Raw genomic sequence first — 72,089 nt, 5'->3', positions numbered from 1 at the left:
GGTGAAGTAGCCAATAGAGTTGCATGCAACCATAAATGGGTTAAACCTTGCTTTTTGCTTCTAAAACCTGCTTGCAAGGCTGTATAAGGTGAGACCCCTTTGTTCTCGGGGCTCAGCCTTTGTATGTGAATCGCTGAGCTGCTGCTGACACACTAATAAATATTGCTTCCTGAAAAGCCTTTGTGACCCATGTCTCTGTTCAAGATTCACATAACACTTTAAAGTCAAGAATGAGACAAGGATGTCCACTGTCTCTACTCTTATTAAATATAGTGCATGAATTCCTAACCAGAGCAATCAGACCTCATCAAAAATCTCTTAGATATGATAAACACTTGGTAAAATCAAGATATAATATTTAGTAACTTTTCTATATACCAGTAATGAACAGACTGAAAAAAAAAATCAGGAAGACAATTTAATTCACAATGGCCTCAAAAAATACCTAGGAATAAACTTAACTAAGGGCGTGAAAGATCTCTACAATGAAAATCATAAACCATTGAAGAAAGAAATTGAACATACTAGAAGATGTAAGGACCTCCCATGTTCAAGAGTTGGCAGAATATGTATTGTGAAAATGACTAAACATGTTACTGGCACAAAAAAATAGACACATAAACCAATGGAATTGAATAAAACACCCAGAAATAATCCCACAAAACTATAGGCATCTGCACGAATAGCCAAGGCAATACTCAGTCAAAAGAACAATGCAGGATGTATCACAATACCTGACTTCAAACTATATTACAAAGCAATAACAATAAAAACAGCATGGTACTGGCACAAAAACAGACATGAAGACCAGTGGAACAGAATAGAGGATCCAGATATGAAGCCACACAACTATAAGCAACTTATCTTTGACAAAGGAGCTAAAAATATACGATGGAGAAATAGCAGCCTCTTCAACAAAAACTGCTGGGAAAACTGGTTAGCAGTCTGCAAAAAACTGAAACTAGATCCATGTATATCACCCTATACCAACATTAACTCAAAATGGATCAAGGATCTTAATATCAGACCCCAAACTCTTAAGTTGATACAAGAAAGAGTAGGAAATACTCTGGAGTTAGTAGGTATAGGTAAGAACTTTCTCAATGAAACCCCAGCAGCACAGCAACTAAGAGATAGCATAGATAAATGGGACCTCATAAAACTAAAAAGCTTCTGTTCATCAAAAGAAATGGTCTCTAAACTGAAGAGAACACCCACAGAGTGGGAGAAAATATTTGCCAATTATACATCAGACAAAGGACTGATAACCAGAATATACAGGGAACTTAAAAAACTAAATTCTCCCAAAACTAATGAACCAATAAAGAAATGGGCATGTGAACTAAACAGAACTTTCTCAAAAGAAGAAATTCAAATGGCCAGAAAACACATGAAAAAATGCTCACCATCTCTAGCAATAAAGGAAATGCAAATTGAAACCACACTAAGATTCCACCTCACCCCTGTTAGAATAGCTATCATCAGCAACACCACCAACAACAGGTGTTGGCGAGGATGCGGGGAAAAAGGAACCCTCTTACACTGTTGGTGGGAATGTAGACTAGTACAACCACTCTGGAAAAAAATTTGGAGGCTACTTAAAAAGCTGGACATCGATCTACCATTTGATCCAGCAATACCACTCTTGGGGATATACCCAAAAGACTGTTACTCCAGAGGCACCTGCACATCCATGTTTATTGCGGCACTATTCACAATAGCCAAGTTATGGAAACAGCCAAGATGCCCCAGCACTGACGAATGGATTAAGAAAATGTGGTATCTATACACAATGGAATTTTATGCAGCCATGAAGAAGAACGAAATGTTATCATTCGCTGGTAAATGGATGGAATTGGAGAACATCATTCTGAGTGAGGTTAGCCTGGCCCAAAAGACCAAAAATCATATGTTCTCCCTCATACGTGGACATTAGATCAAGGGCAAACACAACAAGGGGATTGGACTATGAGCACATGATAAAAGCAAGAGCACACAAGGGAGGGGTGAGGATAGGTAAGACACCTAAAAAACTAGCTAGCATTTGTTGCCCTTAATGCAGAGAAACTAAAGCAGATACCTTAAAGCAACTGAGGCCAATAGGAAAAGGGGACCAGGAACTAGAGAAAAGGTTAGATCAAAAAGAATTAACCTAGAAGGTAACACCCGCGCACAGGAAATCAATGTGAGTCAATGCCCTGTATAGCTATCCTTATCTCAACCAGCAAAACCCCTTGTTCCTTCCTATTATTGCTTATACTCTCTCTACAACAAAATTAGAGATAAGGGCAAAATAGTCTCTGCTGGGTATTGAGGGGGGGGAGTGGGAGGGGGTGGAGTGGGTGGTAAGGGAGGGGGTGGGGGCAGGGGGGAGAAATGAACCAATACTTGTATGCACATATGAATAATAAAAGAAAAATGAAAAAAAAAAAAACTATAGGCATCTGAATCTTTATAAGGAACCAAAAACATGTTGAAGAAAAGAAAAAAGACAGCCTCATCAACAAATGGTTTGGGAAAATTTAATATACACATGTAGAAGACTGAAACTAGATCCCCATCTTTCACTGTGTACAAAAATCAGTTCAAAACAGATAATGATCATAGTGTGAAACCTGAATCTTTGAACCTATTATAGGAAAACAGTTAAAGATATAAGCACAGGCAATAGCTTTATGAATAAAACTCCACTGCTCAGGAAATAGAAGTAAGAATTAATTAATGTGATTGCAGCAAATTAAAAATCTTCTGCACATCAAAAGAAACAGAGACAATCACAGAATGGTAGAAAATCTTTGTAATTTATTCATTGGAAAAAATATTGATATCCAGAATATATAAAGAGCTCAAAAACTTTAACACCAAAATAACATATAACAAATAGGCAAACACATTGGACAGTTCTCAAAAGAAGTAGAAATGACCAATAAATATATGAAGAAATGGTCAATGTTTTTAGCCATACAGGAAACACAAATCAAAATGGCACTGAGATTTCATGACACTCCAGTCAGAATTACTATTATCAAGAAAACAAACAACAACAAATGCTGGCAGGGATGCTTGGAAAAAGGAACCCTCATCCACTGTTCATGGGAATGTAAAGTAGTGCAACTGCTCTGGAAGTCAGCATGGAGATTCTTCAAAAAACTAAAAATAGAACCCATGAATTCTGCATTTCTTGTGCTTTCTAGAGACAGCTTAAACCTTGGTTTTTAAATAGTCCTCAAGGCATTTGGTGCTGATATGGGGGCATTGTCCATCTCTCAATTCTTTTCTCCCTCATAAACTGTGGTGGGCTTTACTTTGCATAGCAAACTCTGATGTTACTCTTGAGAGCTGTGACCTTGAAGGACAGACTTCAGGAGGTCCCAAAAGGTGACAAGTGGTCAAGGAGACACCTCTCCTTCCCAGGAAATGCCTGTCTACACCTGAGAGACATCTCTGCCCTCAGGTAATACTCAAAAAGGCTATAAAACCCAATCCCCAACCTGACCCACAGGACCACCGGTGTCTGGGTCTCCCTCTATGATACACCATGTAGTCTTTCTCTTTTATTCTCTACAAATAAAATCTTTCTGACCTCTGCTGCTGGAGTCCACCTGTGCTTTCATTCTCAGAATGGACTCAAGAACCCTAAGCACCAGAAATTCCTGCACGTGTCATCTGTGTATCATTTTTGGCAATGCATGAAGGGGCAAGTCTTCACCTGAGGCTGGTATAGGTTGTGCCAAACTGGGAAAGGCTGCCTAGGAATGTGACTGTGGCTGTCTGGCACTCCAATGGAGTCTATTTTTCAGGAGCGACCCCACACACACCATGGCTTAGCTACGGTGGACCTCTCAGGCTGATCTCTCTCTCTCTCTCTCTCTCTCTTGTTAAGGAGGGTTTCTCCCTTGGGAACCTGAGGAAAAACTCTGAGCCCATTTCAGCTGTAAGGCAGGCAACCTGAGAAATAAGGAACTAGCCAGGGGCTTGTACTGGACTCCCAATGCTATGTGTGTGGAGCTAAACTTCAGTGCACTGAGGCTTTTTTTCCCTCTCAACTCTTGGCTCCCTCCCTCCTTAAACTCTCTCCCTTTCAGATCTGACTCACTTAGGAGGAGGTCTGAAAACAGCTGGTGGAAAGAAAAGTTTCTCTTCAAGCTGTAAGGGTACTCTGGCCAGGGCACTCCCCGGTGTCACTCAAAGGCTGGAGACACAACTTCCTGACTCACCCTGAGGCTCCAAAGGCAGCTAAGTCTTGGACCCCTCCAGCCATGTCCATGGCAAACAGACAATCAGATCTCTTACTCTTCCTTCATGGTTTCCATGGCCGAGAGTGGAGGTCACCCCTTGCTTCCAGTTCTCCAGTACTGCCCTCAGGCAGGATCAACCTGGGCAGCAGTGGCAACCAATAATATCTCATGTGTTGAGCCTGGAAGCTCTCTTTTCCCCCAATTCTCAGCCTCTCTTTCCCCTTTCCCAAGTAGTTCAGGATGAGTGCCCCTCCCCCCTTTGCTCTAAACAGCAGTGGACTTCCTTCTTCAGGGAATTTGGGAAAAATTCCTACAGGAACCAAAAAGTGCTAGTCTCTAACTTGGGCTTAACTGCCTTTGTCAAGCATTTGGTTAAACAGTTAAACAGGTCCTACAGTCTGCTCTCAGAAAACAAGCAAACAAAAAACAGTTAAAAGGCAGAGACCTCAGTGGGCTTGTCCATTTTTGCCCCTTAGCACAGGAAAAGCCTTCAGATGCTCCCTGTCTTTTCATAGAAAATATATGCCTCACAGGATATATAAGGGGACAAAAGTCTACCTCATCAGGAGTCCCTGTCCATGTCTCTGCAGGGCCTTTCCCAATGGCCATGCAAGCCCTCTTGGTTACTTTGATAGAGTTATTTTTAAATTACAAGACTTCAGCTGGCAGAGGAGAACCAGGTACCTGGGTTGCAGGGCAAACAGGCAAGTCAAAATAAATAAACAGGAAATTGGTCAGGGGCTTTTTGGGGTGGTGGTGGTGGCTGCAACTAGAAAACCTAATGTCTTCTATGATCTTAGCCACAGGTGGCAGTGGCAGGACAGTAAGGGAGAGAGGGATGCTCTCTCCCACGTAGTTTCTCCTCATCTGGGGACACCTCTGTTAAGGTGACCAATTTTCCCTTGTTTGCATTTTTAAATGGGAATCAAGCCTCAAGGATCCAGGAAGTTCCGATCCCCCCCTTGCCTGCTTATTAAAACATTGGAAAGACCTTGATCCAGAATGTCTTCAGCGAAAGCAACTCAAGTTTTATTGCACCCAGGCCTGGCCACAGTATCCTCTGGGAGATGAGGAAAGATGACCAGAAGAGGGGGCATTAATTATAATACCATTCTCCAATTAGATATGTTCAGTAAAAAGGAGGGAAAGTGGACCAAAGTTTCATATGTTCAACTGTTCTTTTTCCTAAGAGACCACACAGAATGGCTGAGCAAATGCAGGCTAGATACACAGACCATGGTAACCCTTTGCAAAAAGTCCCCAAACTCTCTTGGGAAACCAAAGAACCCATATGATGCTTACTTACCCTAAATTACCCCTTAACAGTTTACACCCCACACAACCTAGGGGAATTTTCAACTCAAAAGAACTTTAGCTATCTGACAGCTGTCTATTTAAATACCAGGCCCAGCTTCTAGTAGGGGCAGAGATAACTTTAAGGACCTGTTAGAGCCTAAATCTTGCATCTCTTCTACCAGAGGCAAAGAGAAATCCTGAACACTCATGTGAGGAGGTACTTAGGGAAAATTTTGCTGCCCAACCTGATTTAACTGATCGGCCCTTAAAAAACCCAGATCTAGAATTATACAGTGATGGTAGTTCCTTTGTCAAGAATGGTGTCAGACATGCAGGGTTTGCAGTTATGACAGAATTTGGCACTCTCAGATCAGGTCTTCTTTTTCCTAGTACAAGTGCTCAACTGGCAAAATTAGTAGCCTTAACAGAAGCCTTAAAACTGTCAAAAGAACAGAGTCAACATCTATACAGATTCTAAGTATGCCTTCCTCATCCTGCAAGCTCATGCAGCTGTCTGGAAGGAAAGAGGAATGCTAACTACAACAGAAACAGCTTCCCATAGAGATAAAAGGGAGAGTACTCTAATAGTTTTAGGGATAACAGCATTAGTTACAGCCCTAACTAGAATCAGCTATGGGGTGATTGCCAATCATGTAACTGCAAAAAACCTAACCAAAGTAGTAGAGGACACCTCAGACCAGGTAGGCCTTGCCATTAAGGGCATACAGAGGTCTTTGTCGTCCCTTGCCTGTATGGTCATGGACCACCGCCTGGCCCTAGATTTTCTTTTGGCTAAACAAGGAGGAGTATGTGCCATCACCAATACTTCCTGCTGCACATATGTAAACACTTCAGGCAATGTAGAGGAACGTGCAGACTACATTCTCTAACAGGTTAAGTGGCTCTGAGCATAGTCTCTTGAAACTCAGGTTTCTACACAGTATGGGACCAAATAAAATCCTGGCTCCCCTCCAGGACTTGGTTCCTACCCTTTCTGAGGCCTATTGTTGCCATTATTCTCTTGCTTATGTTTGGGCCTTGCATTTTAAACTTACTTGTCAAGTTTGTTTCATCTCTCCTAGAATCCATCAAACTACAAATGCCTCTGGTGGAGATGAAAATCACCTACTATCACGGTCCCCTTCACAACCCCTCTTGCGGTCAGCCCTAATGCTGTGGGCCCCTTCATCACCCTCTGTCAGCAGGAAGCGGTTATTGAGTAGACTTTGTTGTCCCTATCCTTAATAGCAGTTAGGGTGGCCATTGAGAGGGGGGAATTGAAGGATGGACTGCAGGAGGTCCCAAAAGGTGACAAGTGGTCAAGGAGACACTTCTCCTTCTCAGGAAATGTCTGTCTACACTTGAGAGACATCTCTGCCTTCAGGCAATACTCAAAAAGGCTATAAAACCCAATCCCTAACCCGACCCACAGGACCACCGGTTTCTGGGTCCCCCTGCATGCCCCACCATGCAGTCTCTCTCTTCTCTTCTCTACAAATAAAATCTTTCTGACCTCTGCTGTTGGAGTCTGCCTGTGCTTTCATTCTCAGAGTGGGCTCAAGAACCCTGAGCACCTGAAATTCCTGCACATGTCATTTATGCATCAGCCTGGGGAACAGAAAGTGGCAGGTATATTGATTACAAATAAATGTGTTAGGTAATCATAACTAAAAGGTAAGAAACAAACCTTCAAACTAAAATCTCTTTGAAAACTGTCTTATCTTGTACTGTGAAATATAACTCTGTTTTACAAAAATAACAGAATTCTTCCATGTGCACATCTATGCTTAGAATTTTTTGTTGTTTGGCAGTACTTGGGTTTGAACTCAGGGCTTTGTGCTTGCTAGGCAGGCCCTCTACCACTTGGGCCATTCCTCCAGCTCTTTTTGCTCTGGTTATTTTGAATACAGTGCATTGCTTTTTGCCCAGGGCAGTCTAGACCACAAGACTCCTATTTTAAGCCTCCCACTGTCATTGGGATGACAGGCACACTCCACCATGCCCATATTTCCCTATTGAGATGGAGTCCCACAAACTTTTTCTCTGAGAGGCCTAGAACTGTGATCCTTCTGATCTCAGCCTTTTGCATAGTTTGGATTAACAGGCATGGACCACTGCACCAAGCTAGGTTGAGATGGGGTCTTATGAACTCACTGCCCAGGCTGGCCTCAAACACCAATATTCCTTATTAGCCTCCCAAGTAGCTAGGATTACAGGCATGAGTCACCGGTGCCCAGCTGTTCTTAGAAAAATGTTACAAAGATAAATGCTAGACATTTGCTGCACATTGGATGAGGATTTTTTTCCCCATACACACGAGCATGGGAAAAACTAATACAAAATCGTATTTTCTTACATAATGGAAGTCTGAAATGGCTGTAAACAGCTAGGGAATACAGCGGTTGCCTTTTGTGTCCTTCTGGCTGGTTGCTTTCGAAATGATGTTACTTGTTAAACCATGTTTCATTTGCATAAAGTAACATCTACAGCTAGTTTTTCTTCTTCCTCTCAGAAAAGCCAAACTTTGAGGTTTATGTTTTTCATTGATAAATTTCAATAAGTGCTTTATAGAAAAAATCAGAGAGATCTCAAATAAATAACCCAATAGTGTGCCTAAAGGTCTTTGAAAACAAGAACAAGCCAAACTCAAAATTAGTAGAGGGAAAAAATAATGATCAGAGCAGGAGTTAGTAAAATGGTGACTAAAGAATAATCCCAAGAATCAATTAAATAAACAGTGAATTTTTGAAGACACAAACAAATTAGACAAACACTTAGGAAACTAAACAAAAGAAAGAGAGAGAAAACCTAAATCAATAAAAGTAGACAAGAAAAATGGGATATTACAAGAGATATTACTAAAATCCAGAGGATCATTTAGGAATATTTTGAAAAAATTTACTATAATAATTGGTAAATCTAGAAGAAATGGATAAATTTCTAGGTACATATGTACCTAGACCTTCCAATATTAGAGCAAGAGGATATAAAAAACTTAAGTAGATCTACAATGAGCAATGAGATTGGAGCAGTAATTTAGAGCCTTCCAACAAAGAAAATCCCAAGACTAAAAGGATTCATTATTGAATTCTATCAAACCTATAAAGAATACTTAGCACCACTGTTCCTCAAACTATTACATAAAATAGAAAAAGAAGGAACACTTCCAACCACATTCTACAAAGCCAGTGTTACCCTGATACCATAAGAAAAAAAATAGAACTGCAGATGAACAAAAATGCAAAAATCTTCAATAAAATCCCTACAAACCAAATTCAACGACACCTTGTAAACCATGATCAAGTTGTTTTCATGCTAGGAATGCAAAGATTGCTCAAAATCTGAAAATCAATAAACATAAACATAAAACAACACATAAATAAAATCAAAGACAAAAACAGCCCTGTTAGAATAGCCATCATCAAAAACACCACCACCAACATGTGTTGGCAAGGATGCAGGGGGAAAAAGGAACCCTAATCCACTGCTGGTGGGAATGCAGGCTGGTACAACCACTCTGGAAAAAAATTTGGAGACTTCTTAAAAATCTAAACATAGACCTTCCATATGATCCAGCAATCCCACTTCTGGGGATGTACCCAAAGGAATGCAACACAGGTTACTCCAGAGGCACCTGCACACCCATGTTTATTGCAGAGCTATTCACAATAGCCAAGTTATGGAAACAACCAAGATGCCCCACTATGGATAAATGGATCAAGAAAATGTGGTACTTGTACATAATGGAATTTTACTCAGCCATGAAGAAGAATGAAATCTTATCATTTGCAGGTAAATGGATGGAACTAGAGAACATCATTCTGAGCAAGGTCAGCCAAACTCAGAAGACCAAAAATCATATGTTCTCCCTCATATGCAGACTTTAGATCTAGGACAAATGCAGCAAGATGGTTGGACTGGGACCACATGACAAGGGGAGAGCACATATGGGTGATATGGGGATAGGTAGAAAACCCAAACCATGAAAGCATTTGATGTCCCCACTCCAGAGGAGCTAATACAGAAACCTTAAAGCAACAGAGGTTATCATGAGAAGGGGATCAGTAACCAGGGTAAAGACCAGTTAGAGATGAATCAACATGGGTCATAACACGTGTACATGAAAGCAATGCTAGGAATCTCTCTGTATAGCTATCCTCAACTCAACTAGCAAAAACACTTTGTCTTCCTTATTAGGCTTGTCTCTTTTCTTCAACAAAACTAGTGACAAAGGCAGAACAGGGCCTGCCTGGAACTGAAAGGGGAAGGGGGGTGGGCAGGAGGGAGAAATGACCCAAACAATGTATGCACATGTGAATAAATGAATTTAAAAAAGACAAAAATCACATGATCGCTTCAATAGATATTGCAAAAAGTCTTATCGCTCCCCTTACATAAAAATTAATTTAAAATGGATTAAAGATCTTCATGTAAGACCCCAAATTTTGGAACTCCTACAGGAAAACATTTCAGGATATAGGCAGAGGCAGTGAATTTCTGAATAGCACTCCAATAGCTCAGAAAATAGCATCAAGAATTGACTAAAGGGATTGCATCCAATTAAAAGCTGTTGCACAGTAAAATAATTACAAGGGTGAAGAGTCAGCCTATAGAATAGGAGGAAATCTTTGCCAGCTATTAGTCTGATGGGATTAATAGTCAGGATATATAAAGAACTAAAAACTTTAAAAACCAAAAAAAGTAAATTATCCAACCAATAAATGAGCAAATGAGCTGAAGAGACACTTTTTAAGTGACGACATACAAAAGGCCAATAAATATATGAAAAATGATCAATATCATTAGGCATAAAGGAAATGCAAATCAAAACTACTCACTCAGATGACTGTAGCTGTGTGGCTTACCTCGCTTGGTCCATTCTATTCCATTGGTCTATCTGTTTGTCTATGTACCAATGCCATGAGAGCTTTGTGCAAATGGCTATCATTAAGAAAACAAAAGCAATTGTTGGTGAGGATGCAGGAAAAAGTAACCCTTATACACTTTGGTGGAAATGTAAATTAGTCCAGCCACTGTAGAAATTAACATGTAGGTTCCACAACAAATTAAAAACAAAACTACCATATGATCCAGCTATACCACTTCCAGGTATATACCCCCAAAGTAAAAATCAACATGTAATATGGATGCCTGAACACCCATGTACACTGTGCACTGTTTCCAGTAGCCAAGTTACAGAGTGAGCCTAGATGACCAAAATGGATGGATAAAGACAATGTGGCATATATACCCAGTGAAGTTTTTAGCCAGTCATAAAAGGAGAAAGAAATTATGTCATTTGCAGAAAATGTGATGAAACTGGAGATTATCACATTAAGTGAGATAAACCAAACCAGGGAAAACAAATATTTCATGTTCTCTCATGTCTAATTTGGGGTGGGAGAGGACATGAAAGTAAAAAAAGAGGACTATTAGGGATGTGGAAGGGGAAATGAGGGAAAGAATATAAGAAAGGATAACAGATAAAGGGATATAAGAAATGGCCCAATGTATGCACATATGAATAAATAAAAAATAATTAAAAATGAATAGTTAAGCCAGGTGGGGTTGCACATATCTTTAGTCCCAGCACTAGGGAGCCTGAGGTAGGAGGATGGAAAAAAAAAGGAAAAGAAAAGATAATGGGGTGAATATGGTCAAAGTACCTAATATGTGTGTACTGAAATGTCATAATGAAACACTGTGTACATTTAATATATGCTAATAAAAATTAAATATTGTGTATATTCACATATACAATTAAACACTTTTCAGTCTTAAAAAGGAAGGAAATTCTGTTGTCATAATATGCATAAACCTGCATATTAATGTATAAAAAAGTAGTTATAATTAACAACATCGTATTCTTTAAAATCACTAAGAGCTGATTTCAAGTGTTGTAACCACACTAAAGTGAATATGTGAGGTAAGGTATATATTAATTAGCTTGTTTTAGCCATTTTACAATGTACACATATTTCGACATTGTGGACTATTGAAGCTTAGTGTAGAGTGATTGCCTAGAATGTACAAGGCCTTGGGTTTGATCTCTGGCACTGCAAACAAACAAAAACATCATTATATTATACACATTAGATACAATTTTTATTTGTCAATTTAACTTAACTAACTAACCGTGGTGGCACATGCCTGTCATCCCAGCTATGGGATAGACTGAGATTGGGAAGAGCAGTGTTTGAGGCCAACCTGGGAAAAAAAGTTCATGAGACCCTCATTTTAATGGAGAAACTAGACATGGTGGCACATACTTGCCATTCCAACTGTGGTGACAGAGGATCACAGTCCAAGCTGGTCCCTATCTACAAAATAACCAGACCAAAAAGGGTTGAAAGCATGGCTCAAGTGGTAGCATGCCTGACTAGCAAGTGTGAAGTCCTGAGTTCAAATCCCATTACCAGCCCCAAAACTAACTGGCAAAAATGGTACATGTGTGAGGTGATGGACAATGTTAGTTAAAGTGATGGCAGTAATCACAATGTTTAATGTGTTATCAATACCTCATAGCTACGGTTTGGATGTGCCCCAGAAATTCAAATGTTGGAAATTTAATCCTCAAAATCACATGCTAATGATACTTAGAGATGGGCCTTTGGGAAGTAATTTGGGTTCTATGAGGCCAGGAACGTGGGACCTGATGATAGCTAGTGGCTTGCAAGTCTCACCATGTGATCTCCACCATGCTCTGGTGCAGCAGGAAGGTCCTTTATGGAAGCTGGCACCATGTTCCGGGTTGCCCAGCTTCCAGAACTGCAAGCCCAATTGACCCTATTCCTTTGCCAGTCTGTGGTATTCATTATGCCAACAGAAAGTGGTCTAAAACAGAAAGTATGCTACACATCTAAATATTTACAATTTTATTTGTCAATTATACTTCAGTAAAGCTGGGGGGGGACCAGCTTTGGATTCAAGTGTGTCCGAATAAATGTTCAAAACCAGGTTTTCAGAGACAACTTCATGTGCATATTTTTTTCTTTGTATATAGTTGAAGCTGCTAAGGAGATAGAGTGTGCCTCAAAGCTCAAGACAGATTCCAGAATATTTCATCTGGATGAACCACCTGCCATCAGAAAGAGATATGGGCTGCAGCCAGGCACCCCAAGGGCACAGTTAACAGAAAAATAAAGTACTAAATCTAATTCAAAAGGTCTCCCATACTTTACCCAGAGTTTTACAGAGCTCTGAAGCCCAAATTGCCTGTGGAAATCACTTTCTGTGACCCAAATATGACCATCACAGGTGTGTGTCACAGATAAAATTCAGGCAGTCTATAACAGAATGAGCAAAGACTGGGTGGCATAATCTCTCTCTTAGCTTTTAAGACACACACAGCCATAAAATGAATATGATATCCAGAAACAAACTTGCCAGCAGATGGAATTACCTGCAAGGAGAAAGATCTATAAGTTGTTTGACAAGCAGATATTTTATATTGTCTTGGTTTTTAGAATCACTGCCTAGGCAGGCCCCAGATTTCATCCCAGTTTTCATCATGTCAGAAGCAGGTGCGGGGAGACTGAGGGGAACTCAGAGAGTGTCTAGTGCAGCCAGGGAAGCCCATAGTGGAAAATATAAGGGAAGGTGAGAATCAGGTAATCAGGAGGACTTAAACTCTCAAAAGGTGGCTCAAGTACCCAATCTCAGTGAGCACTGAAGACTCATCTGAGATGGTCAGCCTGGAAGAGATGCAGATCTGACCTCCCCTGCAGTAGCAAAGCCTTCCCAAAGAAATGCCAGTGGCAGAGAAACCATGGGGGTTGTTTACCTCTTTCCTTCTTCCCTTTAAATATAAAAATAGCATACCATTTTTTAAGTGTCAAAAAATGGAAATGAAACCATCCATCCATAATTTCAAAGGCCTAACCTAGTGGCCACTATAGATCTTTGCATGAACTTTCTAGGCTTGCTTATTTACCCTGGAGCTAAGGTATGCAATATGTTTTTGCAGTTTGTCATTTCTTTTAGCTCTGTTTGACTCTTTTCTATTTTTCAGTTAGTTCTAAACTCAGGTTAGAGATGAGGGATGCTATGTATTTATGTCCCTTAAACCTTACACATGTACATGAAAAGTCAATAAAAAAATTCATGAATAAAAGAACAAAAAGAGTTGTACAAGGCAGAAAAGACTAAGAACCAGATGAAAAAACCATCCCTTCACTAATTCTAGCTTGTAGAAATATTTTTCCTGAGGGTACTTTTATACTTGGTCATTTTTCTGTTTAGAAACCTCATCACACTCTTCTATTAAATGTTGCAAGAACTTCTAATAATTTTAACAATTAGTAGCTAATACTTACAGTTCTCAAAACACTTGTAAATACATTAGCTCATTTGAGTCTTAACAGGAAGAACATGTGTTCTTTCCATTTACACAAAGAGAAGAGTTAATTGAAGCGATTGAATAACTTGTCTGTGAGCGTGGCCAAATTGGGATGCAGACAGGCAGTATCTGACCTGAATTCATGACATTACATTGTGCCAGGACAGGTGTAGATAATGCAAGTGAGTACCAATATCTGGTTCTCTTCTCCTCCATGTAAATGTATTGTGCTTTCCTGCTCCCTTGAAGTTGTATATGGTTGTGTAACCAGGTATGGCCAATAAAATGAGAAGAAAATGGATATTGGTCACTTTTGGACCAAAGCACTAATTCTTGGTGGTCAACCCATCAACTCACCTTCTTTCCTTGCTAATGCACTTTTTGATATGGAGGTACCGTAAAACCAAAGATGTCTGTAAAGGAGGCTATTTTCTCAGGGGAGAAAGTGGTCCTGCAACAACATTTGCTTGAGCAAGAACTTAACATCTATTTTGGTCAGTTAAAAAGATTTTGTTTGTTACCACAGCATAATTTAACCTATCCTGACTAATTCTAGCAGATTCCATTCATGACTGGGCTTCTCTCCCTTAGAGCACACATTGGTATTCAAAGGCATATTTTAACCATGCTCCCCTGATCTTCATTCTCCAATTAAACAAATCCCTTCACTCTTTGTTCCTTGAGCCTTTAGATACCACAATTTTAATCACAGATACCTCCAAGAGTAGAATTGGAGAGGAGAAGTTTCCTGTGTGACTGAGGGCAGAGGCACCTTTAATTGTGTGGTGAATTTACCCATCTAGTGAATGTTCTGGGCTGAGTCACATATGAAATTTACAAGATTGGTCACAAGAGCTTAATGAGATGAGGTCAAGATTATCATTCTAAGGCCAGAAAAAAGGAACAAGTCAAAACAGCAGAGACCAAGGCCAAGTAAGACAGGAGACAGGCTCAATTTGGCAACACAAACAGATCCCATGAACTCTCTGATTATTTTTCATGGGCAGCTCAATCTTCTCAGGTTAACTCTTCCCTGGAAGTGTCATGTAGGTCTTCAAATGCCAATGTCTCATGAGTCAATCCTCATACAGTGTAGGTCAGGGATCATATCTTTATTCAAAACTTTCCAACTTCTTTTTCTCCATATTATGTCATGTGTAAGGATACATTTTCCTGCCACCCTGAGATTAATGCTACTTCTGGCTAGAAGTAACAAGCCTGCAATTTCCAGCTATCCTAGGCTCTGCCTGTTGGGTTAAGGGAATCAATATCCTTCACACTTGTAAATGAGGAGCTCAGGTCCAGTGGTCTCTTCATCACTCCCTCTTTGTCAGACCATAGGTGATCAGACCATATGGGAGCTATACATAGTTTTAATAGAGCAACAAGCTGAGTGTGGGTCCTCCATCATTTTATTCTGGATCCTTTGGATGTTCTTCACAAATCTTGTTATTCTTTATATACCTATGTGTAGAGCCTATGTGGCTTTGGGGGATTCAATGAGAACAGGATAAATATGGCCCCTATCTTCTCAGAGCTGGCTGTTCATCAGGAAAGTCTAACAGCAATTAGCTGGCAATTAAAGAGAGCATGATTAGTTTTATGAGAGGGATTGCACAGGAATGCTATGGAATTACCTGAGCTTACTTAGGAGCTTGGGAGATGTGTTCAGGGAAGACTTTTGTTAGCTTTAGTTCCCTTCTGAACCTTCCCTTAATATATATCTGTGTTTAACTGTGGGCAGCTATGGGATGGCACATAGTGTATATTTTACATGATTATAAAGTCTGCAAACATTTCCCAAGAATGTGTTGGACATTTGTCCTTGCATTACCTCTTGTAACCCTCATAGTGGTCCTTAGAGGCAGGGTTTCAGATTGTCTTATTTTTTTCACAGACTCTGAGAGGTCCCATAACTAGTAGGTAATGGTTTCTGTGCCACATTGAACTGTATGTTTCTTCTCCCCCACCCCACATACTTTTTCTTTGTTCTGCTCCTGGAAACACACCCATCCAAATCCTGAGGGCTTAGGCCCTGTTGCCTTGAAGTCATCTACACAGAAGCAGCAAAAAAGATAGTTGCAAAGACATTTACCCAAGATGTTTAGCACTCCAGAGAAGTATTTGCTGCACATTTTGGCAGTGGTGGGACTGCCTTTCCTGATCCCCTTGTCAGAGGTGGCACATGTCAGTCTATCTAGGACTTCCTTTCTGCAAGGTGACAGTGTCCCATGGAACAGAACAGTGACTCTTCAGTCCTCACACTATTTCAGCCTGAGGGCCAGGCAACAACTGAGGCAAATGAAAATTCCCAGTACACATCCTTGCCCTGACCTACTATGGAAAATGTTAAACTCTTTCTTATCTATAAGTACAGAAACCGATGTGACTCTCTCGATGAGTCTGACTGAGTTGCTCCTTCTTCTGTGTTTAAAAACTGAGGTATCTGTTCAAGTCCTTTCCTTAAGCTAGTGTGAGGCAGTGGTTCCCAACACAGAGTTGAGGGTCCAGGAGCTCAGTCGAGCACCTATGTGTGGGCCACAGCCAGTTTTATTGTTTATAAAACCATCCACATTAACCAGTGGATAAGATCCAAGACCACTGGTGGATACCTGTAACTATACATAGTGCCAAACGCTATACATTTTTCCTATGCATATATATTATAAAGCTTAATTTGTAACTTAGGCATACTAATAGGTTGGCTATTGCCAACAATAACTAATAATATATATGATATTATTATATAATAAATATATAATATACAATATATATAATATTATATAATTATTATATAAATGCTCTAATAATAGAGCAATTATAACAATTTCTGTAATGAAAGTTATTTGAATGTGTTCTCTCTTGCTCTTCAAATATCTTATTGTGTTTTCACATTTTCGCTTAAAGGAAACATTTTTTGGATTCTATTTGGCACATCGTAATTACCAGCATCACCACTCTTGGGCTTTCAGGCCATTATTAAGTAAAATAAGGGTTACTGGACCACAAATTTCATCACGGCAACAGTTATCTGACAACCAATGACTAACGGAGTAGCTGAGGAGGCAGTGCAGACAGTGTGGATACACTGCACAAAGATGATTCCCATCCTAAACGGGACAGACCTTGTTGGCCCCAGATGTCATCATACTACCCAGAGTGGCACACAATTAAAAATATATGAATTATTTCTGAAACTTTTTCCTTAATAGTTTCAGAACATTGTTGACCCCAGGTAACTAAAACTGTGCAAAGTGAAACTTCAGGTAAGGGAGGGCTACCATATGTGGAAAGGACTGTGTTTCCACAAGGCATATCTTCACTTACTATTCTTTCCCATCTCATCTTTGCTCCCATTGTTTCCCATTGTTTCCTTTGACACCTTTCTGCTTGCTAACAACCTGGCTAACATCACTACATTTTCCAAACCTCTTCTGCACTTCCCTCATGAGGCCTTTCCTGCCTGAATTCCTCTGGAATGTAAAATTGTCCCTCCAACTCACACACACACTTATTACAATACCTGTCATACTCTGCACCCCATATCTGGTGTTCCACAGGTGTGGGATGGACAATCAGCAAATACTTGTCCAGTCAGCTCATTCATTTGGTGCTATGATAAAAGCCAGGAAGCTTTGATTTTATTCTCAACCTTGTTATCGCTAAATATCTGAGCTTGGCTGAGTCATTCACAGTTCTGAGTCCCATTTTTTTGTCCTCTAAAATGTAGAAGTTAGAATTGATAAGATCTAAGGTAACTGCTCTAAATTTATATACAGAAGGCTAAGTGGAAAGAACATGTGATGGACTTTAGATGAGTCAGTTTGGCTGGTTTATAGTCCCACTTATTCTTTCAAATACTAATCTAGGAGCTGTTGGGAGGGTACTTTTTTTATTGCTTTATTATTCATATGTGCATACAACACTTGGGTCATTTCTTCCCCCTGCCCCCACCCCCTCCCTTACCACCCACTCTGCCCACTCCCTCTCCCACCCACCACCTCAATACCCAGCAGAAACTATTTTGCCCTTATCTCTAATTTTGTTGAAGAGAGAGTATAAGCAATAATAGGAAGGAACAAGTGTTTTTCCTGGTTCAGATAAGGATAGCTATACAGGGAGTTGACTCACATTAATTTCCTGTGCGTGTGTGTTACCTTCTAGGTTAATTCTTTTTGATCTAAACTTTTCTCTAGTTCCTGGTCCCCTATTCCTATTGGCCTCAGTTGCTTTTAAAGTATCTGCTTTGGTTTCTCTGCATTAAGGGCAACAAATGCCAGTTAATTTTTTTAGGTGTCTTACCTATCCTCACCCCTCCCTTGTGTGCTCTTGCTTTTATCATGTGCTCAAAGTCCAATCCCCTGATTGTGTTTGCCCTTGATCTAATGTCCACATATGAGGGAGAACATATGATTTTTGGTCTTTTGGGCCAGGCTAACTTCACTCAAAATGATGTTCTCCAATTCCATCCATTTACCAGCTAATGAAAACATTTCGTTCTTCTTCATGGCTGCATAAAATTCTATTGTGTATAGATACCACATTTTCTTAATCCATTCGTCAGTGGTGAGGCATCTTGGCTGTTTCCATAACAGGGCTATTGTGAATTGTGTTGCAATAAACATGGATGTGCAGGTGCCTCTGGAGTAACCTGTGTCACAGTCTTTTGGGTATATCCCCAAGGGTGGAATTGCTGGATCAAATGGTAGATCAATGTTTAACTTTTTAAGTAGCCTCCAAATTTTTTTCCAAAGTGGTTGTACTAGTTTACATTCCCACCAACAGTGTAAGAGGGTTCCTTTTTCCCCGCATCCTCACCAACAGCTGTTGCTCGTGGTGTTGCTAATGATGGCTATTCTAACAGGGGTGAGGTGGAATTTTAGTGTGGTTTTCATTTGCATTTCCTTTATTGCTAGAGATGGTGAGCATTTTTTCATTTGTTTTCTGGCCATTTGAATTTCTTCTTTTGAGAAAGTTCTGTTTAGTGCACTTGCCCATTTCTTTATTGGTTCATTAGTTTTGCAAGAATTTAGTTTTTTAAGTTCCCTATATATTCTGGTTATCAGTCCTTTGTCTGATGTGTAGCTGGCAAATATTTTCTCCCACTCTGTGGGTGTTCTTTTCATTTAGAGACCATTTCTTTTGATGAACAGAAGCTTTTTAGTTTTATGAAGTCCCATTTATCTATGCTATCTCTTAGTTGCTGTGCTGCTGGGGTTTCGTTGAGAAAGTTCTTACCTATACCTACTAACTCCAGAGTAGTTCCTACTCTTTCCTGTATCAACTTTAGAGTTTGGGGTCTGATATTAAGATCCTTGATCCATTTTGAGTTAATCTTGGTATAGGGTGATATACATGGATCTAGTTTCAGTTTTTTGCAAACTGCTAACCAGTTTTCCCAGCAGTTTTTGTTGAAGAGGCTGCTATTTCTCCATCGTATATTTTTAGCTCCTTTGTCAAAGACAAGTTGCTTATAGTTGTGTGGCTTCATATCTGGGTCCTCTATTTTGTTCCACTGGTCTTCATGTCTGTTTTTGTGCCAGTACCATGCTGTTTTTATTGTTATTGCTTTGTAATATAGTTTGAAGTCGGGTATCATGATACCTCCAGCATTGTTCAGGATCAACAGCCCTCATTTTTTTGGTCAGAAAACAAGGGACTTGATGGGTCACAGCATGTTGCTGATTGCTGGTGGGTCTGTATGTCTTCCTGGGACACTTCTGCTCTTCAACATCTCTTTGCTTTGGCAGTACTGGGGTTTGAAGTCAGAGCCTTGTGCTTTCTAGGCATATATGTGCTATACCACTTAAGCCATGTCTCCAACCCTTCTTACTTTTGGTTTTTTTTGAGATAAACTTTTAGAGTTCTACCCAGGATGGCTGGGGTCACAATATACTTACTGTGTAGCTGGAATGACAGGCAGCACTACCACACCTACCTTTTATTGGTTGAGATGGGGTCTTGTGAACTTTTTACTCATGTTGGCCTTGAACCATGATCTTCCCAATCTCCCGCTACTGAGTAGCTAGGATTATAGATGGAGCCACTGAGCCTGCCTAGCACCTCTCTTACCTATTCCATTTTTCCTTCAGTGTAGAAAAGAAGTATACAAATTTTGTATCCAGAAAATTCTCAGGCTCTTTCTCTTGACTACAAGTAAAGAAATTGTAATTAAAGAAGAAAAATAAAGGACGGAAGGGAAAAGACAGAGAATCACAGCTAGAAAACAAACAAGGAAAAAAAGGAGAAAAGAAAGGAAGAAAGGAAATTATTTCTGAATGTTTGAATGATGTAGAAGAGAATAATTCTATCTCTATATATGCATGGGTACTTGTGTATGTGCATATATACATATACACAAATATACATAACACACATACAACATGCATAGATCTATCTATATGCATAGTGTGTGTGTGGGTGTGTGTGCACGCATTAGTATATTTCACTGTTGTTTGCTGAGATGCCTTTAAACAAAACTACACATATAGGAAAGTGCATATAGTATACAAATGATCTTGACTTCTAATCACAGCCTCCACCAAAAGGAACCAGGACCAGGGCTTCTTGGAGGAATGCCTGATTCTAGAAGTTGAGCAGTTAAGACCAAGAAGAGTCTGAAACATCTTGTTGGGGCAGGAAGAATGAAAGTGTCTGCTGTGGTTAGAATGAGTGTTCCCCATAGGTCAATGTGTTAAAGACTTGGTCCCCAGAGAGGTACTTGTTGTCCCGCCAGAGGCCCGAGGATGTGAGACCTCTCAGTCATAGACGAGAACCACCAGAACTATGAGCCTAAATAAGTTAATTTGTCAGGTGCTTTGTTATAGTGATGGAAATCTATTAACTCACTGTCCAAAGAATGACAAAAACATGCCAAAAAGACAGAGAAGTCAGCTGGGAGGGAATTTCACTGGTCAGATTTAGGAATTATTTGAGCATAAAACATAGTAACAAAAATGATAACAATACTTGTAATCCATTAAATAAAAACAAGAATTCATGAGCCCATTCATGTATTAATTTTCAAAACAGAGAAATGAGGAAGGGAAAGCAGCTTTTCTTGGCAATGGAATGCCAATCAACAAATGGAGAAAGAATGGTAGAGTTAAAAGTTCTTAATGGAGGCTCAAACTGGTAGGTAGAATTTTAATGAGGACCAAGATATCTGCATATCCTTAAAGTATCCCAAATAAGTTATTAATTACAAAGAGAGAAACAGTGGCAAAGCCCAGTGGATGCTAACATAAACATTATTGGTATTGGGACCACCAATACTAAATACTTCCAGGTATCATGCAGAGAAGGATAAGACTATACTTCATTAGTCCTCCCAAAGCTACCTGGATTGAATCATGTGGAAACATGAGACACACCCAAATCAAGGGCCAGTATATGGAGTAATTTACCTGTAGTCTTCAGAATCTTTAAGGTCATAAAAGATAAAGACAGTGGAAAGGTACCAGATTAAATGAGAATAAAAAGATATGACAAGTAAATAATATATATGTTCATGGGTTGATCCTGAACTGAGGGAAATAAAATAAAAGATGTTGTTGGGACAATGAAAACATTTTAATATGGACTATGGATGAGTGTCCTAGTCTTACTGCCATACAAAAGACTATAGATTAGGTGATTTAAATAACAGATACTTGATTTCTCACAGTGCTAGAGGTGAGTTTAGAGTGCCAGAAGAATTAATTTCTGAAGATAGCTCTTTCCTTGGGTTGTATACAGCCATGTCCTGCTGTGTGCTCACATGACCTTTTCATTGTATGGAGAGAGAAAGAGAGGAGAGGAAGAGAGAGAGAAAGAGAGAGAGAAAGGAAGAGAGAGAGAGAGAGGGAGAGAGAGAGAGAGAGAGAGAGAGAGAGAGAGTTACATGGACAACGGGAGGCCAATATGTGTTTCCAGAATGTCCAGGCTGCCAGGGGTTACACAATGACGAGAGAGTGGTGGATACAGCATTGGAGCAGGCTCTGGGGGGTTCAGAGAGAAGCCCAGATCCAGCAACCTTAGTAATTGGCATCGGAATGGTGAACTGTTACTTCTGTGGGGCACTTGATGTTTTAGTAAAGAGTGATATGAAATGGGCAGTGCATTTTACAATGATAACGTGGTAGTGTGCTTCTACCATATGATGCTTAAATTGTGCCATTTTTATTTCTAATGTAAAATTTTTGCTATTTTTTTCATTTTTGATACTCTTTTTACTAGGTGTGGATATCAAAGTTAAACCTTTATCAAAAAATTAAGCCAATCATTGAGATTGTGGTCTTTTTATTAATAATATCATGTTTGATTGCTAAATCATTATTATATATGCATTTATGAGATGGGACATGATGTTTTAATACACACACATACATATTCTGGGGCAAGATTAAATCAGACTGGCATATGCATCAACTGGATTGCCTATCATTTCTTATGGTGAGACATTTGAAATTTACTCTTAGCTATTCTGAAATATACATTATTACTAACTATAGTCATCCTGATGTTCAGATTTCAAACCCCATTGTTCTTTTGTATCTAAAGCCTTATAAACTATCCTTCTTCCTTTTTTTGTGGAGTCCTCTCTCCTAGACCTTGTGCCAAGGTTTGTGTGCATCTAAGTATCCTGGTCCCCCATCACTGTGGCCTAGTGTGCGGGCTGCCATGTGTGTGCAGGGAGTGGACAGTACCACTCTCTGTTCTTTCTGAGCCCCAAGAGTAGGGTGTAATTATTCAGTGTGCTAGCTTATTTGCAAGCCTGCTATGGAAAAAAGGCTCCTTTAGTACATAAACTAGTTTTTCCTCAGAGAGACAGACCATTTTCCTTCTTGAAAATGTGCCAGAAATTGCCAAGCAACTTAAAAAGTGCTAAAGGCTGGATGCAGTAAGCAAATTGATCTAGAGTCTTCCCTTGCAGAACCTTGCACCTCAGCTCCCTGGCATTTCCATGTGGCTGCTTCTCCAGGCCTCATTCCCAGGTACAAGCTGTTGTATATTACTACATCCGTGCACTTCTTCCTGACAGCTCACTGGAGTCTTCCCTACATTTTCAGGGATGTGGATAAAAAGTTTTTCTTAAGAGCATTGTAAGGAAGCTGGCAGGGTATGGTTACATACACAGACATCTCTCAGCACCTGATGAGTATTGCAATGTTCCAGGTCCTACCACCCCCACTGTAGATACCGAAATTCATGGATGCTCAAGCCCCTTAAATAAAATGGTGTAGTATTTGTATATAATCTGTGCACATCCTTTTACACACTTTAAATCATCTCTAATTTGCTTGTAATACCTAATATAATATGAATACTATGTAAATAAGTTATATTGTTTAGGAAATAATGACATGAAAAAATCTGTGTATGTTCAGTACAGACATAACTCAAATCCATGAATGAGAAACTTATGGATACAGGTGAATAGGGAGGGCCAACTAGAAAGGGTACATTCTATGTCTGGATGCCTGTGGTCACAGCAAGCCAAAGCCAGACAAGGACATATGGAAAGCTTTCATGTTAAGAAGGCTATATACAAACTATTCCCTAAAGATCTGAAGGTTCCTTTTTCCCCGCATCCTCGCCAACACCTGTTGTTGGTGGTATTGCTGATGATGGCTATTCTAACAGGGGTGAGGTGGAATCTTAGTGTGGTTTTAATTTGCATTTCCTTTATTGCTAGAGATGGTGAGCATTTTTTCATGTGTTTTCTGGCCATTTGAATTTCTTCTTTTGAGAAAGTTCTGTTTAGTTCACTTGCCCATTTCTTTATTGGTTCATTAGTTTTGGGAGAATTTAGTTTTTTAAGTTCCCTATATATTCTGGTTATCAGTCCTTTGTCGGATGTATAGCTGGCAAATATTTTCTCCCACTCTGTGGGTGTTCTCTTCAGTTTAGAGACCATTTCTTTTGATGAACAGAAGCTTTTTAGTTTTATGAGGTCTCATTTATCTATGCTATCTCTTAGTTGCTGTGCTGCTGGGGTTTCATTGAGAAAGATCTTACCTATACCTATTAACTCCAGAGTATTTTCTACTTTTTCCTGTATCAACTTAAGAGTTTGGGGTCTGGTATTAAAGTCCTTGATCCATTTTGAGTTAATCTTGGTATAGGGTGATATACATGGATCTAGTTTCAGTTTTTTGCAGACTGCTAACCAGTTTTCCCAGCAGTTTTTGTTGGTGTTGGCAAGGATGCAGGGAAAAAGGAACCCTCTTACACTGTTGGTGGGAATGTAAACTAGTACAACCACTCTGGAAAAAAATTTGGAGGCTACTTAAAAAGCTAGACATGGATCTACCATTTGATCCAGCAATACCACTCCTGGGGATATACCCAAAAGACTGTGACACAGGTTACTCCAGAGGCACCTGCACATCCATGTTTATTGCAGCACTATTCACAATAGCCAAGTTATGGAAACAGCCAAGATGCCCCAGCACTGACGAATGGATTAAGAAAATGTGGTATCTATACACAATGGAATTCTATGCAGCCATGAAGAAGAACAAAATGTTATCATTCGTTGGTAAATGGATGGAATTGGAGAACATCATTCTGAGTGAGGTTAGCCTGGCCCAAAAGACCAAAAATCATATGTTCTCCCTCATATGTGGACATTAGATCAAGGGCAAACACAACAAGGGGATTGGACTATGAGCACATGATAAAAGCGAGAGCACACAAGGGAGGGGTGAGGCTAGGTAAGACACCTAAGAAACTAGCTAGCATTTGTTGCCCTTAATGCAGAGAAACTAAAGCAGATACCTTAAAAGCAACTGAGGCCAATAGGAAAAGGGGACCAGGAACTAGAGAAAAGTTTAGATCAAAAAGAATTAACCTAGAAGGTAACACCCACGCACAGGAAATCAATGTGAGTCAATGCCCTGTATAGCTATCCTTATCTCAACCAGCAAAAACCCTTGTTCCTTCCTATTATTGCTTATACTCTCTCTACAACAAAATTAGAAATAAGGGCAAAATAGTTTCTGCTGGGTATTGAGGAGGGGTGAGGGAGGGGGCGGAGTGGGTGGTAAGAGAGGGGGTGGGGGCAGGGGGGAGGAATGAACCAAGCCTTGTATGCACATATGAATAATAAAAGAAAAATGAAAAAAAAAAAGAAATCCACCCAAAACATAGTAGAACAAATAACAATTGCAAATCAATGCACTCCTTATAAAATATCAGCTGTCTCTTTTCCAGAAATTGTTATAGTGATCCTAAAATTCACATAAAAATGAAAGAGATCCAGTATAGTCAAAATATTCTTGGTAGTAAAAGTTGGAAGGTTTAAACTTCATGGTTTCAAAACTGCCAACAAAACTGTAGCAATCAGGACAATGTGATACTGACACAAGGACAGATATGTGGAACAAATTCACAGAATTGAGAGCCCACAAATAAACCCTACATTTATGGTTTAAAAAAAAAAAGATCTGAAGGGATCCAGGGAAAAGTTTGGGATATTTCCTTTTCCTCTTTTATTGAAAACAAAATCTACTATATCTAGATTTTTGGGAAAGAGAACAGATTAGGAGGTTTGGGTCCAGATGCATGAATATTGTAACTGTTGATCCCAAAGCACAATAAATATACTGCTATTGGTATATGAATAAAGTAGGGACTGTCCAAATACAGCTAAATATAAACTATAATCTAGTTTCCTTTTTTAAATTACAGCCATTATCCACTAGACAGAGACAAGAAACAAGGTAACATTTAAACAAGAGGGGTAGCTTCCTGCCTTAGCCATCTATTCATGATGTAATAATGAGTTGAGTTTTCCAAATTAAGATAGAATAACTGAAGTGGGCCACTATTTTCTTCCCTTATTTATTTTTTATTCCACAATTTTATAATGCTGGAAATTTTGTTGGAGTGAGCATTCAATTTAGAGAATACGGTATTGCATATTGAATTATAAAATCCCCCTGTTGTGAGGCATTGCTAAGAATTCATTTTGATCTGTGATGTGAAATCTCAGAATTATGACACGTTTGACAAGACGAGTTGTGGTGACCTTACCTCATGTGGACACACAGCCAAGTACACCAAGTGGTTCTCAAGAGCTGATAAGGCAGATGAGGAGTGACTCTCTGGAGACAAATGCTGATCTGCTATAACCTAGGCAGAAAAAATAAATCTGGGACATTTAAGGCATTGTTTAATAAGTGAAATAATGTGATTTCAAGGATGACGAGGACAGGCAGACACTTGGGTTCTTTTAATTTCCAAAATCCATGTAATGAAGATTATAAATTATTATATTATACATAAAAATCAGATGTATTTTTAAAAATTGTATTGGGGAAGGAGAATGGAAGAAAATAAAATGGGTCAAAAGGTGTATTTATTAAGTGTTTATTGGCCAACTCTTTCTCATGAGCCACTGACATCCACTTTAATATACAGACAAAGAAAATCCTTAAGGAGAATGTTCCATGAGATCTTTGCAATATTTCTCACTCAGGGACTAATTCCTATGAAAGGAAGTTTGTTTTCATATAAAATAAACTATAAAATAATGAGCTCTAAAATGTACATTGCTATCAGGCACATGTGCACAGATAGTTTGAACTGTTTCCTAGGTGAAAAACAGAATCCCAGTGGTATTGGTGGTGGTGGTGGGTGGATAGAGGGGCACAGTTTGATTGCAATCAAGACTATGAAAAGTCGTTGGATCCCAGATTTGTGTGGAAGTGAGCCTGCAGAAGGCTCAGCTATTCCTCATGAGTCAAAGCCTGTGATCTGAAAAGAGAAAACAGCCAAGGTAGAAGGAATTGAGACCAGCAGTGCTTCATAAACACTGTCCAGAAAGAAGCCCATTCTTCTGCTTGCTCAATCATAACCTTAAAAGCATAGTTCAGTTAGGTACAAGCTTGTTTCCAAGTTGAGAACAAGTTCTATGATTGTGAACAAAGGGAGAGAGACATTGACTTTCAATATCTGAAAACACATTGTGGTTATTTGTGTGGAGAGAACTCTCTGCATATGGAAACAGAGAGGTTGTAAGAAAAACAATGTAGTGGTGGACAGTGTAAAGAGCAGAGAGGAGGGTAGGGAGTTCACAGAGGTGAGAAACGAGGAGGGAAAAGCTCTGAAATTAATGGTTTCGAACTCCTTGTCTGTTTCTTCCTTGATCCTGTCTTCTCTCTACCTACTCCTCCATGATTGCTGCAGGCTCATAGATGCAGTAATTTGTGACCATCTGTTCATTCAATTTGAATTCCGTGGTCTCTAGGGGAAATTCTGTGAGGCACGATGGGTATAAAATGAGTTCCAGAAGCATTAGTAGCAGCAGAGGTGGGGAGAGGGCCTCTTACCTGAGGTGCTGCTTTGAAAATGTCCTCTCACACTCCTGGCTTTCCTAATTAAATGCCTTCACCCCTGCAGATGGTAAAAGGATGTATATATGTTGCAGAATTCTCTAAGCAAGGAAGCTTTCATTCAGGGAGTTCAATAAGAATGATAGTCTTTGAAAAAAATATAAGGTCCCAGTGGAAGCTCTAAAATAATCCAAAGTAAAAATCACCTGAAAATTATTTTACAGTCACTATAAATATTTTAGTTATGCTAAAAATGAGAATCATACAGAGGAAAGATGTTTTTAAGTATTTTAAAAGGAAGACAAATTTTCTAGCTCAAATCTAAACTCCAATCCTTCCCCATAATCAATGCATTGAGAATAATCCAGAAATGGATCATTCCTAATGATTTTCAGGAAATAAAAATAACAACCCATACTATAGTTATATAATTTACCATCTAGATTGGAACATTTAAAAACAAAATGAATTCTATTAAAACATAATCATAACCTAGGATCACTCTAAACATACTACACAACCCTGCCTATATCTCCATGCTACACAAGTGTACAATTCATTCTGGAAGTGTTCCTGAAACTTGTTCTCCTGATTAGTGGAGAGGTTATATCTTTCCACGTCTCATTTCTCATCATCTAAATACGTCCCTACATTTTCAGATCACATGGTCTAGACCCTGGTAAGCTAAGTGACTTTCTCACAGTCTCACATCAATCTACATTCTTTATATCTCTGGTCTCCCAGAAGTATCCTTCTTATAATTCCTGGGTCCTCAGGAATGTTTCCCATGGCCTCCCTGAGGCGAATGACACCGCAGTAACACCCCAGACATGCAGTTTAAAGGGTGTGATTTTGTTTCTCTAGCATTCAGAGCTTATAAATTATACTAATTTTCTAGACCTTGAGACAAGGACTATCATATTCAGAGTGGCATTCAATTGTAAAGTTACAGGATTTCTTTCTTAATAATACAGTATAAACTGAATATGCCTTTGAATATACCCATGGAGAAGTTTTTGAACAAGCCCAAATTAAGAAATTGTTGTCAACTTACAACCGTTTCTGGATGATGACTTCTTTTTCTACTTCTTGAATGGAATTTAATTTTGTTAGTATGCACAGGGAAAGAGAAAGTTCTAACATTTATGTCTCTTGATACTGCTAAACTTCCTCCCCTTAGAAGCCAATTTTACTTATGAAGTCTGGAGGCCAGAGGGGCAAACTAGCAGTAAAGGCACAAGGAGCAATGCTTAACCTGAATTAGAATAGAAATAAAAAGCTCCTAAGATTTGGTCCAAACTTTGGTCTATTCAGATATTCATTTTCTATTTGTGTCCCTTTTATTTTTTTCTCTGTGCTCATTAGTCTGGCCAGGAAGTCACGTACTTCATATATTTTGATGCTGTTAGGTGGAATATAAAATTTCATGGCATTTCTATTTCAATTGCATATGAGTACAATTATTACTAAGCAAATGTCCTTGTCCTGTTTCGTCATTTTTGCCCGGAATTAGGCATTACCCCAGTACTCTCTTTTGGTTATGTTGTCTATTGGCTAGTTACATTTTCATTTTTTTTGAGGTTCTTTTTTTTTTTTTAACCTTCAAAGACCCCTTGCATGTGTGTTTGGGTTCACCAGATAGGGTCCTTCCATAGTAAGCCCTTCTTATACTCAGATTCAATATATATGATTATGACCAAACAGCAAATTAAAAAAGCAATTAACACTAAAAATGAGGCAAGGTGCTGATCTGTCCAGGGACTTCCGGCATTTCCTAGAGAGTGTGAGAGAGGGCCCAGGCTTTGGTGGGACAGCGGGGCAGTCAGTGGTGCATATCCTGTCTCTGCTGAGCCTCAGGCCCTTGCAGGTGTCCCCAGGGCTTTGATCACCAGTGGGGCCACCATGGACCTGTGGAGTCTGAAGCTCGAGACCAAGGTTGGCGCGCCTGCTACTCGCTCCTCCGGAACGCGCGAGCGTGAGGCTCTCGCGGGCGCGCGCGTGGATTTGGAACCCGTAACTGTCACGTCATGGAATGTTACTAGTCTCCTAGGACAAGTTCCCTGGAAACCAAAACTGGTAGAGCGACTGTCCGCGACACTGCTCCAGGAGAACTACCTTGCTGAACTGCTGATATGTACAGATACAAGGGTAAGCCAGGGCCCTGATGCTCCCCACCCAGGACCCGGCCACCGCCCGCCGGCCCCTCGCACCCCTCCCTGGTGACCTCCTCCAGCCCAACCACCCCTCACTCCCCGCCCCTCTTCTAGCCCATAGGAGACCTTGCTACTGACCTTTTGGGGATTTCATGCCAGGGTTCCTGGAAGCACCTGGAAGACGGTACCGGCTCAAGCTGGGTATGTTCACCCCTTGTGGGATCAGTCACCCCCAAGGGGCCAAGCTCTCTGCGGGAAACTGCAGGATGGTCTGCAACCCAGGGACCAAGCAGATTTGCCCCAGCAGTAACAACCAGAGGCCACCTCCAGTGCCACGTCAGATGGTCTGCTGGACACTGGCCTCCAGGGAAAGAAATGCCCAGGAGCCAAGTGTAAATGAAACCACAGTGAGTGCCCTGAAAGGCTCCAATAAAGGGATAGTGCAGAAAGAAGGAGCAGGGCAGATGACCAACTCCACGCTGGCCTCCCCAGCAAGAGATGCCCAGCAGCCAGGTGCAAAGGACGCCACTCTCAAAGAGACAATGCAAAGTAGGGTGGAGGAAGAGTCCCAAATACTTAGAGATGGCGAGAAAAGCAAGAGAAAGTGCCATGAGAGTAGTGGGAGCAGCCCGTCAACATCTGAACCCCTCCTGGCCGATGGGTCTTCCGCTAGTCTTGTACAGAAACCTGTACCCCTGAAGAGAAGTCTCGCTTCTGAGACCTCTGATGACCCCTTAAATAAGCGGGCACGCACGTGTTCTAGGTGCTCCCCGCCAAGCAAGTTCACGTGTGGCATCCCAGTGCCCAAGCGCAACGCAATCACGAGTTCCTACAGCTCCACTGGAGGCATCTCCCAGCTGTGGAAGAGGAGGGGGCACACCTCACCCCTCTTCTCTGGATCAGCTTCCTCCCACTGCCAGCAGCCAGAGAGGACAGCAAAGAACAAAAGAGAAGAGGGGCTGGGGCGTGGCTCTAGTACTACTGCTCCCACTCCTCAGGTGATGGACAAGGAGTCCCATGGACAAAGGGCTACAGATGACACCACAAGGAAGGAGAAAAACTCCTCCACGTCACTACCCACACCTGGGAGCCCTGAGAGCAGGAAACGCAAGTGGTGCGGGGACCCACTGACCTGCCCTTTACCTCCCTTGCTTGCCTATCCTATCACTCCTGAAATCCATAGAGAGAAGAAGGCCAGATTTGAGTGGTTTAGCAAGGCTCTGGGGGACAAGACTGTTGTGGCCTCTAACTGTGTCACTAAGGAGACTTGCGTCACTTTCACCCTGCCTGCAGCAGGGCCAGCTTCCTGGCCATCCTCACTCCCCACGCCTGCACAAGGCCCAGGTGCTACCCTGCTGCTGGCCAGTCTGAAGACCGTGGAGATCCCTGACGGCACAACTTCCTTACCAGGACCTGCCGATGTAGTTAGCACTACAACCCCTGCACCAGGTGCTAGCCCATTGCTGGCCAGCCCAAAGACCATGCTGAACCCTGACTGTGCACTGTCCTTAACAGGACTTGCTGATGTAGTTAGCACTGGAACTCCTGCACCTGCCAAGCCACCTGGCCACACATTGACCCTGACTGCAGAAAGGCCAGCTTCCTGGCCAGCCTCTGTCCCCACCTCAGGCCTAAGCACTATCCCACTGGTTGGGCACTTGACAAAGGTGCAGAATCTACAGGCCCCACCATCCTTTCCAGTGGTGGTTGGTGTGGTTACTACTGTAGCTCCCGCACCTCCGAAGACAACTGGCCTTCCAGCTGTCCTTAGTTCTTCACATTCAGTGACCTTTGCAGGAACATCTTCAGCAGCTTCTGTGGGGAGGGCATCTACTTCCTCCCCAGTTGTACCTATGGATACATCATCCCCTCCACCCCTTCAACCTGCAGTTTCAGTCAATCTACAAGGCCCCCCCATATTTCCAACAGCTTCTGTGGGGAGGGCACCTACTTCCTCCCCAGTTGTACCTATGGATACATCATCCCCTCCACCCCTTCAACCTGCAGTTTCAGTCAATCTACAAGGCCCCCCCATACTTTCAGCAACCTCCTTGGGGCGGGCACCTACTTCCTCCCCAGTTGTACCTAAGGATACATCACCCGCTCCACCCCTTCAACCTGCAGTTTCAGTCAATCTACAAGGCCCCCCCATATTTCCAACAGCTTCTGTGGGGAGGGCACCTACTTCCTCCCCAGTTGTACCTATGGATACGTCATCCCCTCCACCCCTTCAACCTGCAGTTTCAGTCAATCTACAAGGCCCCCCCATACTTTCAGCAACCTCCTTGGGGCGGGCACCTACTTCCTCCCCAGTTGTACCTAAGGATACATCACCCGCTCCACCCCTTCAACCTGCAGTTTCATCCAAACTACAAGGTGTCCTCTGGCCTGCCCTTACTCAAAACCCAAAGGCCCTTGGCAGCATGCCTACCAACCATTCCTCCCCTACTGGTCCTGGCCTGACCTCTGCCATTTCCATGAAAAGCCAGGGAAAAAAACCCTTTCTTTCCACACATGTGGGCACATTCCCAGCCTCTTCTCACCACACCATCCCCTCCAGGACCAAAACTACCATCCCGCCCATCAAGCCCCAAAGTGGCCTCGTTATACCTCGTAATTTCCTACACATGCCAGCCCACTGTTTAATGCAGACAACTGCTTTAGTTACCGGTCCCCCCAAGATCACTAGTCCAGCCACACTCACCACCACTGGTCCAGCCAGTCTACCTTCCTCAAAGCCTATGAGTGGTTTGGGGGTAAAGAGCGTGGCCAGCACCACCTCAACCACCACCACCACCACCACCACCACCACCACCACCACTTCCACCACCACCTTGACCTCTCAGGGATTCCACCTTGGGGCTTCTGCTCCCTCTGCTGCCCACAACCCAGTGGCCCTGAGCTCCTTCCAGACACCACAGCCCTCTACCCTGTCCACATCTGCACCACCCACCTCTTTTGGTCAGCCCCTACCCAGTACTAATCCCAGCACCGCTGGCGTCAGTGGCCTTAACCACCCACTCACTACTGCTACCAGTCTGGGGACACAGAGAGTCGGAGACACCACCAACCCTTCCTCCAACACCCATCCCGTTCCCGACCCTACATAGGACCCAAATTCCAGCCCACCAATGGAGGCTCAAAGAAGCCGAAGAAGAGGGTCAAGATGTCAGCCCTTATTCAAGCATTCACTGCTCTTTCACTGGCTGATTCTGTGCCACTCCAGGCACACAAGCAGCAGAGTCAACAGAAACTGGGCAAATCCATGAGGTCTTTGGTGGCTAGGTTTTCGAAACTTTCCTTTGTTTGAGAGGCACTGCCTCAGTTGTGCATTATTATTATGTACACATTATTAGTATATATTTCCATTTGTTGAAAAATAAAGATACATTTCTGTATTTTAAAATAAGCAGAGTAAATACATTAATTTCATGTGTTCATGGGGCATCAGACACAGATATCTGGAAACTTTGCAAGTGTTATCATCCCCAGTGCTCTTTTTTAAATAGGTCAGGATTCTAAGGCTGAGAAGAATGAAACAAACTCAGGGAGATCTCTGACAGAGATAAATTGAAACATGAAGCTTCTACGTTGTGGTCCAAACTTTGAGTATCCATCTCAGCTAAAGCTTACCGTGTCTTACTGTTTATTTGGTTAGTTGGTGGAGTTAATGCCAAAATTTTAATTCCTGGAAGGACTTTGCCTGAGATGTTGCTTTTTTTTTTTTTTTTTTGCCTAACTCATTGGCTTGTATTTTAGTATCAATAGTCTGCATGAAAAAACTCTATAAATCTTGCTTTTGGAACAAAGTTCTACAAGGAAGATGACATATCTGTGTCATCATAGGTGATATCATAGGTTATTGAGAGAGTTTCCTAACAGCTTTGGCTGAAGACAGTTATTCAGCCAGGGGTTCCCCATTTCCTCTTTTTGCAGCAATGTTGCAAGTAGTGGAAATAACCAAGTGGATCTGGTTTAGAACCATTCTCCATCTCTCTGTCCAGCATCTATACTGCTCTGGGGTGATTCAAATAGCCCTTTGTCAAAGCTAACTGCCTGTTTTTCTTCTGAGAAACACCCTTTTGCCTAATGTGGGTTTTAAAACTTCCTCATCAAAAGGTGGAAGTGTGTGTCACTCATTGGCCTGCACTGGTAGGAGGACTATTACCAGTTCCTCCAAATGAAGGCAGATGTTTGCAGAAATGAGTCAACACCAAGAAAGTTTTTAAGATCACATAAAATTTTATTAATTCAAGATTGTTATTTTTTTAAATAGAAAGCCCACAGCCTGTCTTTAAGGCTTCAGCAAGGGTCTTCTGTAGCACTTGAATATTTCTCGCAGATGTTTCCACTTCTAGGGTTCTCATATGGTATTTACTTAAAGTTGTAGTGGCCCAATAAAACTTGTGCAGTTCTTTTGCTTGAAGGTTATTAGATTGTAAAAACAACTTGGAGTGTAAGGCTGAATTTTAGTCAAGGGTATATTTGCATGGTCCCATTTTTGTAAGTATCAAAGTATTTTCCAGACATGGAGGCTGACCTCTTACAGTGGCTTTGTTCAAGTTGGATTAGCCAGACAAGACTGCTGCATTTTAAGTTGCTGCTTGGGATTTTTACCTTGGATTCCCTTTGTCTCTGGATAATTTCCATGAATCACTGCAGAACCATGAAAAATTGAATATTTGGGGATTTGTGTGTATGTGTACACTGCTATTGTTGCTGGATTTTGCTTTACTTTGTCGGCTATAGTTAAGAAAAAGCTACATGCTTTTATGTTTATATTTATTCACTCCACACTCTTGTTGGCTTTGGGGAATTTCTTTAGCTGAGGCTTGTACTCCTCACCAAACACACACACACACACACACACACATGCCCACTGGGTGACAAGTGTCTGCTACAGGGGATACAGTCTTGATCTGTCACAACTCCTTGAACTTGACACATTCAGGTTATTCATCCCACAATCAGTGTAATCAAGAAGTTCCCTGTGATGTGTGGCAGAGCCTAGTGTTTAGGATTGTATCTGTATATAAGCTCCACTGTGAGCACTGTAATTGCCAAGATGTGCATGAGTGGCTCTGACCTCCTTGGTTACATGAAGGAAGAGCAGGGGCGAGAGGGGGAATGCTCTGCAAATATCTGATTCCCATGGAAGCTTTGCTTGTTCTGTTGCTGGACCACTGCCAGGCAAATGCTGCTCACTTCTTTTAAGAAATCCCAGCTGTAGAAGGAGTTGCTGAACCCAGTAGGGAGTGTTGCCAAGGCATTCTGTTGGAGCACTGCTGTGGCAATGAGCAGACATTCTCTGAAAAAGGAAAATAAAAGCTCATGGAAACATTTAAGATAAAAGGAGACTTATCTATGACCATGTCTACATAAACACAGTTTGGGATTTAGGGACCAAGTTCACACTATTATTAATACTGTCAAGGCTCTTTTGTTCTAGGTGGCTTTAGGAAATTTTTCTCTTGGCTTAGATGATATCAGGTCTCCACTGGTGACTATGAAGTATATTGTTTTTTACATGAATTTTCTTTCTTTTTTTTGTGCTGCGTTGAACTGAAGGCCGTGGCTCATGCTAGGTAAGCACTCTGCTACTGAGCTGCATCTCCAGCACTGAATAAATTATTCTAAAAAGTCACAAGTATAAACATGTAAACTTCTGCTGGATGCAGTGACATATACTATAATCTCAGAACTCAGGAGACTGAGGCAGGAGAATCACCAGGTTCCAAGCCAACGTGAGCTAAATGGTGCGTTCAAGGCCATCCAAGCCTACATAACAAGACATTTCCTCAAAAATGTAACCTGCAATTAATAATATGGTTAGAGAAAGTAAATTTGGATATGATAGCTGTGGGCAGAAGGCACAGGTTGCTCAGCTGCTTTTGCTCCATTCTTTCATGATCCGTCTCTGTGTCCATGAGACAATTCCTCCTCATCCTTTGTTTTCAGTTCACTATGACTTCATCACTAATCTCAGTCCATGAATAACATGTAGCAATAGGGAGGAAAAATCACATGGATGAATGAATCACTACTATTGCTTGAAGCTGCAGGTGTGACTTGGGGTGATGACACACATAAAGATGAGGATGAAACCTTCCTCCATAGACCAACTTATAGTCAGGAGGAAGTTTTTGGTCAGTCACTGCTTGGGGGCTTTTAGATAATCAAATCACACCCTCTTTCCCCCATCCTCAGTTTGGAACCTACTGAAATATGAGATACAAGTGAAACAAAGGGAGAGCAAAATATTACTACCATTACTGATAAAAACTGCATCAAGGAATACAATTTAATTTGTGCTCAAATGGGCATCCAATATCTTCTCTACTATCCATAGTGAATCAAATCTCCCACTCAAAAATATAGAAATTCCACTTGCAGGGGAATTGAGAGAAGAATGCAATGCTTCTCTGTACAGAAAACTATCTCTGCAAGATATCACAGCCCACAGGACCTTCCCACAAGTTCACATCACATTGACCTCATCTTTCCATAAGGAAGTATGGGAAAGGAATGAGAGAGGCCAGAAGGTAGCAGAAAGTCTTCCATAGAAATGTGAGAGAAGAGAAGGCAAAAGTTTCTTAACATCTATTAGCAGCACAAAGAAAGTCTGAACTAGCTTCACTGTGTGCCATACTTGCAAAAATGTGCAGTAGTGACTGTGACTCGGACATCTTTGGTCACATGAAGGAAGGGCAGGGGAGAGAGGAGGAAGCACAGTGAGCATCTGATTACCATGGGAGTTTTGCTTCTTTTGCTTCAGGGGCACTGTATGGCAAAGGCTTTGTAGTTGATGAAGCGAGAGAACAGTCAGTACCTGAAGAGTTCAAGGAGTGAAGTAGACAATGAGCACAGGAAGTAAGGGGACTGAAAATAGCGTAGAGCAAGATGAAGGATAGAGACCAGTGATTAAGGCCAATTTTTGTAGCTCAGCTGGACAGGTAAGAGGCTGAACAGCCCATCTGACAGGTTTAGAGGGCTAAGAATACAAAAACTACACTTCAAGTTTTGAGAAAGGGAAAATACTGGTGGGCCTTGGTTTCTTAGGGTTTGGGATTCCTGAAGAGCAAGGGGAAAGTGTAAATGAAAAGTAAAAATATTCTCAAAGAAAAGGAATAATAAAACAATAAAAAAAGTACCCTCCCAACAGCTCCTAGATTAGTATTTGAAAGAATAAGTGGGACTATAAACCAGCCAAACTGACTCATCTAAAGTCCATCACATGTTCTTTCCACTTAGCCTTCTGTATATAAATTTAGAGCAGTTACCTTAGATCTTATCAATTCTAACTTCTACATTTTAGAGGACAAAAAAATGGGACTCAGAACTGTGAATGACTCAGCCAAGCTCAGATATTTAGCGATAACAAGGTTGAGAATAAAATCAAAGCTTCCTGGCTTTTATCATAGCACCAAATGAATGAGCTGACTGGACAAGTATTTGCTGATTGTCCATCCCACACCTGTGGAACACCAGATATGGGGTGCAGAGTATGACAGGTATTGTAATAAGTGTGTGTGTGAGTTGGAGGGACAATTTTACATTCCAGAGGAATTCAGGCAGGAAAGGCCTCATGAGGGAAGTGCAGAAGAGGTTTGGAAAATGTAGTGATGTTAGCCAGGTTGTTAGCAAGCAGAAAGGTGTCAAAGGAAACAATGGGAAACAATGGGAGCAAAGATGAGATGGGAAAGAATAGTAAGTGAAGATATGCCTTGTGGAAACACAGTCCTTTCCACATATGGTAGCCCTCCCTTACCTGAAGTTTCACTTTGCACAGTTTTAGTTACCTGGGGTCAACAATGTTCTGAAACTATTAAGGAAAAAGTTTCAGAAATAATTCATATATTTTTAATTGTGTGCCACTCTGGGTAGTATGATGACATCTGGGGCCAACAAGGTCTGTCCCGTTTAGGATGGGAATCATCTTTGTGCAGTGTATCCACACTGTCTGCACTGCCTCCTCAGCTACTCCGTTAGTCATTGGTTGTCAGATAACTGTTGCCGTGATGAAATTTGTGGTCCAGTAACCCTTATTTTACTTAATAATGGCCTGAAAGCCCAAGAGTGGTGATGCTGGTAATTACGATGTGCCAAATAGAATCCAAAAAATGTTTCCTTTAAGCGAAAATGTGAAAACACAATAAGATATTTGAAGAGCAAGAGAGAACACATTCAAATAACTTTCATTACAGAAATTGTTATAATTGCTCTATTATTAGAGCATTTATATAATAATTATATAATATTATATATATTGTATATTATATATTTATTATATAATAATATCATATATATTATTAGTTATTGTTGGCAATAGCCAACCTATTAGTATGCCTAAGTTACAAATTAAGCTTTATAATATATATGCATAGGAAAAATGTATAGCGTTTGGCACTATGTATAGTTACAGGTATCCACCAGTGGTCTTGGATCTTATCCACTGGTTAATGTGGATGGTTTTATAAACAATAAAACTGGCTGTGGCCCACACATAGGTGCTCGACTGAGCTCCTGGACCCTCAACTCTGTGTTGGGAACCACTGCCTCACACTAGCTTAAGGAAAGGACTTGAACAGATACCTCAGTTTTTAAACACAGAAGAAGGAGCAACTCAGTCAGACTCATCGAGAGAGTCACATCGGTTTCTGTACTTATAGATAAGAAAGAGTTTAACATTTTCCATAGTAGGTCAGGGCAAGGATGTGTACTGGGAATTTTCATTTGCCTCAGTTGTTGCCTGGCCCTCAGGCTGAAATAGTGTGAGGACTGAAGAGTCACTGTTCTGTTCCATGGGACACTGTCACCTTGCAGAAAGGAAGTCCTAGATAGACTGACATGTGCCACCTCTGACAAGGGGATCAGGAAAGGCAGTCCCACCACTGCCAAAATGTGCAGCAAATACTTCTCTGGAGTGCTAAACATCTTGGGTAAATGTCTTTGCAACTATCTTTTTTGCTGCTTCTGTGTAGATGACTTCAAGGCAACAGGGCCTAAGCCCTCAGGATTTGGATGGGTGTGTTTCCAGGAGCAGAACAAAGAAAAAGTATGTGGGGTGGGGGAGAAGAAACATACAGTTCAATGTGGCACAGAAACCATTACCTACTAGTTATGGGACCTCTCAGAGTCTGTGAAAAAAATAAGACAATCTGAAACCCTGCCTCTAAGGACCACTATGAGGGTTACAAGAGGTAATGCAAGGACAAATGTCCAACACATTCTTGGGAAATGTTTGCAGACTTTATAATCATGTAAAATATACACTATGTGCCATCCCATAGCTGCCCACAGTTAAACACAGATATATATTAAGGGAAGGTTCAGAAGGGAACTAAAGCTAACAAAAGTCTTCCCTGAACACATCTCCCAAGCTCCTAAGTAAGCTCAGGTAATTCCATAGCATTCCTGTGCAATCCCTCTCATAAAACTAATCATGCTCTCTTTAATTGCCAGCTAATTGCTGTTAGACTTTCCTGATGAACAGCCAGCTCTGAGAAGATAGGGGCCATATTTATCCTGTTCTCATTGAATCCCCCAAAGCCACATAGGCTCTACACATAGGTATATAAAGAATAACAAGATTTGTGAAGAACATCCAAAGGATCCAGAATAAAATGATGGAGGACCCACACTCAGCTTGTTGCTCTATTAAAACTATGTATAGCTCCCATATGGTCTGATCACCTATGGTCTGACAAAGAGGGAGTGATGAAGAGACCACTGGACCTGAGCTCCTCATTTACAAGTGTGAAGGATATTGATTCCCTTAACCCAACAGGCAGAGCCTAGGATAGCTGGAAATTGCAGGCTTGTTACTTCTAGCCAGAAGTAGCATTAATCTCAGGGTGGCAGGAAAATGTATCCTTACACATGACATAATATGGAGAAAAAGAAGTTGGAAAGTTTTGAATAAAGATATGATCCCTGACCTACACTGTATGAGGATTGACTCATGAGACATTGGCATTTGAAGACCTACATGACACTTCCAGGGAAGAGTTAACCTGAGAAGATTGAGCTGCCCATGAAAAATAATCAGAGAGTTCATGGGATCTGTTTGTGTTGCCAAATTGAGCCTGTCTCCTGTCTTACTTGGCCTTGGTCTCTGCTGTTTTGACTTGTTCCTTTTTTCTGGCCTTAGAATGATAATCTTGACCTCATCTCATTAAGCTCTTGTGACCAATCTTGTAAATTTCATATGTGACTCAGCCCAGAACATTCACTAGATGGGTAAATTCACCACACAATTAAAGGTGCCTCTGCCCTCAGTCACACAGGAAACTTCTCCTCTCCAATTCTACTCTTGGAGGTATCTGTGATTAAAATTGTGGTATCTAAAGGCTCAAGGAACAAAGAGTGAAGGGATTTGTTTAATTGGAGAATGAAGATCAGGGGAGCATGGTTAAAATATGCCTTTGAATACCAATGTGTGCTCTAAGGGAGAGAAGCCCAGTCATGAATGGAATCTGCTAGAATTAGTCAGGATAGGTTAAATTATGCTGTGGTAACAAACAAAATCTTTTTAACTGACCAAAATAGATGTTAAGTTCTTGCTCAAGCAAATGTTGTTGCAGGACCACTTTCTCCCCTGAGAAAATAGCCTCCTTTACAGACATCTTTGGTTTTACGGTACCTCCATATCAAAAAGTGCATTAGCAAGGAAAGAAGGTGAGTTGATGGGTTGACCACCAAGAATTAGTGCTTTGGTCCAAAAGTGACCAATATCCATTTTCTTCTCATTTTATTGGCCATACCTGGTTACACAACCATATACAACTTCAAGGGAGCAGGAAAGCACAATACATTTACATGGAGGAGAAGAGAACCAGATATTGGTACTCACTTGCATTATCTACACCTGTCCTGGCACAATGTAATGTCATGAATTCAGGTCAGATACTGCCTGTCTGCATCCCAATTTGGCCACGCTCACAGACAAGTTATTCAATCGCTTCAATTAACTCTTCTCTTTGTGTAAATGGAAAGAACACATGTTCTTCCTGTTAAGACTCAAATGAGCTAATGTATTTACAAGTGTTTTGAGAACTGTAAGTATTAGCTACTAATTGTTAAAATTATTAGAAGTTCTTGCAACATTTAATAGAAGAGTGTGATGAGGTTTCTAAACAGAAAAATGACCAAGTATAAAAGTACCCTCAGGAAAAATATTTCTACAAGCTAGAATTAGTGAAGGGATGGTTTTTTCATCTGGTTCTTAGTCTTTTCTGCCTTGTACAACTCTTTTTGTTCTTTTATTCATGAATTTTTTTATTGACTTTTCATGTACATGTGTAAGGTTTAAGGGACATAAATACATAGCATCCCTCATCTCTAACCTGAGTTTAGAACTAACTGAAAAATAGAAAAGAGTCAAACAGAGCTAAAAGAAATGACAAACTGCAAAAACATATTGCATACCTTAGCTCCAGGGTAAATAAGCAAGCCTAGAAAGTTCATGCAAAGATCTATAGTGGCCACTAGGTTAGGCCTTTGAAATTATGGATGGATGGTTTCATTTCCATTTTTTGACACTTAAAAAATGGTATGCTATTTTTATATTTAAAGGGAAGAAGGAAAGAGGTAAACAACCCCCATGGTTTCTCTGCCACTGGCATTTCTTTGGGAAGGCTTTGCTACTGCAGGGGAGGTCAGATCTGCATCTCTTCCAGGCTGACCATCTCAGATGAGTCTTCAGTGCTCACTGAGATTGGGTACTTGAGCCACCTTTTGAGAGTTTAAGTCCTCCTGATTACCTGATTCTCACCTTCCCTTATATTTTCCACTATGGGCTTCCCTGGCTGCACTAGACACTCTCTGAGTTCCCCTCAGTCTCCCCGCACCTGCTTCTGACATGATGAAAACTGGGATGAAATCTGGGGCCTGCCTAGGCAGTGATTCTAAAAACCAAGACAATATAAAATATCTGCTTGTCAAACAACTTATAGATCTTTCTCCTTGCAGGTAATTCCATCTGCTGGCAAGTTTGTTTCTGGATATCATATTCATTTTATGGCTGTGTGTGTCTTAAAAGCTAAGAGAGAGATTATGCCACCCAGTCTTTGCTCATTCTGTTATAGACTGCCTGAATTTTATCTGTGACACACACCTGTGATGGTCATATTTGGGTCACAGAAAGTGATTTCCACAGGCAATTTGGGCTTCAGAGCTCTGTAAAACTCTGGGTAAAGTATGGGAGACCTTTTGAATTAGATTTAGTACTTTATTTTTCTGTTAACTGTGCCCTTGGGGTGCCTGGCTGCAGCCCATATCTCTTTCTGATGGCAGGTGGTTCATCCAGATGAAATATTCTGGAATCTGTCTTGAGCTTTGAGGCACACTCTATCTCCTTAGCAGCTTCAACTATATACAAAGAAAAAAATATGCACATGAAGTTGTCTCTGAAAACCTGGTTTTGAACATTTATTCGGACACACTTGAATCCAAAGCTGGTCCCCCCCCAGCTTTACTGAAGTATAATTGACAAATAAAATTGTAAATATTTAGATGTGTAGCATACTTTCTGTTTTAGACCACTTTCTGTTGGCATAATGAATACCACAGACTGGCAAAGGAATAGGGTCAATTGGGCTTGCAGTTCTGGAAGCTGGGAAACCAGGAACATGGTGCCAGCTTCCATAAAGGACCTTCCTGCTGCACCAGAGCATGGTGGAGATCACATGGTGAGACTTGCAAGCCACTAGCTATCATCAGGTCCCACGTTCCTGGCCTCATAGAACCCAAATTACTTCCCAAAGGCCCATCTCTAAGTATCATTAGCATGTGATTTTGAGGATTAAATTTCCAACATTTGAATTTCTGGGGCACATCCAAACCGTAGCTATGAGGTATTGATAACACATTAAACATTGTGATTACTGCCATCACTTTAACTAACATTGTCCATCACCTCACACATGTACCATTTTTGCCAGTTAGTTTTGGGGCTGGTAATGGGATTTGAACTCAGGACTTCACACTTGCTAGTCAGGCATGCTACCACTTGAGCCATGCTTTCAACCCTTTTTGGTCTGGTTATTTTGTAGATAGGGACCAGCTTGGACTGTGATCCTCTGTCACCACAGTTGGAATGGCAGGTATGTGCCACCATGTCTAGTTTCTCCATTAAAATGAGGGTCTCATGAACTTTTTTTCCCAGGTTGGCCTCAAACACTGCTCTTCCCAATCTCAGTCTATCCCATAGCTGGGATGACAGGCATGTGCCACCACGGTTAGTTAGTTAAGTTAAATTGACAAATAAAAATTGTATCTAATGTGTATAATATAATGATGTTTTTGTTTGTTTGCAGTGCCAGAGATCAAACCCAAGGCCTTGTACATTCTAGGCAATCACTCTACACTAAGCTTCAATAGTCCACAATGTCGAAATATGTGTACATTGTAAAATGGCTAAAACAAGCTAATTAATATATACCTTACCTCACATATTCACTTTAGTGTGGTTACAACACTTGAAATCAGCTCTTAGTGATTTTAAAGAATACGATGTTGTTAATTATAACTACTTTTTTATACATTAATATGCAGGTTTATGCATATTATGACAACAGAATTTCCTTCCTTTTTAAGACTGAAAAGTGTTTAATTGTATATGTGAATATACACAATATTTAATTTTTATTAGCATATATTAAATGTACACAGTGTTTCATTATGACATTTCAGTACACACATATTAGGTACTTTGACCATATTCACCCCATTATCTTTTCTTTTCCTTTTTTTTTCCATCCTCCTACCTCAGGCTCCCTAGTGCTGGGACTAAAGATATGTGCAACCCCACCTGGCTTAACTATTCATTTTTAATTATTTTTTATTTATTCATATGTGCATACATTGGGCCATTTCTTATATCCCTTTATCTGTTATCCTTTCTTATATTCTTTCCCTCATTTCCCCTTCCACATCCCTAATAGTCCTCTTTTTTTACTTTCATGTCCTCTCCCACCCCAAATTAGACATGAGAGAACATGAAATATTTGTTTTCCCTGGTTTGGTTTATCTCACTTAATGTGATAATCTCCAGTTTCATCACATTTTCTGCAAATGACATAATTTCTTTCTCCTTTTATGACTGGCTAAAAACTTCACTGGGTATATATGCCACATTGTCTTTATCCATCCATTTTGGTCATCTAGGCTCACTCTGTAACTTGGCTACTGGAAACAGTGCACAGTGTACATGGGTGTTCAGGCATCCATATTACATGTTGATTTTTACTTTGGGGGTATATACCTGGAAGTGGTATAGCTGGATCATATGGTAGTTTTGTTTTTAATTTGTTGTGGAACCTACATGTTAATTTCTACAGTGGCTGGACTAATTTACATTTCCACCAAAGTGTATAAGGGTTACTTTTTCCTGCATCCTCACCAACAATTGCTTTTGTTTTCTTAATGATAGCCATTTGCACAAAGCTCTCATGGCATTGGTACATAGACAAACAGATAGACCAATGGAATAGAATGGACCAAGCGAGGTAAGCCACACAGCTACAGTCATCTGAGTGAGTAGTTTTGATTTGCATTTCCTTTATGCCTAATGATATTGATCATTTTTCATATATTTATTGGCCTTTTGTATGTCGTCACTTAAAAAGTGTCTCTTCAGCTCATTTGCTCATTTATTGGTTGGATAATTTACTTTTTTTGGTTTTTAAAGTTTTTAGTTCTTTATATATCCTGACTATTAATCCCATCAGACTAATAGCTGGCAAAGATTTCCTCCTATTCTATAGGCTGACTCTTCACCCTTGTAATTATTTTACTGTGCAACAGCTTTTAATTGGATGCAATCCCTTTAGTCAATTCTTGATGCTATTTTCTGAGCTATTGGAGTGCTATTCAGAAATTCACTGCCTCTGCCTATATCCTGAAATGTTTTCCTGTAGGAGTTCCAAAATTTGGGGTCTTACATGAAGATCTTTAATCCATTTTAAATTAATTTTTATGTAAGGGGAGCGATAAGACTTTTCGCAATATCTATTGAAGCGATCATGTGATTTTTGTCTTTTTTAAATTCATTTATTCACATGTGCATACATTGTTTGGGTCATTTCTCCCTCCTGCCCACCCCCCTTCCCCTTTCAGTTCCAGGCAGGCCCTGTTCTGCCTTTGTCACTAGTTTTGTTGAAGAAAAGAGACAAGCCTAATAAGGAAGACAAAGTGTTTTTGCTAGTTGAGTTGAGGATAGCTATACAGAGAGATTCCTAGCATTGCTTTCATGTACACGTGTTATGACCCATGTTGATTCATCTCTAACTGGTCTTTACCCTGGTTACTGATCCCCTTCTCATGATAACCTCTGTTGCTTTAAGGTTTCTGTATTAGCTCCTCTGGAGTGGGGACATCAAATGCTTTCATGGTTTGGGTTTTCTACCTATCCCCATATCACCCATATGTGCTCTCCCCTTGTCATGTGGTCCCAGTCCAACCATCTTGCTGCATTTGTCCTAGATCTAAAGTCTGCATATGAGGGAGAACATATGATTTTTGGTCTTCTGAGTTTGGCTGACCTTGCTCAGAATGATGTTCTCTAGTTCCATCCATTTACCTGCAAATGATAAGATTTCATTCTTCTTCATGGCTGAGTAAAATTCCATTATGTACAAGTACCACATTTTCTTGATCCATTTATCCATAGTGGGGCATCTTGGTTGTTTCCATAACTTGGCTATTGTGAATAGCTCTGCAATAAACATGGGTGTGCAGGTGCCTCTGGAGTAACCTGTGTTGCATTCCTTTGGGTACATCCCCAGAAGTGGGATTGCTGGATCATATGGAAGGTCTATGTTTAGATTTTTAAGAAGTCTCCAAATTTTTTTCCAGAGTGGTTGTACCAGCCTGCATTCCCACCAGCAGTGGATTAGGGTTCCTTTTTCCCCCTGCATCCTTGCCAACACATGTTGGTGGTGGTGTTTTTGATGATGGCTATTCTAACAGGGCTGTTTTTGTCTTTGATTTTATTTATGTGTTGTTTTATGTTTATGTTTATTGATTTTCAGATTTTGAGCAATCTTTGCATTCCTAGCATGAAAACAACTTGATCATGGTTTACAAGGTGTCGTTGAATTTGGTTTGTAGGGATTTTATTGAAGATTTTTGCATTTTTGTTCATCTGCAGTTCTATTTTTTTTCTTATGGTATCAGGGTAACACTGGCTTTGTAGAATGTGGTTGGAAGTGTTCCTTCTTTTTCTATTTTATGTAATAGTTTGAGGAACAGTGGTGCTAAGTATTCTTTATAGGTTTGATAGAATTCAATAATGAATCCTTTTAGTCTTGGGATTTTCTTTGTTGGAAGGCTCTAAATTACTGCTCCAATCTCATTGCTCATTGTAGATCTACTTAAGTTTTTTATATCCTCTTGCTCTAATATTGGAAGGTCTAGGTACATATGTACCTAGAAATTTATCCATTTCTTCTAGATTTACCAATTATTATAGTAAATTTTTTCAAAATATTCCTAAATGATCCTCTGGATTTTAGTAATATCTCTTGTAATATCCCATTTTTCTTGTCTACTTTTATTGATTTAGGTTTTCTCTCTCTTTCTTTTGTTTAGTTTCCTAAGTGTTTGTCTAATTTGTTTGTGTCTTCAAAAATTCACTGTTTATTTAATTGATTCTTGGGATTATTCTTTAGTCACCATTTTACTAACTCCTGCTCTGATCATTATTTTTTCCCTCTACTAATTTTGAGTTTGGCTTGTTCTTGTTTTCAAAGACCTTTAGGCACACTATTGGGTTATTTATTTGAGATCTCTCTGATTTTTTCTATAAAGCACTTATTGAAATTTATCAATGAAAAACATAAACCTCAAAGTTTGGCTTTTCTGAGAGGAAGAAGAAAAACTAGCTGTAGATGTTACTTTATGCAAATGAAACATGGTTTAACAAGTAACATCATTTCGAAAGCAACCAGCCAGAAGGACACAAAAGGCAACCGCTGTATTCCCTAGCTGTTTACAGCCATTTCAGACTTCCATTATGTAAGAAAATACGATTTTGTATTAGTTTTTCCCATGCTCGTGTGTATGGGGAAAAAAATCCTCATCCAATGTGCAGCAAATGTCTAGCATTTATCTTTGTAACATTTTTCTAAGAACAGCTGGGCACCGGTGACTCATGCCTGTAATCCTAGCTACTTGGGAGGCTAATAAGGAATATTGGTGTTTGAGGCCAGCCTGGGCAGTGAGTTCATAAGACCCCATCTCAACCTAGCTTGGTGCAGTGGTCCATGCCTGTTAATCCAAACTATGCAAAAGGCTGAGATCAGAAGGATCACAGTTCTAGGCCTCTCAGAGAAAAAGTTTGTGGGACTCCATCTCAATAGGGAAATATGGGCATGGTGGAGTGTGCCTGTCATCCCAATGACAGTGGGAGGCTTAAAATAGGAGTCTTGTGGTCTAGACTGCCCTGGGCAAAAAGCAATGCACTGTATTCAAAATAACCAGAGCAAAAAGAGCTGGAGGAATGGCCCAAGTGGTAGAGGGCCTGCCTAGCAAGCACAAAGCCCTGAGTTCAAACCCAAGTACTGCCAAACAACAAAAAATTCTAAGCATAGATGTGCACATGAAAGAATTCTGTTATTTTTGTAAAACAGAGTTATATTTCACAGTACAAGATAAGACAGTTTTCAAAGAGATTTTAGTTTGAAGGTTTGTTTCTTACCTTTTAGTTATGATTACCTAACACATTTATTTGTAATCAATATACCTGCCACTTTCTGTTTCCCAGGCTGATGCATAGATGACATGTGCAGGAATTTCAGGTGCTCAGGGTTCTTGAGCCCACTCTGAGAATGAAAGCACAGGCAGACTCCAACAGCAGAGGTCAGAAAGATTTTATTTGTAGAGAAGAGAAGAGAGAGACTGCATGGTGGGGCATGCAGGGGGACCCAGAAACCGGTGGTCCTGTGGGTCGGGTTAGGGATTGGGTTTTATAGCCTTTTTGAGTATTGCCTGAAGGCAGAGATGTCTCTCAAGTGTAGACAGATGTTTCCTGAGAAGGAGAAGTGTCTCCTTGACCACTTGTCACCTTTTGGGACCTCCTGCAGTCCATCCTTCAATTTCCCCCTCTCAATGGCCACCCTAACTGCTATTAGGGATAGGGACGACAAAGTCTACTCAATATCCACTTCCTGCTGACAGAGGGTGATGAAGGGGCCCACAGCATCAGGTCTGACCTCAAGAGGGGTTGTGAAGGGGACCGTGATAGTAGGTGATTTTCATCTCCACCAGAGGCATTTGTAGTTTGATGGATTCTAGGAGAGATGAAACAAACTTGACAAGTAAGCTTAAAATGCAAGGCCCAAACATAAGCAAGAGAATAATGGCAACAATAGGCCTCAGAAAGGGTAGGAACCAAGTCCTGGAGGGGAGCCAGGATTTTATTTGGTCCCATACTGTGTAGAAACCTGAGTTTCAAGAGACTATGCTCAGAGCCACTTAACCTGTTAGAGAATGTAGTCTGCACATTCCTCTACAATGCCTGAAGTGTTTACATATGTGCAGCAGGAAGTATTGGTGATGGCACATACTCCTCCTTGTTTAGCCAAAAGAAAATCTAGGGCCAGGCGGTGGTCCATGACCATACAGGCAAGGGACGACAAAGACCTCTGTATGCCCTTAATGGCAAGGCCTACCTGGTCTGAGGTGTCCTCTACTACTTTGGTTAGGTTTTTTTGCAGTTACATGATTGGCAATCACCCCATAGCTGATTCTAGTTAGGGCTGTAACTAATGCTGTTATCCCTAAAACTATTAGAGTACTCTCCCTTTTATCTCTATGGGAAGCAGTTTCTGTTGTAGTTAGCATTCCTCTTTCCTTCCAGACGGCTGCATGAGCTTGCAGGATGAGGAAAGCATACTTAGAATCTGTATAGTTGTTGACTCTCTGTTCTTTTGACAGTTTTAAGGCTTCTGTTAAGGCTACTAATTTTGCCAGTTGAGCACTTGTATTAGGAAAAAGAAGACCTGATCTGAGGGTGCCAAATTCTGTCATAACTGCAAACCCTGCATGTCTGACACCATTCTTGACAAAGGAACTACCATCACTGTATAATTCTAGATCTGGGTTTTTTAAGGGCCGATCAGTTAAATCAGGTTGGGCAGCAAAATTTTCCCTAAGTACCTCCTCACATGAGTGTTCAGGATTTCTCTTTGCCTCTGGTAGAAGAGATGCAAGATTTAGGCTCTAACAGGTCCTTAAAGTTATCTCTGCCCCTACTAGAAGCTGGGCCTGGTATTTAAATAGACAGCTGTCAGATAGCTAAAGTTCTTTTGAGTTGAAAATTCCCCTAGGTTGTGTGGGGTGTAAACTGTTAGGGGGTAGTTTAGGGTAAGTTTTTGAGCTTCAGGTACTAGAAGGCTTACTGCAACCACTGCTCTAAGGCATCCTCGCCATCCCTTGGCTACCTGATCTAACTCTTTGCTTAAGTAACCTACTGGCTGGGGAGTGATGCCTTGGAGCTGAGTCACCATGCCCAAGGCCAGGCCTCCCTTTTCATAGACATATAATTGAAACTTGTCTTGTACTGGGAGACCCAGGGTGGGAGCAGTCATAAGAGCCTTCTTTAACTTGTGGAATGCATTTTCTGATTTGTCATCCCATTCAATAAAGGGCTGGGTGTCCTTCTGTGCTTCCTTAAGGATTTGATATAAGGGCCTGGCTAGGTCTGCATATCCCAGGATCCAAATTCTACAATATCCTGTCACCTCCCAAAAGGCCCTCAATTGTTTTAGAGTTTTAGGTACAGAAAACATCAGGATTGGATGGATTTTATCTTTTCCTAGAGACCTCATTTCTTTCTCCAGTACAAGACCTAAATATGTAACCCTAGACTGACATAATTGGGCTTTTTCTTTAGAGATTTTATATCCTCTCTCTGTTAGGAAGTTTAGAAAGGATTCAGTGGCTCATGAAATGACAGGCTCAGTCAGTCCACAGAACAGGAGGTCATCTACTCTAGCAGAGTAGCTTGTGGGTATTGCCACTTTGCCAAGTCTTGGGTTAGATCCAACCCCAAAGAGATGGGGGCTGTCTCTGAATAACCAGGGGAGGACAGTCCAAGTGGGGTCCTCAAAGACAAAGATAGGTTGACTTTTAGGGTGTAAGGGAATACAAAAGAAGGCATCTTTTAAATCCAGGACAGAGTAATAAGTGGTACCCAGATGTATTTGGGCTAAAAGCATATAGGGATTTGGAACTGCAGGGTGGAGAGGCACTACTGCTTCGTTGATGAGGCAGAGATCCTGGACTAGCCTCCATCTGACACCAAGAATAGGAGTATTATATGGGCTGGAGCATTTTATTAGCAGTCCCTGTCTCTTTAAGTCTTTGATTATGGGAATTAGCCCCTCCTTAACTTCTGGTTTTAAAAGATAATGGTTTTGATGGGGAAACCAGGAGGGGTCCTTGAGATGAATTAGGTCTGGGACTGCTACTTGCGCTCATCCCACAGTATGTCCATCTGTCCACACTGTGGGGTCTCCTTGTTCCTGTATTAGGGGCAAGCAAAAGTACTCTCTTGGGAGGGTAAAAGGAGCTGTACCCCCAATTTAGATAGAAGGTCTTGCCCTAACAGAGGAGTAGGGGTGTCTAAAATAGATCATCCCAGCCAGAGTCCTCAAATTTCTCGTGCCCTTCCCATCTTCATTCGACCGCCTCCTGGTACATGGATTTTTAAAAATTAGGATGTATTCGTTGTACAGGGGGGATTCATTGTGACAATTCCAAATAGGCTTATATTATACATTGGTTAGATCGCCCCCAGCATCTCTCCCCCTTGATCCCCCTCCGCACCCCACTTCAAGCAGTTGCATGAGGTTTCATTGTTGTATTTCCTATAGGTATATGAAGTCCATCAACCACATTCCCTCACCTTAAGCTTTGCTCCCCCTCCCCCTCCCACAAGTACCCACACACACTGTACCGATTTTACAGTCCTGACTTTCATTCATTATAAATTTCTAAGTCAATGTTCAAAGGGATTTCTCTATCTATCTTCGCTGTGTGTATACTTTACTTTGGTCCGTTCAGTTCCTTCCATTATTCTCCCATCCCGCCTTTTTCAACAGATTTCAATATATTCGTTATATCCTCTGCTTTCACAGATGTTCTGTTTTATGATATTATTGATGCTTTGTCTTTTCCTTTCCCTCCTTCCATTTCCACAAGCAACCTCTAACCCTGTGATAGGATAGCCTCCTTTCCTGCCTCACGACCAACATTATTGTGTGATACTGGGGATGGAACCCTGGGTCTCTTGCACGCTAGGAGCCCACTCTACCTCAGGGATATATCTGCAGCCCCCACTCCAGCATTTCTAGCAGTGAAGTCCATTTAAAGGGAGCTGTAGAAACTTCAAGGAACAACCGGTGCCATAGTAATCAAGCAGAGTAGACATGCATGTTGCAGAGGGACTTCTAGACATTTCCAGGAGCTCCAGGTGAGAGGGATGCAAAGGAGTGGTTAGGAGTACTGTGCGTCACTGAGTTTCAGGCTTCTATTTGCACTACACACCCCCCATTTGGATAGCTCACAGGACTTCAGTCTTCATCCACTCCTTAAACCTGAATTAGTCTTTCCCGTCTTATTAAATCCACTCATGTGCCCAAGCCAGAAACCAGGAGCATCATCTTTAACACTTTCATTTCTCCCACTTGCTACAACTGATTTCCCAATTCTCTTGCTTCTCTTTCCTAAAAGTAGCAAATCTGAGCCAGGCTTGATGGTACAGTCTATAATCCCAGCACTCAGGTTCAGCCTACTATTCTGTCTTCAAACCACACATGCATCAAGCCATTTTCCCCATGACTGCCAGTGGGAGCTTTGTAAAGCTCTAATCTGTTCACATAACTCCTCTATTTAAAGAGTGCACTGTTTTTAGGATAAAATCTAAAATTGTTAGTATAGCCACTACTTACCTTCCCTTTGAGTTAAGTTAGTTAGGTTCCTTGTCTCATCCAGGCCTTCCCCTGCTCAAAATTCTACCCAACATTGGCCTCTTTGCCTGATCTTTATTTACTCTCCTAGCCTCAGCCCAATGTGGCCTTCCCAGGAAAGTCTCCCCTGAGTAGACTAAACTAGGTTAGGTACCTTTGTTAAATACTCTCCTAATACTGGCATTCCCCATTACTAGCCAAGGGTCTTGGGGATATTGTGTGACTGTCCTGTGCTTCAGTTTTCTTATCTGTAAAATGCTGATACCTCTTAGCATTGTGGTACCTATGGATCAAATGAGTTAACACAGGTAAAGTGCCTAGGATAGTGCCTGGCAACTGTTGTGTGCTATGTAAAAGTTATCTCTTATTATTGCCCTTTATTTTTCCTTATTAACAATAATCATCATTACAACTCAACAAATATTTGTTTAGCTATTTATTTCATGTTTGTCACCCCTTTTTGCAGTCATCTTCATGAGGGTAGGTCAGTGCCCAGGTATACCACTTTAATCTTCAACATTTAGCACAAATGCCTGGTACATGGTAGGTGTTTTAATCCATGTCATTAAATAAATATCTAAAGGAATCTATTTCACCTTGAAACAAATTTCTTAAAGCAATCCAACTTACACTCGTGTATCCATACTTTCAAGGCATGTATTACAGGTTGGTACTGGGCCAGTTACAGGCTCAAAAGATGAGGAAACAAAGATGAAACAATGGCATTCCCTTTCCTCAAGTCCTCAGGGCTTACTTAGTAAGAGAAGTAAATCATAAGAACAGTTAACTATAATACAAGTTAGAAAGGGTAAGTATTATTGTGAAAGGTAGGGAATGACAACAGAAGTACAGAGAAAGAGTAGGGCCTGCAAAAATGAGTCAGTTTGGGGCCAAAAGAGCTGAGGCAAGAGCTTTCTAGGAGTAAGTAAATCACAGAGGCTATTCCAGTTCTCTCCCTATAGATGTCAACTTATCCAACAGGTCAAACAGTACCTCTTTGGGAAGCCTTCCAGGATCCCCAGGTATAATGAGACCATCACTCCTGCAGCACTTTCCTCCTCTGTTGTCTTCAGATTTGTTAGTATAAAGATGTGTTTCATTTAGCTCCCTATATGATGGTGGCTGCATGTCTGCTTTTTCACTACATAGCAACCCCGGAGGATCTAGATTGAGTCTCATCAGTTTTGTTAACTTCCTTCAGCCCTGGAAGTCAATCCATATTTGCTGAATTAAAATAGAGAAAAGAAAACTTGTTAGGAAATGGGAAGTAAAGACTCCTAACACTGGTAAGGAAGATGAAGAGGAAGGAGTTAAAGATGAAAAGGTAGGGGCCAGGGAAGGTAGTCTGGACTTTTTGCAGAAAGCATTAAGGGAGTTTTTGGAAGGGAGTACTATAAATAGAGTTGTCCTTTAAAATGATTAATCTGATAGCCATGTGTAGAATGGAGTAGAATGAGAGAGTGAAGGCAGAGAGACTGGATAAGAGACTATTCCAATTTTGCATGGAAAATAAGGAGGTCCCAAATGGTACTATGGTGTTAAGGATAGAAACTAGGGGCATCTAAGGGATGAGAGCTAAGACAGCCGTCTTTCCTACTGCAAAAGACCAAACAATCTGACTCATGCCAGCATTCTTTGGGATGAAACAAAAAGACAAAAGCCTGGATTCAACTCCTGAGTTTGCCACACAGTTGCTGTGTAACCAAGGATACATCACAGGAAATCTCTAAGCCTCAATTTTTTCATTCACTAAATAAGAATAATACTGCCTACCTCAATGGTTTGTTCTAAGGTGTAAATGAAATAACACATTTTATATTGCCTGCTGAATCATAGATATTTGGCATTTGATAGCTATCATTACCATCCTCAGGAGTTTAGTATGTCTAATAAAGTGTAGGTAATATAGCTTCTTTTAAACAAATAGATTTTAACTTTTAAATTTTAGTTTAATTTTAACTTTAGATTACGTTTAGATTTACAGAAGAAGTGAGGAAATGGTTCAGAGGTTTCCCACACACCCAACTCCAGCACTCAAGTTCTCCTATTGTTACCATCTTGCAAAGTACAGTACATTTGTGACAGTTAACAAACCACTATCAATACATTAAAGAAGGTCTACAGTTGACTAATATTTCCTTAGTTTTCCCCTAACACTCTTCTGCTCCACAATCCCATCTGGGATAGCATATTCTGTTTAGTTGCAGTCTCTTTAGCTCATCTTGGCTACGATGTTTCTCAGATTTTGTTTTTGATGATGACATTGCTTTTTACCATTATAAGGTGCAATTAGGGATTAAATTACACATTCTCCTCCCATTTCAGCCTTGCCCCTACCCCTTGCCATAGTTTAATGTTAGAAGGAGGCCATGATGAGTTCTGGGACTCACAGCCACTCTCCCAGAATTCTGTTTTGCTTGTTTGAGGTCCTTGACATTTGAATGAGATATTTTGCAACCAAAGTAGTCAAAGTCAAAATAATCAAGCTCACTAGACTGTTCTGTTTAATATTCATTTGAGAAATATTTGCTGATCAGTCACTATCTATCTGTACTACAGTCTTAATGGCATGCAGCAGTGAGCAAAACAGGTCAAAGTTTGTTGTTTTCACAGAACCTAATTTCCATTTAAAGAGGCAGACAAAAATCAAGCTAACAGACATCTAAAGTGATTATTCCTATGATAAGTGCTACAAAGGAAACCAGCGTTGGGGGGAAATAAAAGAAGGGACCCACTTTGGAGCAGGCAGCTTGAGGAGCTCACATCTGAACTAGAAAAGTTAGAAAAGGGATGGGGATGCTGAAGAGGATGAAAAGGGAGGGAATTTAAGGCATAGAAAGGAGAGTGCCAAAGGCAAAGCTCTGAGATCTCTGTTAGAAAAGATCTACCAAGATACAGGAATTAATAATGAAGCAGAAGAAAATCCAAGATGTGAGACTGGTGAGCATGAGTCAAATCAGCCTGGGCCTTGCCAACAAAGAAAAGGGTCTGGGGGTTATTAAAAGTAAAGTAGAAATGCACGAATTAGGAGAGTGATCTGATCATATTCAGAAAAGCACTGCAGTAGCTGTGTGGGCAGTGGTTGGAAGAGGCAAGAGTGACAGCGAGGAAGCAGAATACATTTACTCTCTTACAGCTCCGGAACTCCAAAGTTTGAAATCAGTTCCAGGCCAAACTCCCTCTGGAGGCTCTAGAAGAGAACCTGTTCCCAGGCCTCTTCTGTTTCTCTAGCTCTTTATACATCATGTTCCTTAACTTTTGGTTTTTTCCTCTATCTCCAGAAGTATAGCTTCCTGCTTCAGTTGTTACACTGCCTCTTCTATCATAGAATCTCCATCTGCCTCTCTTTTATAGGGGATGTTATGATTATTTAAAGACAATCTGGATAATCCAGGATAAAGTCCCCATCACAAGATCCTTAAATTAATTAATAACTATGAAATCCTTTTTGCAATATAAGATAGCAACACAGGTTTCAGAATTAGGATATATAATCTTTGGGAACATTACTCCATCTACTTTAAAAGACAAAGTATTTGAAAAGGTCCCAATATCAAGTTCTGACAGAGAATGCCTAGCAAAGGAGATTGAGAAGAAATAGAAATTGAGGAAGAAGGAAGCTCACAGAGCCAGGGGACTACAGAGGTGTCCAGAGGGAAGAAACTGACAGTTGTTGCTGAGAGGTTGAGTAATAAAAAGATGGAAAGCTCTTTGCTTTCCATTTTTTAGTGGAAAACATTGTTGATGATTTCATAGAGTAGTATAGAAGGAAAAACTTATAATTGGGGGAATTAAGTCTGAGAAAACAGGAAGCAGAGAACCTGGCCATGCAAGGAGCAAGGGCACTTCTTTCATTGTAAGAGAAGAAAAAGACATGTGTTGATGAAAGGAGGGGCTACTTGTCCCAAAAGAGCGAAGCTGAGAATAAAGGAAGATTGTGTGTTTGAGGAGACAATGTTTGAGGGGTTAAATTATTTGTAGAGATACATTATTTTTTCCATTTTCTCTAGTCATTGTGATTAAATACCTAAAAGACAATACATTTTTAACCATCACTTTCCCCATTTAATGGCAGATAATTTTGAGTGAAAAAAATCCAAATAGCCATCTTCTAATATGTGAAACTTCATGAAAAAGAGAAATGGTGCGATAAAACTACTTTTCTTTCCATTAAAAAAATAAACCAAGTGAAACAGAAAAAACATAACTAAATGATTTGTTGTCATAGTAAAGGTGAGTAATAAATAAGGCATTTACCATAATTATTATTATTATATAATTGTACAACCTACACATGTTGAAAACTGTAGAGCTTGTACTACAAAAGCACAGTGGTTAGCAGGCTGAAATTCAAAATCTTTTGGGTAAAAAAATCTTTTGGGTATCCTATTTGATACAACATTCAAGCAAACTACAAACAGACTCATTAGCATTTTCATCCTGTTTTATGTAAGGCTATAGATTCTAGTAGATTACCCATTTCCCCTCACTAAAAAGATGAGAAAGTATAAAAGTTTCCACCACCAGAGTATTTATTAGGTTGTACTCGTTCACCTGGACACTCAAATGATCCACTGTTAAGGCAGATGTTCTTTTTTTTTTTTTTCAGGTTTTTAAAGTAACCTTTATTAAGTTAACATGTGCATTACAGGAAGGGCAGATGTTCTAATATCACTCTTCTGGCATCAGCAGCTTGCCCTGAGCTAAGGGCAATTTCTCAGTCTAGTAATAAACAACTTTACTTTTATCAATCTTGCACCTAATGTCTAGACATGCCTACAAAGAGGGTGCATTACCTCACAATGGTTGAATTTAGTTATTCAATATTTTATTTTTGCATGTGAGTCTTGGAAATTTTAATACTTATCTTCAAAGTTGATTTAATGGTTTAAAAATTACCACTGAGACTCTTTTTCTAAACTTTCCTTTTTTTCTCCTCCCTTCAAGCGATATGGCTTTAAGAGTCAGGGAATTTGGGCTTTTTGGAAAGCCTTCTTCTCTCAACCAGTCAGCTGCATTGGTGAATTCCTCCTCATGTTCCTGACATGATGACACTATTCTTATTTCATAGAAGATGGAGACCTGGGAAGATTCCCCCTAACTCAGTGAAAAATCAGACTCAAGATTCAAGCCCAGACTTGAAGTTCTACCCCTTACTGAGACCTTGCAGGAAACCCTCAGGTCTCTAACTCACAGTGGGAAAACCAAGCCTGCTCCTTCACAGATTCTAGCCCTCCCAAAATCTGAAATAGAAATATAAATTCTCTAGTTAATTTTTGAAAGTACAGATATTGCTATGGAAACAGTGTAAAAACATATAACATGAAGTGAATTGTAAACATTCAAGTATTTCTACAGTTTTGAATAAAAACAGCAGCAATTAAAAAAAACCCTTATAACTTTGCCTTGTATAATAAACAGTGCACAGGCTATTTACAGTAAAAGGGAAGAGGCCAGGAGAGGTGGTTAAAGCCTCCAAAAATTCATTTGATCTAATTCTTTCACTAGATACTGATTTAAGACATTTCCATGAACTCTTTAGAAACTTATTTTCCCTGGAATGACTAAGGGAAACATTTCAAGAAACTGTGATAAAAAAAAAATTAATGTTACTCTAATTAGATAGACATCTGAGTCATTATAACTAGAAGTTGTTCATCTAGAAACTGATGGTTAGCAAAGAAAACACTTTAATCTAAAGTTATGAAAGATGAAATATGAAAGTATCTTTCAGGGGGTTTCCCACTTAAGCAAATTTGTTCAGAGAACAGACTAAGGATAGGCATTTCTCAGTCCTGTGCATTCTCCTTTTTCTGTATATTTTATACCTGAGGATTATTCACAGCCCATTTAAAAATAAATAAATGAAAGCAAATTGCTTTGGATGATGCTACAGAGGATCAGAAGCCTGATCCAGGATACAGTATAAACCTTCCTTGGTGAACAATGCTTTGGTCCATTTTTCTAGTTGGCCCACCATCTAGCCAGCTGTGGAACCTCACAGTTGCCGCCAAGAAAGGCCAGAGAGTTCACAGAGCATCCGTGGGGAGTGCACAGGACTGGACTTCTCGGTAAGCCATCTGCCTCCTTGCAGAGCGGAGTCTGAGGGACAGAATCATAGTGGCAATCAGGAACAGAAGTCCAATGATGAAGAGAGTGACCAAGGCTGCCTCGGCTCCTCTTGGGCCCAGATTCTTTTTTTTTTTTTTTTTTCTTTTATTATTCATATGTGCATACAGGCTTGGTTCATTTCTCCCCCCAGCCCCCACCCCCAACCTTACCACCCACTCCACCCCCTCCCTCTCCCCCCACCCCAATATCCAGCAGAAACTATTTTGCCCTTATTTCTAATTTTGTTGTAGAGAGAGTATAAGCAATAATAGGAAGGAACAAGGGTTTTTGCTGGTTGAGATAAGGATAGCTATACAGGGCATTGACTCACATTGATTTCCTGTGCGTGGGTGTTACCTTCTAGGTTAATTTTTTTTTATCTAACCTTTTCTCTAGTACCTGTTCCCCTTTTCCTTTTGGCCTCAGTTGCTTTTAAGGTATCTGCTTTAGTTTCTCTGCGTTAAGGGCAACAAATGCTAGCTAGTTTTTTAGGTGTCTTACCTATCCTCACCCCTCCCTTGTGTGCTCTCGCTTCTATTATGTGCTCATAGTCCAATCCCCTTGTTGTGTTTGCCCTTGATCTAATGTCCACATATGAGGGAGAACATATGATTTTTGGTCTTTTGGGCCAGGCTAACCTCACTCAGAACGATGTTCTCCAATTCCATCCATTAACCAGCGAATGATAGCATTTCGTTCTTCTTCATGGCTGCATAAAATTTCATTGTGTATGGATACCACATTTTCTTAATCCATTCATCAGTGGTATGGCATCTTGCCTGTTTCCATAACTTGGCTATTGTGAATAGTGCCGCAATAAACATGGATGTGCAGGTGCCTCTGGAGTAACCTGTGTCACAGTCTTTTGGTTATATCCCCAAGAGTGGTATTACTGGATCAAATGGTAGATTCATGTCTAGCTTTTTAAGTAGCCTCCAAATATTTTTCCAGAGTGGTTGTACTAGTCTACATTCCCACCAACAGTGTGAGAGGGTTCCTTTTTCCCCGCATGCTCACCAACACCTGTTGTTGGTGGTGTTGCTGATGATGGCTATTCTAACAGGGGTAAGGTGGAATCTTAGTGTGGTTTTAATTTGCATTTCCTTTATTGCTAGAGATGGTGAGCATTTTTTCATGTGTTTTCTGGCCATTTGAATTTCTTCTTTTGAGAAAGTTCTGTTTACTTCACTTGTTGGGCCCAGATTCTTGCCAAAGAAATAGAGCTCCTCTTTGCCAGGTTGTTCTGTGAAAAAAGAAAAGTGAGGCATCAGGCACCTGCTTCTCCCTGGGGAGTGAACATTGAAGCATCCACACACAGACACAGGAGAGGATATCATTACCATTGGAGGGCACCATGGTTGGGTGGGATACTCCTCCAGAAGGAGACTTAGTGGAGTATGGAATCCTGTTGTCTGGACCAAAAAAAAAAAGGTAAGTTGATTGTATTACAGATAAGGGTAGGAGATTCTTTTCATGCCATAAGTCACGTCTTTTTACCAATGAGGATTTTGCCTCACCAACATCTGTCCTCTTTCTTGGATTCTCACTGGGCTACTTCATACCAGTACACATGCATTTGTACTCTTCCACCTCTAGCTTCTGCTTACCCACTGACCTCTATCCTGAGCATCATGGGATCTAAAATGGTTCATATACCATGCCCTCCTGCCACTGCCACTGGACCTGGTCCTCTTCACTCTGTTACAGCACATATCACACTCCATTATGGTTACGTATTTACGTAGCTGACTCTCTTACTTTACTATGAGCTCCTTGTGGAGTGAATCTGTGTTTTTCTTATGCCTCCTGACTTCCAGGTGTACAGGAAGCTTGGTACCAGCATCTGGCATCACTGACAGACAATAGTACCTTTGTTCCGGAGTACTGTGTAGGTTGTCTCCATGCCAGCATGGATGTGGTCAGACACATGACAGTGTAGTAGCCATGTTCCTTGGTGATCTGCAAACAGTTCAATTGTTTGGAATGTCCCAGGAAAGAGATCGTATACATCTTCTCAGTAAGATTTATCTATCTGCAAAAATTTTTTTTTAAATTTTATGAGTCAACAAAGAAGAAAGAAAAATAAGAGCAAAGAAACACAGAGTAAGTATAAGTAAGGAAATGGTAAAGAGCAGAAATTCATAAAAGCAAAAATGGAAACAAAATAAAGAAAAAGCAAAGAAATCCAGAGTTGGGTCTTTGAACATATCAATAAAATTGGCAAAGCTTGTAGTGGCCAGCTTCTATGATACCCCTAGTACCCCCGTTTTCTGATATTCATAACCTTTATAGTCTCTTTCTATGCTATATGAGACCACTATTATATGGCAGAAGTAACAGCATTCCATTTGCAAAATTAGACTACAAAAGATATGGCTTCTTAGACCCTTTATTCTCTCCTCTTAGATTAGTCACTCTGGGTGGAGCCAGCTCCTGTGCTATACCTGTATAATGAGGAACTGAAGCATTCAGTCAACAGCCACATGAGTGAACTTGAAAACAGATCCTCTGGCTCCAGTGAAGCCTTTGACAACTGCAGGTCCAGCTAACTTGACTGCAGCCTCATGAGAGATGCCAAATCAGAACCAATTAACTAAGCTATTCCCAGACTACTGACCCAGAGAAACTGAGATAATAAGTGTTTTCTGTCTTAGGCCACTGAGTTTTAGACTAATTTGTTATACAAATCTCTAGACAGATCAAGAAAAAATTAAAAACACAAATTACGGGTATGGGGAAGAGAGAACATCACCAAGACCTTACAAACACAAGAAAGAATAATAAAGAAATATTATATATAAATAATGCTGTGTCCATAAACTCTATAACTTAAAAGATATGAACAAACTGCCAAATATCACTCAAGAAGCAACAACCCAAATAACACTATATCTAATAAGGAAGCTTAAATTATATAATATGTAATATTCTAACAGGGCCAAATAAAGTCATTGGCACATTCTATCAAACATTTAAAGGAGAAGTAATATCAATCTTAAATAAACTTCAAGAAAATAGAACAGGAGGTAACTCTTTTTTTATTTTTTTCCTTTATTGTTGTGCTGGGTAGAGGTAAATTGTGGCATTTGCAAAAGTTCTTACAATTTTTCAAATATATCAAACTTGAGTTCACCCCCTCCACAGCTCTCCTTTATCCTCCCCTCCCCAATTCCTGGAATACTTCAACAGGTATCATTTTTTATCATTTACATACATGTGTACACGTTTTTGCTCTGTATTCACCCTCCTACCCTTTTCCTTGTCACCTCCCCATCAAATATAACACTTTCAATCATTTTATGAGGCTGGTTTTGCACTGATACCCAAACCAAACAAATGTAAGAAAAGAAAGCTACAACCAATATTACTCATGAACATAGCTGCAAAATTCTCCAACAAAATACTAACAAATAAAAAAATAGTGTATCATGATCAAGTAAGGTTTATCCAGGTAATGAAAAGTTGGTTTGGCATCTGAAAATCAATACAATTCATCAGTGGACTAAAGAAGAAAATTATATGAACATTTCTACAGATGCAGAAAAAACATGTGATACAATTTAACATCTGTTTATGATAGAAACTCTCAGCAAACTGAGAATAGAGGGAAAATCCCTCAACCTGGCAATAGGATCTATGAAAAAGCTACTATTAACTTTATAATCAGTAGTGAATGACTGAAGGCTTTCACCCTAACATTAAGAATAAGACCAAGATACCTACTTTCCCTAGTCATACTTTAAATTATACTGGAGGTCCTAGCCAGTGAAATAAGACAAGGTAGGAGAGGGGAAAGGCACACAGTTTGAAAATAAAGAAACAAAATCATTATTTACAGACATGATTGTCTATGTAGAAAATCTCCCTAAAAATCTATGAAAAAGCAAGTAAAAAAGTTTCAGAATATAAGGTCAATGTGCAAAAAATCAACTATATTTTTATATATTGGCAATAAATAATTAGCAACTGAAATAAACACAATACCATTTACACCATCACCAAAGCTTAGGTATATGATATACTTAGGTAACATCAAAGAAAATATATGCAAGATATGTATGCTGAAAACTATACTGATGAAATAAATCAAAGAACACCTAAGTAAATAGAGAAATATACCATGATCATAGATTGGAACTCTCAATGTTGTCAAGATAAATTCAAAGCAAATCCAATAAAAATCCCAACAGGATTTCAAAATTGGAATCAATAAGCTGTCTCTAAAATTTGGATGGGAAGGCAAAGATCTTCCCATTAAAAAAAAAAATCACTACCTAATTTTAACATTATTGTAACAAGAGAGGGTGAACTTGTTCAAGGCATACTGTACTCATGTATGGGATTATCACAATGAAATCTCCTCATATAATTAATGTGTGATAAATAAAAAATACAATTAATTTTTTAAAAAGAAAAAAATTTCTGCAACAGTACCAAAATTAAGAGCTGAGCACAACTGGCTCATTTCTGTAATCCCAGCTACTAGACGGGATCGAAATTCCAGGCCACGGGGTTTGTAGAACTCCATCTTAACCAATAGCTGGGCATGGTGAGCATGCTTGTCAGGGCTGGAGGCATGGCTCAAGCAATAGAGCACCTGCCTGGCAAGCACAAAGTCCTGAGTTCGAACCCTAGTACTGACAAAAAAAAGTGTGGCATTCAAGAAAGTACAGACATATGGATCAAATAACAGAATAGAGAGCAAAAATATAGACCCACAAATATGTGGGCAATATGATTTTGACAAAAGTGCAATGGCAATCCAATGGGAAAAAGAATAATAGGTTTTGTTTTTTGAGACAGGGTCTCACTATGTAGCCCACGCTCACCTAGAACTCACTAGGTAGCCTAGGGTGGCTGCAAACTCATGGTCCTCCTGTCTTAGCCTCCTTAGGCATGTGCCACCATGCTCAGCTCAAGAATAGTGGTTTTACTGAATAGGGATGGAATATTTGGCTATTTTTATACAAAAAATGAACTAAATATAAAACTATAACACTTCTAAAAGAAAATAAAGAAGAAAGTATTTATAAGCTTGAGTTAGACAAAAAATTATTATATATGACACCAAAAGTATGACTCATAAATTTAAAAAAAGATAACTTAAAATTGACCAATAATTAAGAATTTTGTTCTTTGAGATAATGTTATAAATAAAAAGACAAGCCATAAACTAGGAACAAATATTTGTAAATCACATAGCCTATAAATAATTTGTATCTAGATTATAATAAAGCTCCCAAACTCTACAGTAAAAATAAATAATCCAAAAATTTTAAAAGACATAATCTATGCTACTCAAAGACATCTATACATTCAATGTAATTTCTATTAAAATACCAAAAACATTCCTTACAGAGCTAGTAAAGACTCCTAAGATATTTATGAAACCACACACATACAAGCTAACACAAAGATACTGGGTGCACGTGGTTCACGCTTGTAATCCAAGCTACTCAGGAGTCAGAGATGAGGAGGATCACAGTTTGAAGATAGCCCAGGCAATCTTCACAAGAACCTATCTCAAAAACACCTAACACAGAAAAGGGCTGGTGAAGTGGCTCAAGTGGTACAACACCTGTCTAGCAAGCATGAAGCCCTGAGTTCAAACTCCAGTACCAGTGGAAAAAAACCCCACAGAATAGCCAAAGCAATCTTGAGAAAAAAGAACAAAGCAGAAAACACTATACTACATGACTTCAAAATATACTATAAACTCTAATCATCAAAACAGCTTGGTGTTGGCATAAAAACAGACAGGAAAGAAAAGAATATAGAGCCTAGAAGTAAACCCATGTGTCTAGAGTCAACTGATTTCAACAAAGCTGCTAAGAACACACATTGAAGAAAGAGGGACTTTTCAATCAATGGTGCTGAGAAAATTGGGTATCCACATTCAGGAAAATGAGACTAGATTCCTGTCTTTCACTACTTACAAAAATAAGCTCAAAGTGGCTTAAAGGCAACCATAAGAAATGAAACTGTGAAACTACTAGAAGAAAACATAGGGAAATTCTTTAAGACATTACAATACTCAGGATTTTTTTAGACAGACCCCCAAAAGCACAAGAAATGAGAACAAAAATAGACAAATGTGATCACATCAAACTAAAAAGCTTTTGTACAGAAAGGAGAAACAATCAACCGAGTGAAGAGACAGCCCATACAATGAGAGAAAATATTGTAAACTTTTAACCCCTCTGACAAGGGATTAATATTCAGAATATATAAGAAATTAAAAAACTCAATTGCAAAAGGCAAATAACTCAATTAAAATGGACAAAAGACCTAAACAGATATTTCTCAAAAGAAGATATACAAATGGCAAACACATACATGGAAAAATGTTCAAATTACTAATTATCAGGAAAATGCAAATCAAAACAACAATGAGATATAACCTCACCCTGGTAAAAATGACTAATATCACAAAGACAGAAAAACAAAGATGCTGGAAAGGATATGGAGAAAATGGAACCCTTGCACGCTATTGGCAGGAATGTAAGTTAGTGTGGCCATAATGGAAAACAATGTGGAGGGTCCTCAAAATATTAAAAATAAAACTACCATGCCTAATGCCACTAGTGTGTATATATTCAAGAGAAAGGAAACCAGTTTGTCAAAGAGACATCTGTACATTCATGTTCATTGCAGCTGAATTCACAATCGTCAAGAAATGGAAATGATCTATGTGTCCAAAACTAATGAATGGATAAAGAAACCGTGATATTATTCTACCATGAGAAAGGATGAAATCCTGTCATTTTCAGTGACATGTATGGCTAATGACCACATGATCTCACTCATATGGGAGGGGCAGGGGAAGAGCTGTTGATCACAGTTAGAAAAGGTTCTGGTGAGCTGTTGCCCAACAGAGTGACTACAGATAATGTACTATGTATTTCAGAAAGCCACAAGAAAGAACTTTGAAATGATAAATGTTTGAAGAGATAGACGTCTACCCTAATTTGGACATTACACAATGTATACGTGAATGGCAACATCACATGGACCCCCACAAATACATACAATTTTGGTGTTTTATACATCAGTTAAAATAAACGTTAATTAAAAAGCAGCAACCAGCCCTGCCAAGGTGTTTGCGCTGAGCCTGCTCACTCGGGGAAACCGAGGCAGGAGCTGGGGTGAGCTGACCTCAGTCTGTACAGCGCTATCCCAATAACGTTCACCTGCCTGGGTCAGGGGTGCAAATGCACAGACACCTCTGGATCCTGATGGGGGAAATGTGGAAAGTAAATTAAGCTGCCTGGTGAAAGGGTGACAGGCAGACGGGAGGAAAACACCACACACAGAACCTGACCTCTGAACGATCGTGAAGGACGAACAACACTCAGACTTACAGGACCTAAAATTCTGTAGGCACAATATGCCTCCAGTCACTTAAACAAAGGTATTGTCATTATTAACACCTTACTAGACTACTTTTCCTTCTTTCTGTTACCCTTTTCCCAGACAATGTGCATTCATTTGCTCACTCATTCAAAAAGTATTTACTGTGTTATTGTGCTAGGAGCACAGAAATGGCAGATCCAGCCCTCACTCTATGATTAACCACAAAACCGTGCTGTCCGGGGTGCACAGGGGGTGCCCGGTCCTGCGTGCCTAGGTGGTGGAGAGTGTCACGGAGGAGGTACGAAAAGGAGTCGTCTTGAAGATGACAGGCAAGGGAGGGATGGGCCATCCTAGCAGAAGGTGTCTTTGTGTATCAAGGTTTGCAGTTGGAAAATAGGTTGAATGCCAAAAATGATGAAAAGTTTCTTGTGGTTGGGGCTGTCAGGTGGTGAAGGGACTTTGCACCTAATACTAAGAAATTCAGCTATCTGTCCCCTGTGAAAAACCATTGGAAGCCAGGTGCCAGTGGCTAACTCACGCCTGTAATCCTAGCTACTCAGGAGGCAGAGATTAGGAAGATCACGGTTTGAAGTCAGCCTGGGCAAATAACTCGGGAGACCCTATCTCGAAAAACACATCACAAAAAAGGGCTGGTGGAGTGGCTCAAGGTGTAGGCCCTGAGTTCAAACCCCAGCACCGCAAAAACAAAAAAACAAACAAAAAAAGCCATTGAAAGTTTTAAAGGTGGCAGTAACAGTGATAACAACAGCAACAATAAAAACAATTATTTACTAAGTGAGGCAGGTGGTATGTCAAGCATTTTATATCCATGAACTCTTCTTTTTTATGCTGACCCTATAGTAGAGATTATATTATTAGCCCATTTTATAATTGAGAAGAGTGAGGTGCAGAGAGGATAAATAATTCAATCACTTGTGGACAACATTCAGACTGTCCTGGTTAAACAACAGCTCTGTGGGGAAAAAAAATTCCTGATTTGTGGCATTTGCCAATTTCTGTGGTATAAATGCTCCCATAATGGCCAATTTCCATATGCCTAGATGTCATCTCTGACTGTGGTTGGGTAGAGTTGCTCACAGCTCTCATGAACTCGTGTAAACGGGAGCCAGCTTGCCACTGCTTGTGGAGGACTTGGAGTTGAACCACTCAGAGGTCCCTTCAGGGAAGGACTTACTGCACAGCTGCAGGGAGTGTAGCCAGAGGCCAGCCCTGTCAAGGTCTGTCCTGTAGCAGAGAGCAACCTCACCTGAGGTCATCTCCTTCTTTGGGCAACCCAAATCCAGGAATTGAGTAAAGTGAAGAACCAAGGCACAGCCATTTAGGCCCAATGTGTGACAATTCAGAAAGGCAGTAACACTAGCTCCAGTGCTCCTGCCACCTTGATCAGGGCTTTGTCTGGCCTCTTTAGCCTCTTCTTCTGCCTTTTCCTGCTTCCTCTCCCTTTCACAGCTGTTTATCCCTAATGAACATTGTGTACTCCAAACTCCATCTCAGCACCTGCTTCTGGGGAGCCCAGTCTGCAACATCGCTCAATCTACATGCACAGCTAGGAAGTGGTGGGGCAAGAACTGAACCCAGGTAGCACAGAACTACATTCCACATTCTCAGTCCCTGTCATCATGACGGTTCCTCATGAGCAGAGATGACATTGGCAGAAACACAACACACGTTATTCTTTATTCTTCTCAGTGCATCATATCAGGATTTGTCCTATTGCTGGTGGTGTCAACTTTACTACTTGATTAAAATGATTTATGTTGGGTTTCTCCATGGTGAAGACAATGAACAAGTATTTTATATGGAGTAATTAATGCATTATTGCTATTTATTGGCAGTCTATTGTAATGTAGAGATTTCCCTTTGGTCCCATTTATTTACATGTTCATTTATTTCTATTTCTAGGTATGAGTTTGAGCATTTTACTGAAGGGATTATAATTCATTACTCTGGTGCTCAAATCATGTTAAAGTTGGTAAATGGTGTGGCCCCTTCAACATGGCTCTGTCCTTTTGACAATGCTCCCTCCATTCCCTGAGCACTTCCATACTTTGTCACCTAGAAGATATTCCAGAACATTTGGTACTTTCCTAGCTCCAGTCCAGAAATCAGGCATTTCCCTAAGGAGGTCTGGTTCCTTTTAATGAAAAAGAGTATTCAGAAACCAAGATCTGGGTGATCTTGGTGACTGGGGTGTCTCTGCTCCCAAGTTCTCTCAGCAGACAGTGTTAGCAGATTATATACACTATGGTTAAATTTATTTCTAAGTATTCTTTCCTTTAAAAAATTAAGATTTTTTTTAATTCACCTATACTATATTCTCAATATTGTATATTTATATACTGTAAAGTTCACCTTTAGTGTGCACTTAACTTTTTTTAGTGTCCACTTAGATGTTCCTCAACTTAACAATGGGGTTACATCCTGATAAATCTGTAATTCATGCATTTCATTCACCTGGGCTACCGAACATCACAGCTTAGCCACACAGTGTGCTGTAGAGGACTGATGGTCCTTTTGATGGTGTGGCTGACTGGGAGCTGTGGCTCACTACCACAGCCCAGGATTGCAAGAGAGTAGCATACACACAGCCTGGGAAAAGATCCGAACCTGAATTATGGTCTCTACTGAACGCACATCATGTTCCCACCATTGTAAAGTTGAAAATTTTAAGTAGACCCTCCTAAGCTGGGGACTGTCTGTATTCACAAGGTTGTAGAATCACATCACTGCATGAATCCAGAATATTCTCTTCACTCCAAAGGAACCTTGTACCCATAAGTAGCCTCTTCTCTATGGCAAACCCTTGATCTACTTTCTTTCTATGTAGATTTTCTTTTTTGGGGAATTTTATATAAATGGTTTCCCTTTTCAATGCTATTGTAAATGGAATTTTTTCTTAATTTTATTTTCAGATTGTTCATTGAAAGTATATGGAAGTCCGAATGATTTTTGTATATTGATATTGTTTCCTGCAACCTTGTTGATTCTCTTTATTCTAAGAGTATTTTTGTGGATTCCTTACAGTTTTGTATATTGATGATCATAGCATCTGAAAACAGAGATGGTTTACTTCTACTCCAATCTGGATGCTTTTTGCTTTTTTATCATCTATTTAGCCTAATCGACTTGGCTAGAGCCTCTAGTTAATGTTAAGTTGTGATATTCCAGATCTTTGGAGGGAAAGTTTCAGTCTTTCAGCCATTAATTTAATGCTTGCTGTCAAGATAGAACTCGTGAATTCAGAAGTGTTCCCTCCTTTTCTAACTCTGGAAGACTTTGTAAAGGATTGGAGTTTGTTCTTCTAAAACACTAGGGGAAATTCACCACTAAAGTCACTTGAGCCTAGGCTTTTCTTTGGGGCGATTTAAAAACGATTGGTTCAATTTCTTTAGCATTCTTTCAGAGCAAATCTGCTGGCTATGAATTCTCTTCATTTTCTTTCATCTGAGAGTGTCTTATTTCACTCTTATTCCTGAAGTTTATTTTCACTGGATGCAGAATTTGGGGTTGACAGTTTTTTCCTTTTATTACTTTAAAATTGTTCTGACCCCCTTAGTTTCTGGTGAGAAGTCCACAGTTATTCAAATCATTGTTCCTCTATAAGTAATGCATCATTTTTTTTCTGACTAGTTTCAAGGTTTTTTTCTTTATTTTTGTTTTTCTTAGTTTTTATTTTTCAGAAGTTTGATTATAATATGATGCATGGGTTTCTTTGAGTTCATCCTTTGAGGGGCTAACTCTGAACTTCTGTTCATTTATATGTTTTTGTCAAATTTGGGAAATATTGAAATATTCATACATTATTTCTTCTAAATGCTTCTTTTTTCTCTACTGGAATTCTGATATTGTGAATTTGATTTTTGCCTCTGATCATTTCTTAAAATATCCTTTTCTTTCATTCAGATGAGATAGTTCCTATGAATCTATTTTCAAGTTCACTGACTCTTACCTCTGTCATCTCTAGTCTGCTACTGAGTCCATCGTTGAATTTTTTATTTTGGTTATTATGCTTTCAGTTCTAACATTTCTATTTGGTTCCTCTTCATAGCTTCTATCTTTGTGTTGATTCTTTCTACCTTTCCACTCATTTCAAGATTGTTCACCCTGGCTTCTTAGAGTGTTTTGTGATGCCAGCTTAAAGTCTCCAGTGAGTTCAAGGTTTGTGTTCTCTATTCATCAACATTTATTTTATTTTTCATCAACATTTATTGATTGCCTTCCTCATGCTGCTTGAGATTTTCCTAGCTCTTTGTATGCTAGGTAATTTTGGATAAAATACTAGACTTTTGGAATGTATTTAAGATCTTGTTTAAGCCTTCATGATAACATTAATATCTTTGATTGGCCCTGTTGGATTCAGGCCACAAGTCCTGACCTGCCTTTATGGCTGCAGGACCATGTCAGCTCAGTTTTCAGTCTTTGCAATGCTATTCAGACCTGTCCCAGCTTTTGAGTGGACAGTGATTTATCCCTATGTATGCCATTTCACATGAAAGCCATGCATGCAGAGCTCATTGGTGAGCCCAGGAATTATGGGGTTGCTCTCTTGAGGTCTTCCCACTCTGCGATCAGTCTGATACTTGTCTGTCCATTGAGGCCTCCCCATTTTGGTCATCTGGCTAGAAACCTGGGGCATCAGTTAATCAACTCCGCTATTTGCTTCATAGGACTTGCAAGTACCTGGGGCCAATAGAACGCATGTCTGTGCATTCTGTCTAGGCTTTATAAGTGCATGCAGAGAGCAAGACAGAGTAGAATTCATGTGTTTCATCTTTCCTACAACCAGAACTTCCTACACTATATAAATTTTGTTTTTGGTGGCAATAGAGTTGAACTCAGGGCCCCATGCTTGCAAAGCAGGTTTTCTACCACTTGAGTCACAACCCCAATCTTTTTTTTTTCTTTTTTGCTACAGTAATTTTTCAGATAGAGTTTCACACTTTTGCCTGAGGCTCTCCATGGACAGCGATCCACTCTTCTATGCCCCCTACATAATTGGGATTACAGACACGCACCACAACACCCAGCTTGTTAGTTAGGATGGGGATCTCACTAACTTTTTTGTTTTCTTTTATTATTCATATGTGCATACAAGGCTTGGGTCATTTCTCCCCCCCTGCTCCCACCACCTCCCTTACCACCCACTCCACCCCTTCCCTCTCCCCCCTACCCCCTCAATACCCAGCAGAAACTATTTTGCCCTTATTTCTGATTTTGTTGTAGAGAGAGTATAAGCCATAATAGGAAGGAACAAGGGTTTTTGATGGTTGAAATAAGGATAGCTATACAGGGCATTGACTCACATTGATTTCCTGTGCGTGGGTGTTACCTTCTAAGTTAATTCTTTTTGATCTAACCTTTTCTCTAGTTCCTGGTCCCCTTTTCCTATTGGCCTCAGGTGCTTTTAAGGTATCTGCTTTAGTTTCTCTGCGTTAAGGGCAACAAATGCTAGCTAATTTTTTAGGTGTCTTACCTATCCTCACCCCTCCCTTGTGTGCTCTCGCTTCTATCATGTGCTCATAGTCCAATCTCATTGTTGTGTTTGCCCTTGATCTAATGTCCACATATGAGGGAGAACATATTATTTTTGGTCTTTTGGACCAGGCTAACCTCACTCAGAATGTTCTCCAATTCCATCCATTTACCAGCGAATGATAACATTTCGTTCTTCTTCATGGCTGCATAGAATTCCATTGTGTATAGATACCACATTTCTTAATCCATTCGTCAGTGGTGGGGCATCTTGGCTGTTTCCATAACTTGGCTATTGTGAATAGTGCCACAATAAACATGGGTGTGCAGGTGCCTCTGGAGTAGCCTGTGTCACAGTCTTTTGGGTATATCCCCAAGAGTGGTATTGCTGGATCAAATGATAGTTCAATGTTTAGCTTTTTAAGTAGCCTCCAAATTTTTTTCCAGAGTGGTTGTACTAGTCTACATTCCCAGCAACAGTGTAAGAGGGTTCCTTTTTCCCTGCATCCTCGCCAACACCTGTTGTTGGTGGGGCTGCTGATGATGTTCTAACAGGCATGAGGTGGAATCTTAGTGTGGTTTTAATTTGCATTTCCTTTATTGCTAGAGATGGTGAGCATTTTTTCATGTGTTTTTTGGCCATTTGAAATTCTTCTTTTGAGAAAGTTCTGTTTAGTTCACTTGCCCATTTCTTTATTGGTTCACTTCACTAATTTTTTTGGCTGGGCTGGCCTTAAACCATGATCCTCCTGATCTCTACCTCCTGAATAGCTGGGATTACATGGGATTACAAGTGTGCATCACCAAGTCTAGCCTAATGATTTGTTTTAATTCCTTATTAGGGAAGATTTTTTTCTTTTGGACTGGGGGTTGAACTCAGTGCTTCACACTTGCAAAGCAGAAGCTCTCCTGCTTGAGCACACCTCTAGTTCATTTTTTGCTCTGGTTACTTTGGAAACCACACACTATTTCCTCTGACTGGCCTTAACCCCCAATCCTCCTGATCTCAGTCTCCCAAGTAGCTAGGATTACAGGTGTGAGCCACAGGTGTACAGTAAGGAAGACTTTAAAAAGTCACTCTAAGTAAAAACAGGGGTCCAAGTTTAACTAAAATTTAACTAAATTATTTTTCAAGTACAAATAATTATGTGATGTTGAAATAGATATTTTCCAAGCACAGCTAAGATTGTGAGAGTTCAATTTCCTGTTTGGTATTTAGCAAGGGACTGGAGTTTTTTGTTTTGGGTTCATATTCAATTTTAGAACTTGTTTTGTTAGACCATCCCTATTTCTAAGTGTCAAAAAAGCAAAAAGTATTTATTAGCTTTGAGTCAAAAGTAAGCTTTTAGTAGCCAGGCACCATGGCTCACATCTGTAATCTTAGCTACTCAGGAGGATTGCGGTTCGAAGCCAGCCCAGGCAAATAGTTTGTGAGACCATATCTTGAAAAAACCCATCACAAAAAAAGGGCTGCTTGGCAAGGCTCAAGTAAGAGTGCCTACCTAGCGAGCATGAGGTCCTGAGTTCAAACTCCAGTGCTGCCAAATAAATAAATAAGTTTTTAGTGCAAAACATGAAGAAAAATTTTAGGTAGAAATGAAATGATTGAGGAAAAGATCTCAAATAGATATGAAGGCAGGAAAAGAAAGGCTTCTCCCAAAACAGTCATTGCCCTTGGCTTTGACTTGTGCCACCCTCCCCTGCTCAGCCCGCTCCAGCCATGCCAGCCTGTAGTCTTCTCACTTCTTGCTTCTGCCAAGCTCTTTCCTGATTCACTCATAATTTCTGCCTAACTCCTACTTACACTTTTAGTCATT

Source organism: Castor canadensis, chromosome 1, assembly GCF_047511655.1.
Source record: "Castor canadensis chromosome 1, mCasCan1.hap1v2, whole genome shotgun sequence".
Classification (NCBI taxonomy): Eukaryota; Metazoa; Chordata; class Mammalia; order Rodentia; family Castoridae; genus Castor; species Castor canadensis.
Note: the sequence above shows the minus strand (reverse complement) of the source record.